At 37.8% G+C, this 72,089-nt stretch overlaps 1 protein-coding gene across 2 annotated transcripts; it reads right to left on the bottom strand.

The window, feature by feature from the left end:
* Positions 1-31,884: 31,884 nt before the first annotated feature.
* On the bottom strand, positions 31,885-32,826 carry LOC131077140 (uncharacterized). Of its 2 annotated transcripts, XM_058014572.2 has the most exons (3): positions 32,498-32,820; positions 32,331-32,398; positions 31,885-32,237 (listed from the first exon to the last, which is right to left on the bottom strand). In XM_058014572.2, the coding sequence occupies exons 1-3, from the start codon at positions 32,556-32,558 to the stop codon at positions 32,058-32,060; spliced, it is 309 nt and encodes a 102-aa protein (XP_057870555.1). In that variant the 5' UTR covers positions 32,559-32,820; the 3' UTR covers positions 31,885-32,057. The 2 variants fall into 2 exon arrangements, with proteins under 2 accessions (XP_057870555.1, XP_057870549.1); XM_058014566.2 differs by having other exon boundaries at positions 31,885-32,398; positions 32,498-32,826.
* Positions 32,827-72,089: the final 39,263 nt, after the last annotated feature.

The following is a 72,089-nucleotide window of genomic DNA, read 5'->3' as shown; positions in this document are numbered from 1 at the left end:
AGTGGGGATCACAAAGTTGGATTCGCCATTGAACTTAATAGTGCATCATACTTTGGGGTTGATGTTAAACCTTTTAGCAGCAAAAATATAACAATAAAACATGGATCTTCCAATGAAAACCACACTATGGCATTGTTTGATACCGCAAAAGTTAAAAGAAAGAGCGTATCCAATTGTGAAAAACTCTCTGAGGTGCTTGAGGATGAAAGGTTTGACATTCTCCCTTCTAGTACACAACAGGAACAATCAACAATTATAATCGAGGAAACCAAAGAATACAACGTGGGGACTCTTGAAACTCCTCACCACATACATATGACATCTCTTTTAACTCCAGAGGAACAGCCTAAATTTGTAAATTTTTTTTAGAAGCGTCAGATCAACTTTGCATGGTCATATGCAGACATGCCTGGGCTTGATCCTGATTTAGTCATGCATCACCTCACCGTCGCAGAAGGAGCCAAACCTGTCAAACAGAAGCTTCGCAAGATGCATCCTCAAATTGCAGTACTAGTCAAAGCAGAACTTAAGAAACTCCTAGATGTTGGTTTCATTCGACCAATTGATTATGCATATTGGATCTCCAATAATGTGCTTGTCGGCAAACCAAATGGGGGCATCTGTATTTGTACTGACTTCAAAGATTTGAACATGGCATGTCCTAAAGATGACTTCCCCCTACCAAATATCGACATCATAGTAGACCTAACAACAGGACATGCCATGCTTTCACTCATGGATGGTTTTTCAGAATACAATTAGATAAAGATCGCACCAGAAGATCAACATAAGACAACCTTCACATGTCCATGGGGCACATACTGCTGGAATGTCATGCCTTTTGGTCTAAAGAATGCAAGCGTGGCCTGTCAAAGAGCAATGACCACCATCTTTCATGACATGATGCATACCATAATGGAAGATTATGTTGATGACTTATTAGAAAAATCACTAACAAGAGAAGGTCATCTAGGAATATTAGAGAAAATCTTTGACCGACTGGAACAATATCATGTGCGACTCAACCCAAAGAAATTTGTCTTTGGAGTAACCTCAGGGAAACTTCTAGGATACATTGTCTCAAGCAAAGGTATTGAGGTCGACCTAGCAAAAGTCAAGACAATCATGGACATGCCACCTCCCAAGAATATCAGTCAGCTAAGAACATTACAAGGGTGACTTCAATCCATCCGAAGATTCATTGCACAACTAGCAGATAAGTGTCACCCATTTACACATTTGTTACACAAGAACATCCACTTTCAATGGGATACCAGATGCTAGCAAGCATTTCAGATGCTTAAAGACTATCTCATGAAGACACCATTACTGATCCCACCAGATCCAAGTAGACCTTTACTACTCTATATATCACCAACAAGTACAACATTGGGTGTACTATTGGCACAACATAATACCGAAGGGAAAGAGTGTGTTGTTTACTACATCTCTCGCACGCTGGTTGGCTATGAACTCAATTACACACCTATTGAGCGAGCTTGCCTAGCAGTAATCCTGGCAGCCACTAAATTGAGGCACTATCTGTTAACACATAAAGTACAACTCATTGCAAAGATTGATCCACTCAAATACTTACTCAGCAAAGCAGCTTTGACAGGCCGCTTGGCCAAATGGGTGATGATTATAAGTTAATTTGACATCGAGTATGTAGACTGAAAAGATATCAAGAGTCAAGTCATTGTAGATCAGTTGGCCGATGTACCACTCATAGGTGATCATCCTCTCATTTCTAATTTTCTAGATGAAGAGATATTCATGATCACAACAACACAACCATGGAAACTGTACTTTGATGGTTCATACACTAGACATGGCTCAGGGGTAGGCATTCTATTTATCACACCTCAAGGTGACAACATCCCGAAGTCTTACAGGCTCACCTTTCCATTCACAAACAACATAGCAGAGTATGAGGCTTTGATCACAGGACTCAGGCTAGCCATACAATGGAAGTTACAAGAACTACAAGTATATGGCGACTCCCAACTGGTCATTCGACAAGAAACAGATGAATATCAGACCAAGGATGACAAACTCATGTCGTACAAACACATGGTGGACAAATTAAAGGCATCATTTACTACTATCACCTTTAAGCAGATACCAAGAGATTAGAATCGAGCTGCTGACACTATGGCTACCATCGCATCTCTCCTAGATCTTCCACAGAATTCAACACGCTACGAGTTCTTGGTAGAGCAACTTTGGATTCCTTCTTATGATATCCCTGAATCTGAGATGATATGTCGCCTTATCGGTTCCGAATCCTCATGGTACGGTGAGTTCTACACCTACCTCCGCGATCACACACTTCCTCCTAACCAATCAAATAACCAACGTAAAACCTTCATTCGCCAAACCGCTCGATATACCATTATTGCTGAAACCCTATATCGACGCAGTCTTGATGGTACTCTCCTTCAATTTTTGGAATAGGATGAGATAACAAAGGCCTTGGAAGAGGTACATGAAGGAATTTGTGGAACTCATGCAAGCGGTCCGTCACTAGCCAAGAAACTCCTGCGCACTGGATACTATTGGCCATCTATGGAAAAAAACTCCTACTACTTTGTCAGAAAGTGTAAGAAATGCCAAGTTCATGGAGACCTGATACATGCACCCGCACAAGAATTGCAACCAATCACAACACCATGGTCTTTTTGTCAATGGGGCCTTGACCTTGTGGGTAAAATCCATCCATCTTCATCCAACAGCCACAAATTCATTATTACCGCCACCAAATACTTCACAAAGTGGATCAAATCTGTTCCACTTACCCAAGTCACTGGCAAGCAGATCGCTTCATTTATCCTTAATTACATCATCTACCAGTATGGTGTACCTATGTCCATCATCACAGATAATGGTCTTCCTTTCAAAAATTAGGATGTCCGTGAGCTCTGTGAGAAGTTTCATATCCAACACCACTTTTCCACTCCCTATTACCCACAAGGCAATGGTCAGGCCGAAGCATCAAACAAAAACACATTAAGAATCCTAAAGAAGATAGTCAATGATGCTGGTCATGATTGGCATGTTCAATTGAATCCAACACTATGGGCATACCGCACTAGAATTCGAACCCCTACAGGCGCAACTCCCTACTCACTGGTTTATGGAGCAGAGGCTATTTTACCTATTGAAGTCGAGATACCATCTCTATGGGTTTCCTTGCACAATCTCATAGATGATGAAGCATACAGAGTATCCCATCTCCAAGATTTAGAGCTACTTGATGAGAAATGACATGCTGCATACAATCACCTCAAAGCCTATCAACATCGCATGAGCAGAAGCTATAATCATCAAGTTTGACCTCATACATTTGAGGTAGGTGATCTTGTTCTTTGAGAGAATCCTCGTAACCAACCAAACCGAGAACATCGGGGAAAGTTTGAATCAAATTGGCTGGGTCCATATGTTATTACTGCTGTATTTGGGTCTAGGGCATATCAGTTGGCTATGTCCGAAGGAGAACCACTCGCAGATCCGACCAACAACATGCAGGTCAAATGGTTTTATACATAAGCTGCACAGAGCATTATCAGGCTCCCATACATACCGGCAAAATACCAAAAACATTCAGAAAAATGTCTTGAAGAACATACAAAAAAATCAAAATAGTAAAGAAAAATCATGCATCCAAACGGTGAACAACCACTCCGGTGGCACCTTGGGTAAGTACGATGGTGAAAACCTGGCAAACAGGCACCACTCATAAAGGCTATGGCTCCATTGTCTTTTAGGCTTGTTGCGATCGCATTCATTTCATACACTCATCCATCCTTCAAACCATGGCTTGTTATTGGTCTACAATCAAGGATAGTATTTCATGCATCTAGCATCCCGCTTTTTTAGAGTCATGCCTAAAACTGGGGGCAATACCCTTAATCTAGATTGATGGAAGTGAATTCTACATTATTTTGTGATTCATTGAGTTCTACATTGAAAACAATCCTCAAAATACCAAAAACATTAAAAACTATCTCGCAAAATCCAAAAACATTGGAAAACTTGTCCCAAAAAATACAAAAACATTCAAAACTATCTCACAAAATCCAAAAAACATTAGAAAACATAAAAAATCAATCAAAAACATGGCAACGCCCTGTACATACGTTTTTCAAAGCAGATACCAAGCAAATATTGTGAAAAACTCAAATGATGAACACTTATCACATCAACCAAAACAATCAACATCAACGTACCCACCGTCTAAACAAGGATGCATCCTTCCTTACCAAAAATAAAGACAAAATGACATTTTCTTTGACAAGAAAATTCTGTTTAAGCTATCAAATACTTGGTTGATTTGTGAGTTATTTATTCCTATCAGGTTCCTACAACATTGTTTGTGTATCTTCTGCGAATTATTCCGATGAAGTACTGGGGCATGTACTAATGGTGTCTACGTGGGAAGTTCACTAAGCTATGTGATCATAGGCAAAATACAGTCATAGATCACTATGACTTGCTGACTACAACGTATACCTCGACCATATGAACATGAACCATTATCGAGAATCCATATTTTTTATTCTTTATATATGTTGTTTGCCTACAGATACGATGCTCCATATTTTGTTCCTACTACCTCATCCAAACTCGATGATGGTTTATCTCTGATTACGGTATGAACTTGTCTCAAGATATGATCGGCAAAAGATCAAGAGGACGTTCCAAGTCATGCATGAAAGGAGATAATCCTTGTCTTTTCCGCAAGCAATACTCTGGTCAACTTGATCCATTATATCAAGTTGCTTGTATCAACTTGCTATATCAAAATTCATGTAAGAACTACTCAGGTCATCTTGAATCATTATGTCAAGTTGATTATATTTTCTTACAACATTTTAAAAGCTCAATGATGAAAATAAAGCACCATGGATCGTCATTCTATATCATCTGTTTATATTGCATTCCATTCCATATCACCCATCCATTTACTCATTCATTATTCATATGCATGGTTTTATCGGCAAGTGTGAACAAAGTTAATGTGAGCAGTTATGTGAAAATTGAGCTGGTCTTGGATACAATCGCGACATAGTACTCTGATACATCATCAGTGCATCATGCAAAGTCTAAACAACCTTGCATTCATCTATCATGATCATATAATCATTATTGCATTTAGTTGCATTTATGTCAAAGTGCATTTCATATCATTTAGATGCATAAAGTTATATATAGTTCATTATCATTTATTGACATTAGTCTTATTATATCATTTTCATCATTGCATAATCATGACATTTAGATTCATTCATATGATACAAATGTCCTTGATTGTATTATCTATTACTATACATTCATTTAATATCATTTACAACTCATCATTTATCATCATTTATCATTGCATGCATCTATTTATCTATTTGTTAGTTAAGTGAATTCATTTATCCATTTAGTATATATTTATACTCATTCAATTAATTTCATTTAGGATTCATTACCAACATGCATTCATTCTACTTTTTAAATTGCATTAGTTATTCATGAGTTGCATTATCATTTCACTTCATCATATTTTCTGACATTTAGAATCATAATAAAATCATGTCTCAAACATTAGTTCATACATTATCCATATGCATTCATTTAAAAATCATTATTTAAAAACATTTGTACTTTACATTTGTTTATCCATATTGTACTCATCTAAAAAACATCTAGATGCATTTACATATATAAATCATTCATTTACCGCATTAAATCCTAAAAACATTACATATCATTATCTCATTGTCTCATCAAAATCCAAACAACCATCATAATCATCATTTTATTATGCATACATAATCATCATGGCATTACATACATAAGGCATTCCATCATCAACACATCATGCACACATATATAAACCTGCATATACATGTTAGCATCACATCATACAATATGCATATGGACATCATGTAGGCATAAATCATCATAAAAACATGCATATAGGAATCATCTCATAAAAACACATACATATAGCCAGTACAACTATCCATCTAAAAGCATAAATCATAAAAAAATCATCATCCTGCATAAGCATCCATACATGACATCAAAATGCATATCCTCACAAAAATGAGATCTCCTCATATATCATATCATATCACCAAAAATATACATGTATCAGAGGACAATGAAGTCCCAATATCAGCTACCAAAGAGCCATCCAAGGTACAGTCGAAATGATAAAAATACATGCATACAAAATGCTCTCTTAGATGCCACTCTGACCAGATGCTGCACAACCATCTCTACCTGCTCCCACATTAGTCCCTTCACCACCTGATCTATCTCTCTGGGGAGGACCCATCACACCACCACTTCTCTGCATCCTCTGAGACCACTCTGATCTCGCCTACTGCATTTGGGAATAGCTCAGTGCTCACTGACTAGCTGGCACCACCTGCTCGTATAACCCCCGCCAATACTCTATCTCTGCTTGTGCCCGTCGAATCTCCCTCATCACCTCCCCAGTAGGACCCTGTGCTCCTACTCCAACCTGGACTCTCTCCTGTAGCTCTGCTAATCTCTCCACTGCATCATCCCTCTCTCACAACACCACAGTCAGCTTTGACTCTCATGCAAATATTTGCACATCTCTAGCTACCACCTCTGCCTGCAAATCCTCTACACGAATCTGCAAATATCCTATCATATGATCCCGTAGATCTCCACCAGTGGCTCCCTCCCCCATATCCATAGGTGCCTCCCCAGTGGCTCCCTCTCTAGTGGCTCCCTCCTCTGTATCCATAGGTACCTATCCCTCACCTGCATCCTTGCCACCTAATCTCATACCTCCCTGCATCAACGGTCCTTGAGATAGCCACAATGGTTGCCCACCTCTCCCTCTCCGCTGTAATCGACCACCACCCCCACCTCCACCTCTGAATCCACCACCTCCTCCAAACCCACCACCCCTCCTCCTCCTCCTCCTCCACCATCTCCATGACCCCCATCCCCTCTCCCCCATCCTCCTACTACTCTGCGACCTCCTCTCCTCCTCCGTCTCCGTCCCCTCTCCTCAAAATTTGGAATCGGCTCTGCTGGATTTGATATCCGAGGAATCAGATGAGCCGCAATATACTGTGTATACTCCTCTAACACACTTGCATCTACCATCCTCGGCCTCATATGCCATGGTCTCGCCTGTAGTGTGCGGAACTCTGCCAATGCCTGATCATAGGGTAGCAATGGCCCCCATAAGTACCTCTCTCGGACCACCCTGGCATACTCTCTTGAACCACTAGGAAATCCCTGCCTTCGCCCAAACTGTCTCAACACTCGGCCCGAAAGTTGTCTCTCCACATTGTAGGTTGTCCTACCAATGAGGAATTGAGTCATAAAAACATATGGCAACGCCTCTGCATCATCCTCCCATGGCTCACACTTGATGTACGACCTCTAGATCAGTGTGTCCAAGTCATCTAGTGCCTGCTGCCACCACCACTCTAACTTCCCCAGGTGGGGCTGACTCATCATACCAACATACATATATACATATGGTTGGTCCACTGCCCAAAATCTTAGACTAACTGGTCGAGTCACTAGTAAGTGCTCCCATGCCCAAATATGCAGCTGCGTGATCCCTACTGCCAAGGAGCCCCTCTCTCGGTATACTACATCATGAAGCTCCTGATATAAGTGCGATAGCATGCACAGTCCCCATGCAAACTGAGTCCCCTAGCTATAATCATTTGCTCAATCACCTGACCCCAACCAACAACCAGTCCATGCGATCGTCGATCTGGGCACAGTAGTCCCCCAACAATACCTGATAACATTGCTAGAAGCGGCTCATACAACGCAGCTATGTCCTCCCAGGCTATCGATCCATCATCAATGTAGACATCCTCCTCAAAAAATCTATGCACAGCTAGGGTCCCCCACGTTTGGTCATAGCTCACCAGCTCTCCTTAGATGGGAATGTGCAGGATGTGCCATACATCCTCTAGTGTAATTGTCATCTCTCCCTGCACTAAGTGAAATGTGCATGTCTCACTATGCCACCACTTTGCCAATGCTGTAATCAAACCGCGATTCATCTAAATCACGGGCATATGCATCACATCGTACAGGCCTGTCGCTCCAATGCAATCCACCTCGGCCTTTGTCAACTGATTGCACAACACCTGTGTGGCGGGATGCCTCTCGCGCAACTGTAAGACGCAAAGATCCTCCTACACAAGTGCATCAACCATCATCATTAGTTGTTCTATTTCAAACTTTCTTAAGTTTAAACTTAGACTATCAACATATACTTTGATCAAGTATCTTCGGGTCTCAACAGGTAAGCAATCATGGTACACCTAGACTTCAACATGAATTTATTCTAATAACCTAAGTTTCATCAGGATTGCTATAGTTCAAAACAACTCTCACCTCATCTCTCCATCCATCCATCATTGGCATCGGGAGATTCCTTTTCAAAACACTCTAGGGCATCTTTTTTCCTACACAAAAAATGCTCACTCAACTAGGCAATAGCTCTATACTGACTCTATCATAGCGCTACTTAATTTCAAAAGTGCTAATTAAACTACTCAATAGCGCTAATAACGTAAAAGCGCTATTCTAACTACACAAGCGCTACTTAGAAGCAAAAATGCTCAATTGATCGAGCAATAGCGCTAAAAACCCAAAAGTGCTCAAACAACTATACAATAGTGCCACTATTGACAAAAGTACTAAAATCACTACTCAATAGCACCATTGCGACACAAAAGCGCCAAAACAAAGTTCTAGTGCTATTGTCTCGACTCAACTTGGACCTAGCTAAAAACATATAAAAAATACATAAAAGTCAAAAATTCAAATTCACATACTACTGGTCTGTAGTCGTCTGGCCACTCGAATCGATGGACACGCTCTAATCGGTGCTCTGCTATGGGAACCGACATCCTAACTGCTGCTTGCTCCTCCAAAAAGTCAAAACCAAAGCTCAAATTTCACTATGGTCGCGAATACAAATGAGCCTGTTTTCACCCCTTTCTCCCCATATAAACCCTTTGTCATAACCCTAATTTTCCCTTGCTCACCGCCGTGGTCCCCGTAAACTTCCCGAGCCTCCCATTTCTTTATTTATTTTTCTTCGATTTCTTCTATTTTTCACTAGTGTTTCTAAAATCTTCTCTTCTACCACCCTGCCAATTTTCATTCTTTTTTGAGAGATCACCTGATGTTTCAAAAAATTTCGGCCCATCTCTCGAGGGGGAATACCACCCATTAAATTAATATTTTATGGTGCATTTCTTCACACCTATGTTTCTTTCTTTGAAACGACACGATAAACCACACTGTCTCAAAGAGAGGCAAATGTAGTCACATAAATCTGTCCATTTTAATTAAATGAATATTTGCTATTTATTTGATTAAAAATCCACCAGCCATCAGTTAATTAAATTAATATTTAATTAATTCATCTTCAAATCATTCTCCTATTAATTAAATAAATTATTCAATTTATTTTAATTAATTCATTAAACCAAATTCACAATCAATTAAATGAATAAATTCTATTTATTCAATTTAATCCTTTTTTAAATAAATTAAATAAAACATTTATTTAAATCATTATTCCCTCCACTTGCATTTTCCTACAAATGCAAGTTGCAACCACAAGTTGAAATAAATTAATTTTATTGTAATTAAAATCCTATTTTCCCTCACCTACCAAATCCACTTGCAATCCTAACCCCCTTCTAGAATGTGATAACCCCTATGATATCACTTGATACAAATTATTTAAAAAAATATTAATATCCTAAAGAAGAAATAAATCATTAAATATTGTAAATAAATGATTAAAATATTAATGTATTTAATATATAAAATAATAAAGAAAAATATTATTAAATGTCAATATAAAAAAAATAATAAAGAAAATATATTTAACATATATTAAGAAAGTATTATTTAATATTTAATACATTTACAATGACAATATTTAAATATATAATAGTTAGTGATGCTCTGCAAAAAGGGCAAGTGTTAGATCAAAAACTTGTAGTAGTATAACACACAAACAACAAGAAACAAGTATTAAGGTTAGTGTTATTCAACCAAAGATCAACCTAAGCAGACATATCAAAACAGACACCAAGAACAAAGTAAAACATTTAACTATGAATGTAAATGCAAGAAGAGATCTCCAAATGCCTTCTACCATACTCTTGGCTCCTTCTCCTTTGTTCCTCTCCTCTCCAAGTTCCAAACTAGTGTAGCTCTCAGCAGCGTTTTGCACTATGGATGCTTATGGAGGTTTGAGATTGAAGTATTTGCTCTAAATGTGAATAAAAAGCTAATACTATGCTATTGATACTAAAATGATTTATTTTAACCAAAATGACAATATATGAGTTGATTATGCTAAAATGTTCTTTTAAAATGCCTATAGCTTAAATGCATACAAGTTTTCAAGATTTGGATTATGAAGAAATAGGCCCTATTTATAGGAAAAATGGAGCAATGGATGGTTGAGATTGAGTAATCTCAACAAGGGTCAGGATTGAATGGTTTGAGATCCATGTGAGGGCTTTCAACCCATCCTAGGATGACAAGTGTCAATGTGAGATATGTTGAGAGGAGAGGGAATAAACATTAAATGCTTGACATGACCTGGGAGTTAAGGTCAAGGTTAGTTGAATGAAAAAACTCTTTATTCAAAGAATAAATCTTTTATCCAATGGATAAACTCTTGTGCAAAGGCAAAAGGGATAAACATGGGCAAAGCAATAAATGCTTGAGGAGACACATGAGTGCAAGTTGAAATAACCATAAATGGTTATCTAAGAGCCATTAATGGTCATGTAAGAGCCATTTGTGGTTTTGGAAGACTATGGAGGTTAAATTGTTGAACACACAAAACATTAAATGCTTTTTAAAGACTTTGAAGTCTTTGAGAAGTGACTCCAAGTTGCTTAGGAATGTGACAATAATTAGGGAATGGATTAGGCTAATTAGGAAGGGGTTAGAAGAATCTAGAAGGGGATTAGATTTGCAAGTGGATTTGGTGGGTGAGGGAAAATAAGATTTTATTAAAATAAAAATTCATTTATTTTAATAAATGTGTGCAAGTTGCATTTGTAGGAAAATGCAAGTGGGGGGGATAAATGATTTAAATAAATGTTTTATTTAATTTATTTAAAAGAGGAAATAGGGGATTAAATGAAATAAATATGATTTATTCATTTAATTGATTGTGAATTTGGTTTAATGAATGAATTAAAATAAATTGAATAATTTATTTAATTAATAGGAGAATGTTTTGAAGATGAATTAATTAAATATTAATTTAATTAACTGATGGCGAGTGGATTTTTAATCAAATAAATAGGAAATATTCATTCAATTAAATTGGACAGATTTATGTGACTACATTTGCCCCTCTTTGAGACGATACAATTTTATCGCGTCGTTTCAAAGAAAGAAAAACTGGTACGAAGAAATGCCCCATAAAATGTAAATTTAATGGGTGGTATGCCCCCTCGAGAGATGGGTCGAATTTTTTTTGAAAAATCAGGCAATCGCTCGAAAAGGAATGAAAAGGGCAAGGTGGTAGAAGAAAAGAAGTTAGCAACGTGGGTGAAAAATAGAAGAAATCGGGGGTAAAATGGAGAAATGGGAGGCTCGGGAAGTTTACAGGGACCATGACGGTGAGTGGGGGAAAGATACGGTGACTGCGAAGGGTTTAAATGGGGAGAAAAGGGTGAAAACAAGATCATTTATTACCGCGACCAGTGTGAAACCAGAGCTCTGATAGTGACTCTTGAGAGGAGTGAGCAGCAGTCAGGATGCCGATACCTATTGTAGAGCACCGTTTCGAGCGAGTCCGTCGGTTCCAGCGGCCAGACGACTACGGACCAGCGGTATGCAAATTTAAAATTTTGGATTTCATGCATTTTTGATATGTTTTTTGCTGAGTCCAAGTTGAGTTGGGACAATAGCGCTGAAACTATGTTTTGGCGCTATTGTCCAATTAACTAGCGCTATTGTGGTGTTGTTTGAGCGCTTTTAAAAAATTTAGCGCTATTGTAGGCTTGCTTAGGCGCTATTGTTTGTTTAGCGCTATTGAGGGGTCAATTGAACGCTTTTGTCTTTAATCAGCGGTACTGGATAGCTGTTGTAGCGCGTTTGTAGTTTTAGCGCTTTTGCATAGCTGATTAAGCGCTTTTGTTAGGGGTTTAGCGCTATGGTAGAGAAGTAGCGCTTTTGTTTGCAAGATAATGGATGCCCCAGTTTGTGTGAAGAAATCTCCCGATGCCAAGGATGGATGGATAGGGATGTGAAGTGGGAGTTGTTTTGAACCATAGCAACCTGATGAGACTTAGGTCATTAAGATAAATGCCTGTTGAAGTCTAGGTGTGCCATGATTGCTTACCTGTTGAGACCCGAAGAGACTTGATCAAAGTATCTGTTGATAGTCTTAGGTTGAAACTTAAGAAAGTTTGAAAACAAAACAACTGATAATGATGGATTGATGCCCGTGTACAGGAGGATGTACACGGGTTACAGTTACGTGAGAGACATCCAGCGACACAGGGGTTGTGGGATCGACTGATAGAGGCCGAGATCGATTGCATTGCAGCGACTAGATTATATGATGTGATGCATATGCCCGTGATTCGGATGAATCACAGATTGATTACAGCATTAGCAGAGCACTAGCACAGTGAGACGTGCACATTTCACCTTGCACAGGGGGAGATGACAATGACTTTGGAGGATGTGTGGCGTATCCTTCATATTCCTATTTGGGGTGAGCTAGTCACCTATGACAAAGCATGGGGGATTGTAGCAGTTCATCAAGTTTTTGATGAGGACGTGTTTATTGATGATGGCTCGATCGCCTGGGAGGATATCGCTGCATTATACGAGCCTCTACCAACAATTTTGGCAGGCATTGTGGGAGGACTACTATGTTCTGATAGGTGCTTGCATGGTTTGGCTGTCGGATAGGGACTCGATTTGCCTGGGGACCGTGCATGCTGGCGCACTTATATCAGGAGCTGCATGAGGTGGTATACCGCGGGAGGGGTTCATTAGCAGTGGGAGTGACGCTGCTGCACATTTGGGCATGGGAGCACTTACCAGTGACCCGACCAGTGAGTTTGAGATTCCGGGCAGTCGACCAACCCTATATGTTTATGTACAGTGGTATGATGAGTCAGCCCCACTTGGGGAAGTTAGAGTGGTGGCGGCGGACATTGGATGATCTGGATGCCGTGATCTAGAGACCGTATCTGGAGTGTGAGCCATGGGAGGATGATGCGGAGGCACTACTGTATGTTTTCATGACTCGATTCCTCATTGGGAGGACATCTTATCATGTAGAGAGACAGATGCCAGGCAGGGTGCTGAGGTAGTTTGGATGACAACAGGAATTGCTGAGAGGATTAGGAGAGTATGCGAGAGTGGTCCGAGAGAGGTATGAATGGGGGCCAATACTTCCATATGATCAGGCATTGGCAGAGTTCTGGATGCTTCAGGCGAGGCCATGGGATATACGACCGAGGGTGGTGGATGCTGGGGTGGCAGATGAGTATACACAATATATGGTAGCGCATCCGATTCTATAGATATCTGATCCAGCAGAGCCGATTTTTGCTTTTGAGGATGAGAGGGGATGGAGACGGAGGAGGGGAGGAGGTAGAGGACCGATAGCAGGGGGAGGAGGAAGAGGAGATGGTGGGGGTAGAGGAGGAGACGGTGGAGGTGGGGGAGGAGGAGGAGGAAATGGTGGAGGTGGTGGTTTAGGTGGCTTAGCTGGTCGGGTTCAGTGGAGAGGGAGAGGCGGATTGCCACTGCGGATATCACAGGGGCCGTTGGTGCCGGGAGGAGTCAGATTAGGTGGCCATGGTATGGAGAGGGAGATCTCGATGGACAGAGGGGAGGGAGCTACTGGAGAGGCACCTATGGAGACAGGGGAGGGAGCGAAAGGGGGTGGTGATCCTTGAGAGCATATGCTAGCTCATTTGCATACTCGACTGACAACAACTGAGACATGGGTGGAGGATTTGGAGGTAGAGGTTGCAGCAAGAGATGTGCAACTATTTGCACAAGAGTCGGAGCTGACTGTAGTGCTGCGGGAGAGAGATCAGGCTATTGACAGAGTGGTCCAGTTGCAGGAGAGAGTGAGGGTTTTGGAGGGAGTACAGGGACAGGGGCCATCTGTGAAGGCATTGGTGAGGGAGGTACGGAGAGCAGGTGGAGAGGTTGATTATTGGCGGGGTTTATATGAGCAGGTGGTACCATCTAGTCAGCGAGCATTGAGTTATTCACAGATCCGACAGGCCAAATCAGAGCGATCCCATAGGATACAGAGCAGTGGGGGTGTGATGAGTCCTCTATGGAGAGACAGGTTAGGGGGTGCAAGAGCTAGTGGGGGTTTGATGGGGCCTCCACAGAGAGATAGATCAGATGGTGCGGGGACTAGTGGGAGAGCAGGTGGCGGTGGCGGTGCAGCATCTGGTCAAAGTGGCATCTGAGAGAGCATTTTGCATATATGTATTTTATTTTTGGACTGTATCTTGGATGGCTCTTGGTAGCTGATTTTGTAGACTTCATTGTACTCTGATACATGAGATGATATATATGAGGAGATCCCATATTTTGATTATATTCATATTGTGATTTATGGATGCTATGCAGGATGTTGTTTTTATGAGTTTATTGCTTAGATGGATACATGTATATGTATGCATTTATGAGATGATTCCTATATGCATGTTTTTATGATGATTTATGATGTTTTTTACTGACATATGAATGCAGGTTTATACATGTGTGCATGTTTTGTTTGATGTAATGCTTTATGTATGTAATGCCATGATGATGATGTATGCTTATGATGATTAATGAACAGGATTTTAGTGTTTCCTATTTGATATATTTGAAATGATGCATGCAATATAATGAATGATTTAGATAATGATATGTAATGATGTTACTGTAAAGAATGAATGGTTTATGTATGGATGTGCATCTAGATGCTTTTTAGATGAATGTAATATGGATAAACAAATGTAAAGTACAAATGTTTATATGATGATGTCTATATGTATAATGGATATATATAATGGTATGAACCAATGTTTGAGACAAATGGTTTTATGATTTTAAATGCCTAAATATGATTAAGTAAAAAAATGATAATGTGATGATAATGCAACTTATGGTTTAATAACTGCACCTTAATGCAATTAAAAGGATAATGAATGCAATGTAAATGAATCCTAAAATGAGCATAATAAGACACTTAATAATGGATGAGTGAATGCACCTTTCAACTAATGAATATATAAATGAATGTATGCAATGATAAATGATAAAGGATGATAAAGGAAAAATGATAATTGATAACTGACACTAAATGAATGCATAGTAAATGGTTAATACAATCAAGGACAAGTTGATCATATGAATCTAATCATCATGATTATGCAATGATGCAAATGATTAATGAAGACTAATGCCAATAAATTAAATGAGCTGTATGCAATTTTAATGAAAAATGACATGAATGTACTTGATGCAAAATGCAACCAAATGCAATGATGATATGACCATGATGAATGCCAGGTTTGTGAGACTTTGCATGATGTATTGATGATGTATCAGAGTACTCGGTCGCTATTGTATCCAAGACCAGCTCAATTTTTACATAACTGTCCATATTAACCTTGTTTATATTTGCATACAAATCATACATATGAATGAGTGAATGGATGGGTGATATGCAATGGAATGCATTATATAAATAGATGAGATGAAATGACGATCCATAGTGCTCTTATTTTCATCATTGAGCTTTAAAATGCTGTAAGAAAATACAAGCATATTGACATAATGATTCAAGATGACTAGAGTAGTTCTTACATGGATTTTGATATAGCAAGTTAATACAAACGACTTGATATAATGGGTCAAGTCGACTAGAGTATTGCTTGCAGAACAGACAAGGGTCATCTCCGTTTATGCATGACTTGGATCGTCCTCCTTGATCTTGAATTGATCATATCCTGAGACAAGTTCACACCTTAATAAGAGACAAAAACCTTTATCGAAATTGGATGAGGAGGAACCAAAGAAGGAGCATTGTTCTTGTAAGTAGACAAGATATACATAAAGAATAAAGAATATGGATCCTTGGTAATGGTTCATGCTCATATGGTCAAGGTATATGCTGTAGTCAGCAAGCCATAGTGATCTATGACTGCATTTTGCAGAAGATCATGTAGCTTAGTGAACTTCCCACGTAGACACCATTAGTACATGCCCCAGAACTTCATTGGAATAATGTGCAGATGATACACAATACTGTAAGATCCTGATATAGATAAACGAATGAATTACTCCACAAATCAACCAAGTATTTGATAGCTTAACACAATTTTCTTGTCAAAGAAAATGTCATTTTGTCTTTGTTTTGGTAAGGAAGGATTTATCCTTGTTGAAGACAGTTTGATTGTTGATGTTGATTGTTTGGTCAATTTTGAGAAGTGATCATCATGCGAGTATTTGGCAATGTGTGTTTGGTATCTGCCCAGATGAGTATGTACAATGTGTTGCCATGTTTTTGTTTTGATTTTTTTTTGATGTTTTTTGATGTTTTTGGAGTTTGTGATGATTGTTTTGATTGTTTTTGGTTTTTGTGAGATAGTTTTGAATGTTTTTGGTATTTTGTGAGATAGTTTTGAATGAAGAACCAATGAATCACAAGACAATGTAGAATCCACTTCCATCAATAGGTTAAGGGTATTGCCCCCAGTTTAGACATGATTATGCAAAAGTGGGATGCAAGACGCATGGAGCACTATCTCGATTGCAGATTAATAACAAGCCATGGTTTGGACGGATGGATGTATGTATGAAAGGAATGTGATTGCAACAAGCCTAAAAGACAATGGAGCCATAGCCTTTACGAGTGGTGTCTGTTTGCCAAGTTTTCACCATCGCACTTACCCAAGGTGCCACCGGGGTGGTTGTTCACCATTTGGATGCATGATTTTTCTTTACTCTTTTTGGTGTTTTTGTATTTTCTTCAGGTCATTTTATCTGGATGTTTTTGGTATTTTTGCCAGTATATATGGGAGCTTGATGCTCTGTACAACTTTAGGTATAAAACCGTTTGAGGTACATGCTGTTGATCGGATCTATTAGCGGTTCTCCTTCTGACATAGCCAATTGATATGCCCTAGACCCAAATACAACAGTGACAACATATGGACCCAGCCAATTTGATTCAAACTTTCCTTGATGTTCTTGGTTGGGTTGGTTACGAGGATTTTCTCGAAGAACAAGATCACCTACCTCGAATGTACGAGGCTTAACTCGATGATTATAACTTATGCTCATGCACTGCTGATAGGCTTTGAGGTGGTTGTATGCAGGTTGTCGCTCTTCATCAAGTAGCTCTAAGTCCTGAAGACGGGAGACTCTGTATGCTTCATCATCGATGAGATTGTGCAAGGAAACCCGTAGTGATGGTATCTCAACTTCAATAGGTAAAATAGCTTCGGCACCATAGACCAATGAGTATGGAGTTGCGCCTGTAGGGGTTCGAATGCTAGTTCGATATGCCCATAGTGCTGGATTCAATTGAACATGCCAATCACGACCGACATCATTGACTGTCTTCTTTAGGATTCTTAATATGTTTTTGTTTGACGCTTCAGCTTGACCATTTCCTTGTGGGTAATAGGGAGTGTAAAAGCAGTGTTGGATGTGAAATTTCTCACAGGGTTCACATACATCTTGATTCTTGAAAGGAAGTCCGTTATCTGTGATGATGGATGTGGGTACACCATACCGGCAGATGATGTAATTGAGGATGAATGAGGCAATCTGGTTGCTAGTAACTTGGGTAAGTGGAATAGCTTTGATCCACTTGGTGAAATATTCAGTGGCGGTAATAATGAATTTATGACCGTCGAATGAAGATGGATGGATTTTACCCACAAGGTCAAGGCCCCATTAACAAAAATGCCATGGTGTTGTGATTGGTTGCAATTCTTGTGCCGGTGCATGTATTAGATCTCCATGAACTTGACATTTCTTGCACTTTCTGACAAAGTAGTAGGAGTCTTTTTCCATGGATGGCCAATAGTATCCAGTGCGCAAGAGATTCTTGGCGAGTGACGGACCACTTGCATGAGTTGCACAAATTCCTTCATGTACCTCTTCCAAGGCCTTTGTTATCTCATCTTGTTCTAGACATCGAAGGAGAGTACCATCAAGACTGCATCGGTATAGAGTTTCGGCAATAATGGTATATCGAGCAGTTTGGCGAATGAAGGTTTTACGTTGGTTATTCGATTGGTTAGGAGGAAGGGTGTGATTGTGGAGATAGGTGTAGAACTCACTGTACCATGGGGATTCAGAACCAACAAGGCAACATATCATCTGGGATTCGGGGATATCATAAGCAGGGATCCAAAGTTGTTCTACCAAGAACTCGTAGCGTGTTGAATTCTGCAGAAGATCTAGGAGAGATGCGATAATAGCCATAGCGTCAGTAGCTTGATTCTGATCTCTTGGTATCTGTTCAAAGGTGATAGTAGTAAATGATGCCTTTAATTTGTCCACCATTTGTTTGTATGGCATGAGTTTATCATCCTTGGTCTGATATTCATCTGTTGCTTGTCGAATGACCAGTTGGGAGTCGCCATATACTTGTAGTTCTTGTAATTTCTATTGTATGGCTAGCCTGAGTCCTATGATCAAGGCCTCATACTCTGCTATGTTATTTGTGCATGGAAATGTGAGCCTATAAGACTTTGGGATGCTGTCACCTTGAGGTGTGATAAATAGAATGCCTGCCCCCAAGCCATGCCTAGTGTACGAACCATCAAAGTATAGTTTCCATGGTTGTGCTGTTGTGATCATGAATATCTCTTCATCTGGAAAATTGGAAATGAGAGGATAATCACCTATGAGTGGTGCATCGGCCAACTGATCTGCAATAGCTTGCCCTTTGATAGCTTTACGGTCCACATACTCGATGTCAAATTCACTTAGAATCATCACCCATTTGGCCAAGCGACCTATCAATGCTGCTTTGCTGAGTAAATATTTGAGTGGATCAATCTTTACAATGAGTTGTACCTTGTGTGTTAACAGATAGTGCCTCAGTCTAGTGGCTACCAAGATTACTGCTAGGCAAGCTCGCTCAAAAGGTGTGTAATTGAGTTCATAGCCAACTAGTGTGCGAGAGATGTAGTAAATAGCACATTCTTTCCCTTCTACATTATGTTGTGCCAGTAGTACACCCAATGCTGTACTTGTTGCTGAGATATAGAGTAATAATGGTCTACTTGGATCTGGTGGGATCAAAAATGGTGTATTCATGAGATAGTCTTTAAGCATTTGGAATGCTTGTTGGCATCTGGCATCCCACTGAAAGTGGATGTTCTTGTGTAGCAGGTGTGTGAATGGGTAACACTTATCAGCCAATTGTGCAATGAATCTTCAGATGGATTGAAGGCATCCTTGTAATGTCCTTAGCTGACTGATATTCTTTGGTGGTGGCATGTCCATGATTGCTTTGACCTTTGTTGGGTCAAACTCAATACCTTTGCTTGAGACAATGTATCCTAGAAGCTTCCCGGAGGTTACTCCAAAGACACATTTTTTTGGGTTGAGTCGAACATGGTATTGTTCCAGTCTATCAAAGATTTTATCTAATATGTTGAGATGCCCTTCTTTGGTGAGTGATTTTGCTAGTAAGTCATCAACATAATCTTCCATCATAGTATGCATCATGTCATGGAAGATTGTGGTCATTGCTCGTTGATAGGTCGCTCCTGCATTTTTTAGACCGAAAGGCATTACATTCCAGCAATATGTGCCCCATGGACATGTGAAGGCTGTCTTATGTTGATCCTCTGGTGCGATTTTTATCTGATTGTATCCTGAAAAAGCCATCCATGAGTGAAAGCATGGCATGTCCTGCTGTCAGATCTACTATGATGTCGATATTTGGTAGGGGGAAGTCATCCTTAAGACATGCCTTATTTAGATCTCTAAAATCAGTACAAATGCGGATGCCCCCTTTTGGTTTTCCAACAGGAACAATGTTGGAGATCTAGTCTGCATAATCAATTGGTCTAATGAAACCAACATCTAGGAGTTTCTTGAGTTCTGTTTTGACTAGTACTGCAATCTGAGGATGCATCTTGTGAAGCTTCTGCTTGATATGTTTGGCTCCTTCTGCTACGGTGAGGTGATGCATGACTAAATCTGGATCAAGACCAGGCATGTCTACATATGACCATGCGAAGTTAATCTGGCGCTTCTGGAAGAATTCAACAAACTCGGGTTGTTCCTCTGGAGTTAGAAGAGATGCCAGATGTATGAGGTGAGGAGTTTCAGGAGTCCCCACATTGTATTCTTTGGTTTCTTCAATGAGAATCGTTGATAGTTCCCGCTGTGTGCTACAGGTAAGGATGTCAAACCTTTCATCCTCAGGTGCCTCAGAGAGGTTTTCACCATTGGATATGCTCTTTCTTTTTACTTTTGTTGAATCAAATAGTGCCATGGTGTAGTTTTCACTAGAAGATCCATGTTTTATTGTTATATTTTTGTAGTTGAAAGGTTTGGCATCCACCCTGAAGTATGTTGTGCTATTAAGTTCTATGGCGAATCCAGCTTTGTGATCCCCGCTTGGCAGGTTATCCCTTAATTCCAAAAAGTCAATGATGGCCTCATCATTTTGGAAGAGGTCAAGACATGGGGGATTTGGTTGGTTCCATTCGATGAGTTCAGGATGGATAATGGGCATTACTTCATCGATTAGGTTAAGTTCGTTAGATGTATCAGTGAGGGTTAAGATGTTATGGTGAAGGTCATTGATGGTACTCTCCTTGTCAGAATCAGGCGTAGGATGTGACGTAGGGTTTGTGGAAGAAGTTTCCAGTTCAGGAACCCAAGAAGTCTTTATCTGTGCTTCTCCATAAACAGGGATGTCTTTGCAAGGTGGAGGTGGTGATGTTTCTTCCTCATCTGAAGTGTTAAGCTCTATGGAATCAAATTCCCATTCATGTGAGTCAGTCTCTGAATCACTTTCCAACATCCGATTACTATACCATACTGGGATGTCCTTTGTGTTAAATACTGCAGGTGTGATCGGTTGATGTACCTTTGTAGATGAAATGATCAGTGCTGTAGGAAGGATGATGGGGATCAAAGAATCTAATGCGGGGAGTATCGGTAGTGTTGACTCAGTTGCTTCTGCTGGAACTGTTGGTGTTATAGATGTTGCTACGGGTTCTGATACAGTTGTTGCTGCTGATGGGATTACGGGTTTGATTGGTGGGATGATTGGCATTGTAGATGGTTGTGTTGGGATTTTGAGCCTTGGTGGGGCAGTTGCGATGGTGTTTGATGCTGCTTTGATAATGAAAGGTGTCCTCTTTGCAATAGGCTGATATAGTGGTTTGCTGGGTTTTCATTTGAATATGAGTTTAGGAAAGATCGCCTTTTCAAAGCCTAGGCCTGTATTATCTTTGGGCTTTAATTCTGGTAGTAGTGGTTCATGTCTTCCTTGTTTGCAAGATCCCAAAGCACTCTGACCATCATAACCCATTCTTTGCATAATGAGGAGGCCTTTGCCATACTGATCCGTGGGAAGTGTAGCTTGCGGCATATAAGTGGTGATAGGATCTTTATAGATCCATTCCGCTAAGTCCTCATCTTTGGTTTCTTCTTCTTGACTCTTCCCAAGGATGAAAGGCATCAAAGCACATGCTGGCATGATCAGTGGTTGCTGAAGTAACTGTTATGGTTTGCCATGTGTTCTAGGAGAAGTGGGCATTTGTCCCACACAAAAGAGTTGACTTAAGTTGTATTCCCCAGGACCTTCCTCTACAATTTTCATCTTAACCTTTTCTTGCTTGGGTATAGTGGTGTTTGAACTCGCAAGAGAGGCTGGACTTATATATGACGTGGAGGAAATGGCTTCTCTATTGTTAGGAATGGTAATCTCTGGTTGATGATTGATATTATGACAATATGCAAAGGGATTTGCATTGCCTAGGATTGTGATTTCTACACCATTATGTGGGAACTTGATACATTGATGGTAGGTAGATGGAACGGCTTGCATGGCATGTATCCAAGGTCTTCCTAACAATAGATTGTATGGCAGAGGAAGGTCCAAAACCTGACAGATGATGTGTTAAACCATAGGGCCCACTCAGATTGGTAGTACCACAACTCCTTTGGATGAATGCTCTGCATCATCATAGGCTTTGATTGTGATCTTCTTACAGGGATCCACTGATTCTATGGCATATCCCAATGCTGTGACCAATTGCAGTGTACAAATATTCAGGCCTACTCCATTATCGATCAAGACTCGCTTGATCCTATGTTGGTTGATAAAGCCTTCAATGTGTAGCGAAGCGTTATGAGGTTGCTGGAAGGAAGAGTTGTCACTTTCAGAAAAAATTGAGACAAGGTGATGACTTTAGACTTCCAACCATGGCTTGAAATTGGTCTGTATTCAGGTTTGTAGGGACTGATGCCTCTTGGAGAGCTTGATCCAAGATTGTTTGATGAGATGGAGATAGGCACAAGAGCTCTAAAATGGATATAAGTGCAGGCGTTTTGTCTAATTGTTCCACAAGATTGTACTACTTTGGTATGGAGGTGGTGCCTTGTGGAGCTGCCTTTATGGTAACCTTGCCGCGACGTGTAACAACATTGCTTTTGGAGCTGGGATTTTTGATGGTTATAGTTGCAATTTGTTCACTGGCATCATACAGGTGATTTACAGTATAATTATACACAGCCTGCGTATAATTAGTGGTATCAGTGCCTCTCCTGGAAGTGGAAGGACCCCTTTGATCTTGTGATGGAAGTGGATTTTTGAACATTAGATGATCATTGTTTGTTGTTTTTGGGTCATGCCTTTCAATTTCAATTTCACCTCAGTCAATAAGATCCTGAATAAGATCTTTCAATCTGTGACAATTACTTGTCTTGTGTCCTCTCCCTTGATGGAAATCACAATGTTCAGTATCCCTCCACCATGCAGGTTTGACTTGAGGTTCATAGTTTGATGTTTTAGGTAGAGTTACCAAATTTTGAGAAACCAGTTGTCACAACATTGTTTCGATGGGTTCCCCTAAGGGAGTGTATGTTCATTTTTGTTTTTGTTGATGAGGTTTGGGTTCATCGTGAGATGTGATGCGGCTTTGATTTGAAGGAACAATTGTGTTAGTCTGAGGTGGGGGATTCTATCCTGCAAATTGAACCACAGGTTGTGCACTTTTGATAGTTTTGGCATCCACAACCCCATCGTTGACGATATTTTTGTTTTTGTTCCAGAAGCTTGGTTTGTCACTATTGAAGCGTGGGCGAGGACCATCCTTTGGTTCATTATAGATTTTGATAAGTCCTCTCTTGATGAGAGCCCGCTCACATTTTAAGCTCTTGGTGATCATGTCATTAAAAGAGTTTTTGTCTTTGACATCCAGGTGAAATTCCATTTCTTCGTTTAAGTTGGAAATAAATATTTCCACTAGTTCTTGTTCAGGTAACTGAAGAGAATGTCTGCTAGACATTTGATGCCATCGTTGCAGGAATAATGAGAATAGTTCACCTGGTTTTTGTTTAGTGTTACACAGATCAACCATGGTGATGTCACGTTCAATGTTATGAGAGTAATGTGCCAAGAAATTTTGAATTAGCTCTTCAAAGGTCCTAATGCCACCTGGTAGTCGGGAAAACTTGATGTGGTTGTTCCTCCCAAGCTTTGGGGAAAAAGTCGCATTAGGTATGTGTCCTCATATGCCACTTCGAGGCAAGTTGAATGAAATTCTTTGACATGATCGAGAGGATCTCCCTTTCCTCTATATTTTTCGAATTTGGGTGTTTCAAATCCTCATGGAAAAGGTGGCATATAAAGATTCCTATCAAAGGGATAGGGACAGATGTCATTGAGTGAGAATTGGTTAGTTTTTACACCACTATGAAGTTGTTGGGCGAGATTTTCAACTTGTTGCCGCAACATCTCCATTTCATTTGGAGGAGGAGGTGGTGGGTTACCTCGAGGAATGTTATATCTGATGGGATCTCTACCTCTTTCTTCTTCATGGTGACTTTGTCATTCTGATGCTTATCTTAATTGGGCAAGATCAAAGTTAGAGGGGAGATTGGCTCCTTCTTGAGCGAGCTTTAAAAAGTGAGCATCCGCATTGCTCCTGAGTATTTCGTCAAAAAGTCTGTTAAAGAGAGGGTTATGCTGGGCCCTTTCTATTGTTGTAGGAGTAGGAGTACTTGGGTTTTCGTCATTCACATTTCCTCCAAGGGCTTCTTGGAATTCATTGATGTTTTCCTCCTCTTCTTCCTCAATCTCCATTTGTCTAGTTCTTAGTCTAGTATGAGCCATTTTGTTCACAAGTTTTTGTTGAAGTTGAGTGAAAATGACGATGAGTTGTTGATGAAATGAGAGATTGATGGTTGGTGAATTGTGTTGCATGTGGATCTCTAGCACTTTAAAGGTAGATGTAACCAAAATTCCTTCTTTGAATTGCTTGTTTGTTTGATAAGGTTTGATGTGATAAGGTGTAGAGAAATCTGAGATGTGTTACAGACTTAACTACCTAGTAATGAGAGGATGCACTCATACACTAGTTTTAACCTGCGTAGATGTGTCTCTTAGGATGAGCTTATCCTAGATGTAGAAACAATCTAAAAAGTGATGGGATGCGTTTGATTCAAGCAATATCTAAAAGAGAACTTAGGACAAGAACCTCTTAATGTTTTGAGAGTTGGAATAAATTGATGATGAAGTGATGATGTATGAGTGAGATAATGGATGAAATATTTTAACTTCAATAAAAGCTTTGTGTCACAAATGGAACAAATTCTACCTCTTCCCTTTCGGGCGTTGGTGGCGTTTCTCGAGTTATGTTGTATGTGATACAAACGTTTGGGAAGAAGTTGGGATTAACCCTACCTCCTTGGTTTTTGTGATAACTCAAAGCTCTATATTGCATAAAGCTCTGCAGTTTAATGATTTTGAATCAAATTCGTTTGTTTTGCCTTGAAGGTAGAGACGCATGTGACGTAGAAAAACTCTATGAGAGACAAATATTTGTCTATTTAGATAGAAGAATTTCCTCCTTTTGATCAAAGCCTTTGAGTTCAATGGTCTTCTTTTCAAGTTGATGTTCTGATGACGATTCTTCTTTCACAAGATGTGAAGAATGGTCATAAAGTTTGATACTTTTCTCTTTGTTTTTGTTCTTTTTGGTTGTTTTGAAAGATGTTTGGTTGGATGAATACTTGTTTTGGAATTGATTTTTTATTCTTCTTTGACAAGAAAACAAAGCAAGCACACAAACACAAGAATGTTGCCTTAGAGGCACAAATGAGTATGGGTCTAGTTCAACCCAATCCTTGCACTTTTTATGACCCTTTCCTTTAAGTGTATTTTAGGTGCTTTTCTTTCCAAAGCCTGAAGTCAGCTCAATTTGTACTTGGTCTTGACTAAAACGAAGACACCTCAAACACTTTGTATCCCTAAGTCAGTTGTGATAAATTTAGCCCACATCTTGATATTTCTTCGACTTTGGTACTACATTCCTTATGAATCCCGCCGTGACAGGTAAGGATGTGATATACTAAGTCTTGCACGAGCATGACAAATAGATGATCCCTATGATGGGTGAGTCACCACTTTCATCAAGCCACAAGTGAATTTTCAAAAAGCTATGTTTCTACTCAAGGAAATATGTATGGTGAGTATCTTGGGAGGAAAACTATCTATGCTCTTACACTGAATTATATCACAAATATCCTCAATCAATAGAACGGGTAGGCTACTACTTAAAGATGTTTAGTCATTTTCGATGTCTTTGGACATAAGTTCATTCTGCAGTGACTCACTTAAGAGCCTTGTAACTTGTGGTGGGGCCCATTTGTCCTTTTGGCAAGTTACACTGTAGGAACAACTATACCTAAGGCTACAACTTTCGCTCTTACCTGATTTATATAACGGCTTGAAGGATTTACCGCGCGAGGTCGTTCCCAAGAGTGATGTGTCTCTTGGTAGGCCTCTCTTAAAAATATAAAATTTTGAGCGTTACTAACACTTTTCTCTTGCACCTAGGACCACGAAAGCCAAGGGAGAGGATAGTGTGTGTTAGAAGTAGGACCACTCGACCAACTTTTTGCACAAGTGTGCCAAACATGAAATGCACTTGTTATTTTTAACTTGCCATCGCAATGTGTTTTAACTATTTGGAGATGTTGCTCCAACAATCATGGTGTTCTTTTTAACTTCAAATGCAAAGTTTTGAGTAAACTAGAACTTTGAAAATCTTGGTCAACTTAATTTGAAGCACGTATGAAGGAAAATCGCTTTGCAAAATTTTTGAAACAAGTTGATTGTGAGTTTTATTTGCACCAAAAATTGAAGTGTGGATTGTAAATTTTTGCTTAAGTTTGATGCTACAAATAAATTTGTCTTGTTGATTTTAAGCACCAAATGAAAAATTGAGCCTAAACTTGCAATAAACAAAGTTATTTTGTTCAATTTTAGAGCACCAAATACAAAATTTGATCCTAAGCTTGCAAGAAAACAAATTTTGTTTTGTTCAATTTTAAAACACCAAAAATAATTTTTGATTTTTAAGGAAGTTGGTTTTAGACCTGCACAAGAAACAAATAGTTAGGAAAAACCGAACCTATGGTGGGATTCTACAAGCCTAAGAATTTTCACTTTTTCAGTTACAAGGTCTTTTTTACAACGTTCTGTTACAATAGCGCTACCTTGTGTTTAAACAGAAGCGCTATTTAACACAAATGCACTAATATAGACACAACATCGCTAAAAGTAAAACTTTGACAGCGAAAGCAATAACGCTAAAACAAGGTCAAAAGCACCAAAACAATTTCAAAAGCGCTGAAACAACGTCAATAGCACTAAACTTGGTACAATAGTGCTATTGTAAGAACAGTAGCGCTAGAACAACAAGTTGCAATAGCGCTACAATGTGATCAAAAGTGCTAAAGCGCAACCTGTGTGTCAAGTTCAACATTCAAACATGTTAGTTGTCAAAAAAAAAAAATTATTTGTTTAAGTGTTTGGATTCACGTCGGGTTCACCAAATGATGCTCTGCAAAAAGGGCAAGTGTTAGATCAAAAACCTGTGGTAGTATAACACACAAACAACAAGAAACAAGTATTAAGGTTAGTGTTATTCAACCAAAGATCAACCTAAGCAGGCATATCAAAAGAGACACCAAGAACAAAGTAAAACATTTAACTATGAATGTAAATGCAAGAAGACATCTCCAAATGCCTTCTACCATACTCTTGGCTCCTTCTCCTTTGTTCCTCTCCTCTCCAAGTTCCAAACTAGTGTAGCTCTCAGCAGCTTTTTGCACTATGGATGCTTATGGAGGTTTGAGATTGAAGTATTTACTCTAAATGTGATTAAAAAACTAATACTATGCTATTGATACTAAAATGATTTATTTTAACCAAAATGACAATATATGAGTTGATTATGCTAAAATGCTCTCTTAAAATGCCTATAGCTAAAATGCATACAAGTTTTCAGGATCTAGATTATGAAGAAATGGGCCCTATTTATAGGAAAAATGGAGCAATGGATGGTTGAGATTGAGTAATCTCAACAAGGGTCAGGATTGAATGGTTTGAGATCCATGTGAGGGTTTTCAACCCAATCCCAGGATGACAAGTGTCAATGTGAGATAGGTTGAGAGGAGAGGGAATAAGCATTAAATGCTTGACATGACCTGAGAGTTAAGGTCAAGGTTAGTTTAATGAATAAACTCTTTACTCAAAGAATAAAGCTTTTATCCAATGGATAAACTCTTGTGCAAAGGCAAAAGGGATAAACATGGTCAAAGCAATAGATGCTTGAGGAGACACATGAGTGCAAGTTGAAATAACCATAAATGGTTATATAAGAGCCATTAATGGTCATGTAAGAGCCATTAGTGGTTTTGGAAGACTATGGAGGTTAAATTGTTGAACACACAAAGCATTAAATGCTTTTTAAAGACTTTGAAGTCTTTGAGAAGTGACTCCAAGTTGCTTAGGAATGTGACAATAATTAGGGAATGGATTAGGCTAATTAGAAAGGGGTTAGAAGAATCTAGAAGGGGATTAGATTTGCAAGTGGGTTTGGTGGGTGAGGGAAAATAGGATTTTATTAAAATAAAAATTCATTTATTTCAATAAATGTGTGCAAGTTGCATTTGTAGGAAAATGCAAGTGGGGGGATAAATGATTTAAATAAACGTTTTATTTAATTTATTTAAAAGAGGAAATAGGGGATTAAATGAAATAAATATGATTTATTCCTTTAATTGATTGTGAATTTGGTTTAATGAATTAATTAAAATAAATTGAATAATTTATTTAATTAATAGGAGAATGTTTTGAAGATGAATTAACTAAATATTAATTTAATTAACTGATGGCTAGTGGATTTTTAATCAAATAAATAGGAAGTATTCATTTAATTAAATTGGACAGATTTATGTGACTACAGTTAGTATATTAAAAAACATCGAATATTTAAAATATAATAAGTTCCCCCCCCCCCCCCCCCTCCCCGCACAAATTAATATTAACATATATTAACCCCCCCCACAATCACCCCTGCACAAAGGGATGCGACGGTAAACGCAGCCTGGGCTGCGGTTACCCTCACACCCCTTCATGGGGAAGGGGACCGTGGAGGGGCACATCCCTTCATGGGGTTTAAAGGGGAAGGAAGGAGGGCGAGAGGAAGGGGGAAAAAGGAGGAGAGCGGACTGCGGAGGAAAGGGAGGTGGAGCGGATTGCAGGGAGAGGGTAAAGGTGAGCAGACTGCAAGGTAAGGAACATAATTCCTCCCTATATTAAATAATAGGTATAGTATATGGAAGATCATTATTATTAATATTAATAGGTGGTGTTAATAATAAAAGTTCATTAATATTAATTAATATTAGTTAATAATGGGTAATGGGTAAAGGGTAAGGTTCATTGATAGGTGATATTAATGGTAGTCTAGTGAATATTTATACACATCTTAATGTATAATATTCACTAGTCGTTAAAAATAGGAAAAGATATAATCTTGTTAAATGTTGTATACATAAGTTTGCATATTAAGAAGGATTATGAATACAAGGTATCTTAAGAAATGTAATGCATATGTAAAAGATGGAAAATCTTATTGATATCTATGTTAATTAAATAATACATTGAGAATTCATGTTAACACAAGGGATAGTTTATAAACTGAAAATATTATGCAAATGTATGGCTTGGTTGACTAAAATTCAACCAAGAAGAGAAGGATCTAGTCAATTCCCTTAAGGACTTGGATGATGGAGGCATCATTTGAGACAAGGAAAGGCAAGGGTCTTCCTTGGCTGGCTTGGGTGTAAGAGGTTATACCCAAGACATGACTCAAAGGTCAGGCCGATCCCCTTTGAGGACTTGGGTGATGAAGGCATCACCCAAGGAAAGGAATTGACAAGGGTCTTCCTTGGAGGGCTTGGGTGTAAGAGGTTAGACCCAAGACAAGATTCGAACTCATCTTTGATTTCCTGGAGGGCTTTGAACCAAGGGGTTCCAAGAGGGAAAGCTTCACGACCGCCTAAGGACATCTTGGAACCAAGGGGTTCCAAGAAGGCGAGCTTCACGACCCCCTAAGGACATACCTTGTATGGTATTCGTATCCTTTTTATTAGATAAAAATTATGATTATGTTAATTAAGCATTAAAGTTAGAATTGCAATTTAGATTCCTTATATATATATATGTTTGTTATGTTCTTACAATCTGTTTTGCAGGATAATGATCTCTAAATAGTAGGGACATTACATAGAACCTATCTAATCCTAATCAATTAACCTAATCCACCCCCTAATTATTGACACATTCCTAAGCAACTTGGAGTCACTTCTCAAAGACTTCAAAGTCTTTGAAAAACATTTAATGCTTTGTGTGTTCAACAATTTAACCTCTAAAAGTCTTCTAGACCACTTATGGCTCTTACAAGACCATTTATGGTTAAACCCTAACTCAACCCTGATGTGACTCATGTGTCTCCTCAAGCATTTATTGCTTTGACCATGGTTATCCCTTTTACCTTTGCACAAGAGTTTATCCATTGGATAAAGGCTTTATTATTTGAATAAAAAATTTATTCACTCAACCCAACCTTGACCTTAACTCCCAAGTTAACTCTCAAGTCATGTCAAGCATTTAATGCTTATTCCCTCTCCTCTCAACCTATCTCACATTGACACTTGTCATCCTGGGATTGGGTTGAATGTCCTCACATGGATTGAATATCATTCAATCCCGACCCTTGTTGAGATTACTCAATGTCAACCATCCATTGCTCCATTTTTCCTATAAATAGAGCCCATTTCTTTATACTCCAGATCCTGAAAACTTGTATAAATTTAATCTATAGTGAATTCTAGAGAGCATTTAGCATTTACATTTACTCTTTTGGATTAAAATCAACACTAAACTAGATAATAATCTCATTTTCTAGCTTGTTCATACTTGCATAGCATTTAGAGTAATCATCTACAATCTTGAACCTCCATAAGCATCCATAGTGCAAAAAGCTGCTGAGAGCTACACTAATTTGGAACTTGGAGAGGAGAGGAACAAGGAAGGAGAAGCTACCAGCATGGTATAGAGCATATGGAGAAGTTTAGTTACTTTTTGTATATTCCTTAAGCTTTCTTTTTGTTTAGTAGTATCTTTCTTGATATGCTTGCTTAGGATAGTTTTTAATTGGTGATTTCTAACACTAACATCTAACAATTGATTTCTTTTGTTTCTTGTTTTGTGTTTATTTATCCTAACTAACATTGGCCATTTTGCAGAGCATCACATACATATATACATATATGTATGTATATATGTATATGTATATACATACATACATACACACACACACACAGATATATATATATATATATATATATATATATATATATATATATATATATATATATATATATATATATATATATATATATATATGTATGTATGTATGTATGTACATATATATCTATGTATGTATATATGTATATACACACATGTATGTGTGTGTGTGTAGATATACATGTAATAAACATATACATACACACACATCGTACATATATTTATATATGTACACAATGTACACACACAGTGTACATATATACACACAATGTACATATATACATATAGTGTACATATGTACATACATGTATATATGTATACTTGTGTGTATACGTTAGCTATTGAAGTGTGAAGTGTGCATTGAGAATTTGTAAGGATCATTTCCTTATGTATCTTTTGGTAATGACTATTTAAAGAATATCCTCCTTATTTAAAGATCATTATAGAACTTTTATTACTTATATGACAACTATAAATTTTAAATTGATATTAAAGATAGTATTAAAAATTTCAATTTTAATTATGATAAATAAAACTCATCATACACTTTTAAAAACAAAATTATTAACTAAAATTTCTCACTTAACATAATAATAATAAAGTAAATAAAAAATACTTAACCATACACAATTTTTTTAATTCCTTCATAAAAATAGCCTAAAATGTTGACTCCAAATTCTTGGAAAAAACTAGAATCTAGTTGTAGATTCTTTTTATAAAAGGTATTCTTTACATAGAAGTTCTTCCAAATATATTTTTGAGTTAAAATTTGAAATTTATTAAAACAATAATATAATAAAAATCTTTTCCAATTTCAAAATTTAATATATTCTTTAAAAAATATTACATTTGACTAATAATAATAAAAATTTGTGGGATTTGGAAGATCAGAAACATAGGATTTTAACATAGCTGAGGACATACAATAAATATAACTTTCTCCCGTTTTATTAAAGTAAACTTCACGAAACAATTGTTTCACTTGTCCAAAGAGATATACACATCGTCAGAGATCAAGCTCTGAACACAAAGACCAGGGTTCGAATCTTGCAGAGCAAATGAACACACGAGTGAATATTTACAACTGAAAATTTCAGTGCTAGGCATGCTTAACCGGTGGCGGAACATGCGGCGCCGAGCTGGCGTGATCCTTATTAGGTTGGGGATCTGCATAGTCCAGGTAAAATTCAACAATTTTTCGATGCATATTGACATTCCTTTCTCCCGTTAGCGAACTTTCTGTAAATTGACGCTCATTCTGATCATTACTCACGTGTTCCTGCAAATAATGAACAAAGAAGAACAAAGAACAGGGAGATTTAAGCCGCTGAACGTCCCTGGGGTTCGAACTGGAGATTCTTATGAGGCTCACCTTAAATAATCCCGTAGCAGACTCGTATTCCGCGCCAGACATCTCCGTAACAGATAAATTTGCAGATTCTGTAAAAAGGGGAAAAAATAATCTGGATCTGTGTTATTAAGAGGTCAAGGGATCGATTCTCACAACACTGACTTTAAAGGGGAGAAATTTGAACTTACCTGTAGCTGAAGTGCACCATATTCCATACGCTGCAAGAAATAAGAGAAGCAAACGAGCCATTGGACCTACTGCAGGTTAGGCAGAGATAAATCTTTGCTAGAATTTTTCTCCTTTGCAAATTGTATTGCTGTGAATCTGATATGATGAGAAAAACAGTGATAATTTGTAATTATTGGGGCGTGTTTTGCCACTGCAAATCAGGCCCGTGATAAATGCTTTCATAAAAAATAGTAGAAATCGTGGCAAACAATGGGCGTGCGCATGACGAGGGATTTTAGGGCTTTCAGTTGCTGGCTGGCAGTCATATGAGAGGGGAGCTAATTTTCTGGTTAGTTTTATCTCAACCCGTGCTCTTATCACCGCCACTATTCCAAAAGTAAAATCGTGATCTTATTAAATAAATAACATTGAGATTTACAAAGCATTAATTAATAGATGTGTGATTGAGTCCCCTAGGAGGCCATGGTGTTGAAGTTGTTAAAAACTATTGTATGGGTGCATAGAGGACAATTAACTAATTAGCAAAAAGAGGAATCTACCTTAATAAACTTTCAAGCTATATTCAACCAAAGGAAAACTTATCATTAGCACTTCCACTCAAGAGGTTAAATACTAATATAGATAGAAAAGTATATTTATTTGTAATCTAAACAAATTGATTTTAGAATATTAAAATTAATCATATATGAATATAAATTAAGTTGAAAATATAAATTAAAAAGATTAGTGTAAAATGTTTTTAATTGATATATATGCGATTTGAGTCCCTTAGGAAATTATAGTGCTAAAGTTGTCAAAAAAAAAAATTGTATGGGTTCATAGAGGACATCCAAGTAGTTGTCAAAGGAGAGCAATCTACCTCAATAAACTTTTAGATTATATTCAACATGCAAATTCAAGAGGAAAGGTTGTCATTAGACGAAGTTATTTTAAAAGAATGTAGATATTAGGAGAACAATCTACCTCAATAAACTTTTAGATTATATTCAACATGCAAATTCAGGAGGAAAGCTTATCATTAGATGAAGTCATTTTAAAAGATTGTAGGTATTAGAATTATTTAAAAAATCAGTAGTATTAAATTAGCAAGATTTTAAATTTAACAATTTTTAATAAGGGTGTGTTAAATTGTCAAAATAATTTTATAATTGATGCAACATAAATCTAATTGTTAATTATTAAAAAGGGATATTTTCCTAACACAAGAAACAAAAAGATGAAATACTTTATTTGATGTTGTCAAGCTTTGAATTCCATGGAAGAGGACTTCTAATTCATGCTTGAACTATTTTAGCACTAAATAAAAAGAAATTGACAACCCAAGACAAAGGGGAGGAGACAAACTGCAATTGTTGTAGTAACAAGAAAATGATGAAGAAGTTGAAAGTGAAGAAATATACTTGACATATCAATTATTTTGTCTATGTACTTATTTATTTGAGTAATACATTTTGGTAGAATAATATTTGTTGCTACCATCTAGGCTTCTCCCCCTTTTTCTTGGGGTTTCTTGTGATAAATTATATTGTGTTGTATTGCATCCTATCTTATTTTAGGCCATTTCTATTTACAACAATATGCTTTAATTCCTCCAACCACACTGTCATTTAGTAACACCATGCAACACACTAGTTATAAATTGTTGAGTTCATGGTTTCTACTTGAAATTAGAGGAAATTATAAAATAATTTGTATTTGAGAGAAGGTACACATTTCTTAAAACTTATAGACAATGTTTTAGTGACACATAAGTGGTTTTGAGTAGACCCATTTTTCAAGATTATTTTCAATGGGTTGTTAGTTGTTGATTGCAAGGTACATCCATGACAAAATCTTAGAAGAAGTTTGAATATCTCCAAGAAAGCCATGAGCAAGCATGAGCAAATAATGAAGCTCATACATGAGAAAGTACACCATTTGAGGAAATAATTGAAGGGTTGCATGCTAGAAAGGACCAAACATATTTCTTTATTGGAATCTTTGAGAAAATGCAACAAAGCTTGGCAGTGAAGATTGAATTACTATTAAAACATCAAAATGAAGAGAACGAGGAGCCTACAAGAAAGTGGATCAACACATACTTAAGAAGAACACATCGAAAATGAGGTAGGTAACAAAAAAAACCATGAACATATTTTCTTCAATGGTTTAAATTTGATTATTCCATTGATAAGTTTGTAAGGTATATTAAGAGTATATTCTCTAAGTTGCTAGCAAGGATGTGTTGTGATAGAAGAAGATTTGATAAGGATGATCAATGAATACTTCAACTTGTCGTATCATAATCAAGGTGAAGACACTACATGAGGGCCTTGGTTAGAGAAGTATGGAAATTAGAGAAAGCTCAAATAAATGATCTATACCATGCACAAACCACGTACAATCTAAGGGAGGTAAAAGTTCCTCTAATATTTATTTTACAAATACTTAATTGGATTATAGGTCTATAATAATCCAAATTCTAGGTGGTTTGAGGATCCCACCCTATAGGGTGGGCCACTCTATCTATTTGTATTGGGATGGGTGGGAAGCTCTAGTCAAAGTTGTGGCCATGTATGTCCAATATTGTATGACACGTGAATTGGTGGTCAACTAAAGTAGTTGGGTATCATGTTGTCTCTCCCCTTCTTATGCTTGATCATTGGATGGAGCCATTGCAAGTATTTCATCCATTTCGTGTGGTGCACATTCTCCAACTTGCTTTGTGTATGCAAGAATTGGAGTGGATTATGATTAGAGTGAATGGTAGTCTCCTTAATTGGAATGTAGTAGTGCGACTACTTGATAACAAGCGCAAGGAGTACACAAGTTGATGCAAGAGCATCCCCGGTCTATGAGAAATCTTGCATCAACCAAAAATATTTCCTTTCAGTTTAGTTCTTGTTCATTTCAGTGTGCAGTTTTCTATGTTCCTGCCGATAGGTGCTGGTAGTTGCTTTCTTTTCATTGCAGATCCTATTTTCGGTCTCTAGGTTGGTTCATGTGCTTAATTCCATATTTTCAGTCCATTTGGATTCTTTTCCGGCTAGTTATCGCTCCTGGTTGACTGTTTCTGGGTTCCGGGATAGTTCTTGTGCTTACCGATTGGTCTTCCTTCATTTCCGGAGCGGTTTCTTGGCATGTGGATCTATTTGGGGTCTTGTGCGATGTTCTTAGGTGTGTGGCCGACCTTCCTGCTGATCCACACTTCTTGGTTGTTATTTTTTGGAAGAATTTCTTTCATTTTTTGGGCTAATCTAGTTACATGTTTCATTTTCCTGCATTGGTAAATGTAATCTTTTGTGGCCAACCCGAATATGTTTCGGTGGGTATATATAGGGTATTATGTAATCATTTGTAGGAAGAGGAAGTAGAAATCAGAATAAGGATTGAGATTTGTGATTAGTGATCCGGTTGATTTTGAGAGTCCTGGGTGGATTGTATCTGACTTGTAGCCTGCATGTAACAGGTTGACTACCAGATGTTCTATGATGATTATATGATGATAACTGGTCAGTTGCCAGAGGTTCCAAGACAATAATATGATATGTTTCGTAATCTTGCTATGTTATCTTGTCACTTTCATTGTGTTACTCTTGCTGCGTAAGCCGATCAATTCTCTTTTGAGGGTTTACCGGTTATGGTTGCATTAATTGGTATCAGAGTAGGTTATGAATCGGTTGGTGGAAGAGTTATTTACAAACCTTGAGGCATTCCTTTGGGTGGATAGATCACTGATTGGAGGTAGGCTGCATGTGTGTTCAATAGATCGCCGAGTGAGAGGCAATTGAAACTGGTAGTCAGATCGCCGAGTTGAGGTAGTTCACTAGAGCGGAAGAGGAGATGCTGCCTAGAAGGACAACCCCTTGAAGGGTAGAGAAGATGATGGAGGACTTCAAGAATGAGGTGAGGAATGAAATCCAGAACGCATTGGCTGGTTTGCAGACGAACCCTGAATCCAAGGATGAGTATGAAGAAGCCGGTGAAGATCTTGAAGTGGAAGAGGCTGAAGGACTGGAAGACAGAAGAGAGGAAAGATTCCTCAGAGCAGTGGTGAACTTCTCCGGAATGCTAAACCTAGAGGATCTAATTGATTGGATCGGAGAGTTGGAGGATTACTTTGAGTTTGAGGATGTCAAGGACCCACAAAGAGTCTGGTTGGCACAAACTAAGTTGAAAGGGCATGTTGCCTTATGGTGGAAAGAATTGCAGAAAGACAAAGTGGAGAATGGTGAAATGAAGATCACCCAGTGGAGAAAAATGGTTGCAAGATTGAAGGCCAAGTTCATACCAGGAGACTATGAGTTGGAATTGTTTAAGAAGTTGCAGAACCTGAAATAGAGAAACATGACTGTGAAAGAGTACACTGAGGAATTCTACAAGGTGATGATTAGATTTGAACATAGAGACATGGACAAAGAAAAGGTGGCGAGGTACATAAATGGACTTGCATTTAACATTCGGGATGAGATGAGTATGTTGAAGGTTTCCATAGTTGAAGAAGCTTACCAGTATGCTTGAAGGCTGAGGAGAAGGTGAGAAGAAGACAACCAAATAACCCTAGAGGGAAGGAGAGATTCAAGGGGTAGATGAGTACATAGAAGTGAAATGTTGAAGAAGAATCAAAACCTAAGTGGATTAAATAAATAAAACAAAAAACATAGAGGAAAGGCAGTGGCAGTACCAGCATAGAATTTTCGGACATAGATTTTATGAATGTAACCAGGGAATGGCAAGAAGTTGTGTGGCAAGTGAGGAACTGGAAGGTGAAGTTACCGAAACTGACTGTACACCGGAGCAAGGGGAATCCCTTATGTTCAGAAGAGTCATGATGGAGCAGAGCAGTGAAGATACCAGATCTACTCAGAGAAAGAGTCTTTTCTGAACTGTGTGCAAATCAGGTGGTAAGTGTTGCAAGGTTACTATGGATAGTGGAAGTACTGATAATTTGGTATTTGAAGAGATGGTGGTGAAGATTGGGTTGAAGAGGCTTGATAATCCTTGTCCTTACAAGGTAAGTTGGTTACAAGATGATCAAAAATGAGAATTAAAGGAACAATGTTTGGTGAATTTGAATATTGGGCCTTTTAGGGATGAGGTCTTGTGTGATGTTGTATCCATGAGTGCTTGTCATGTCTTGTTGGGATGGCCTTAGAAGTTTGATAGATGAGCTATTTATGTCTGTAGGAGAAACCTAATCACTATTGAGAAAGATGGGCAAAAGTTCACATTGACTTCTTTGAAGGAGAAAGAGAAGGAGGTGAAGAATCTGATTCTTGAGAAAAGTTGCAGTACTGAGAAACCAGTTGCAGAGGTTATATCGGAAGATGGCATGAGTCTACAGAAGGATCTGATAGAAAAGCCCGATGGACAGATAGAACCGGATGATGGAAAGCTTATGGTGACAAAATGGATGAAGTCTTGTGGTAGAAACAAATCAGAGTTGTAGAGCAGTAAGAAGAGACAATGTGCAGACCTGAAGTAGAGGAGAAACAAAGGGAGCCAGGGGTTAGAGAATCCGGTTGAGGAGAAGAGGTTTATAGATAAGGAAGATGTTTGGATCAGAAATGAGCATGGGGTATTTATCCTGAATCCTTTTCGATGTTCATAAGTTGCCTCTTATAGAACATCTCTTTCTACCTGGGGTGTCTGATGCAGGAGCATCCTTGGTTTATGCAAAATCTTGCATCAACCAAAAATATTTCCTTTTAGTTTAGTTCTTGTTTAGTTTAGTGTGCAGTTTTCTGTGTTCTTGCTGGTAGGTGCCGGTAGTTGCTTGATTTTCATTGCAGATCTTATTTTCAGTCTCCAAACTGGTTCATGTGCTTAATTCTAGATTTTCAGTCCATTTGGCTTCTTTTCCGGCTAGTTATCGCTCTCGGTTGACTATTTCTAGGTTCCGGGACAGTTCTTGTGCTTACCAGTTGGTCTTCCTTCATTTTCAGAGCAGTTTTTGGGCATGTGGATCTATTTGGGGTCTTGTGCAATGTTCTTGGGCGTGTGGCCAACCTTCCTGCTGATCCACACTTCTTGGTTGTTATTTTTTGAAAGAATTTCTTTCATTCTTAAGGTCGACTTAGTTACACGTTTCATTTTCCTGCATTGGTAAATGTAATCTTTTGTGGCCGACTCAGATATGTTCCAGAGGGTATATATAGGGTATTCTGTAATCATTTGTAGGAAGAGGAAGTAGAAATTAGAATAAGGATTGAGATTCGTGATTAGTGATCTGGTTGATTCTGAGAGTGTTGGCATTGTGTTTTCATTGATGTCAAGCAGTATGGGATGACTATCGGTATAAGAGATGTATGTACAACACCATCATGGATGGGTACATGATGAGACATCTTTGATATCACCTTGTGTTGTAGGACACCGGTAAGGTAAGGAAGAGAATTTCATTCAGAGGAATGATCACTGGCATCAGTACACAAGTTAGTGCTTGACTTGTGTGGATGAAATGGTAAGGTTACCAATATAGTCTATCATTGGTAAGGAGAGTATGTCAACTGGTAAGTGAAGTGTTGACAATGAGCAAGATGCTTGGAAGAGGATGATGTACAAGTCACCAGTATGTTGGGAGATTGCAGAACAATAAGACTCCCATCAGATGAAGATGCAGTCACCATGTGAAGAGATGACTGATAGTGAATGTGCCCACACTGGATCACATGTTCTTGGTTGAAGATATGCTGCACAAATAGGGAAGTCACATGAGTGCATTGCTGGATGCAGATGACAAGGTATCTCTCCATCGATAAGTGGAGCTTATCTCCTATTATGCATAATATGCATTATAGTTCTGTGAGATAAGGAAGAAGAGGTAAAAACAAGTGTTTGAAGGCTCACACTGGATCTACCGATGAAACGAAGGAATGCCTCAAGTGCATGACATCAGAGTTATGCATTGGACCGACAGAGAAGGCATGTTGGGATGTCGGTGCAGATGAAGAGTGATGGGTTTGTCAACTTGACAAACTGACTGAGATGATATTTAGTCTAATGATGAAGAAGGAAAAGTGAAGCAACTGAAAATAGAGAATGAAACCGACATGCAAATGCCTTAGATGGGAACCACTAAAGATTGATGACATGGTGTGATCAGGATGGCTACCGGTAAGCATGAGAACCGGTAAGGAAGCAAAGAGGCTAAGAGATGTGACTCTACCTGATGAGAATGAGCATGCTATGGATAGACATGTTTGGTGAGGTCAAGGTGTTCCACCGATAGTTCAACAAAGTGCAAACATGAAGGTTAATCGATAAAGTGTAAGATACCGATAGGGTTAGTAATCTATAGAAAAGAAGATTTGGTTGAGTGTTTGGTTGGTGATCCTGTTTGAACCAACACACCGATCCAAGATGGCAGTTGGTCGACATGGATGCCACATGGAGTTAAGGTGGCAGACTTGCTTGCAGCGGTAGATGGAATGTGCATCGACGAGGTTGTTGAAGAGTTGGTCGATATTAATGGTAGATCCTATAAATCATGGGATGTGTTGCAGAGCCATTACAAAGGTTCCGGACTTGAGGTCTGGAGGACAACAAAGGGCTAGCTCAGAGTGATTGAGGAGATCAAGGCAAATGAAGGAAACCACAAGACAAATCTTGGTGATTGACTAAGAAATCAGCCGAGAGGGTAAAAAGTAGATTGCCAAAGATAGAAGGCATGATCAAGAAGGCACGACAATGGCGGTGATGTGTAAATAGCTGTCTGGGGGATTAGATCGGATAAGATCTAATTGGTTTTGGTTTGCCTTGAGGTTGATGAGGAAACCCTAACCGCCTATGATTTGAATTAGCTTTTGGTGAGAAAACCAGGTTATAAATAAGGAAGCCAAAATCATTGAAGGTTGCTAATGGATGGGAGAAGATAGAGCTACTACGAAGTGATTGAGTGATGTGTGAGAGAGTTAGATTAGTCAGAGGGAAAAGAGATGAGGATAATAGTGACTGAGGGAGTGAAGGTTAAACTAGTATGGTTTGAGTAATCGGTAAAGTAGCTAGATTGCATCAATGGAGATAATCGGTAGGTGCTTGTACCGGAAGAAAGACAACAAAGAGAACTGATGAGAAGAGTAGTGAGGAGGAGAACCATTAGAGCAAGAAGAAGGGTAGTGGTGAACCGATAGAGTTTACCAACAATGCAGCAATAGAAGAGTGAATCGATGTAGCTGAGAAGGTGTCTCACTGGCAAAAGGAAGTTATGTGCAGAGGTTGCAAAACTCTTTTGTAACTAGAATATTACTTTTGTATTTGAATGATCATTGTGGTCACTGAGTTGTAGCTCGGTGTGGGGGTTGTAGCTCCTTTGGGTTGTATCCCATAAACAAATTAGGGGTTGGTTCTCATTGGGTTGGTGCCCTAAACATTGTAACAAATATTCATTGTGAGGTTGGAATGGAGCAGTAGACTCCAACAACATTGCTCACCGGGGTTTTTCCCATCTTGGGTTTTCCTCGTATATGCTGGTGTTATGTGATGTCCCTTTGTGTGAATGCATTTTTGTTTAGTCTCCTCACTAACCGGTAAGTCTGCATTGAGTTAGAATCCATGAACCGATATGCTCACCTAGAATAGTGAAAGGGAAAATTTTGAGAACCACTGATTGACCCCCCTCTCAGTGGTGCATTGTGTCTAAGAGAGAGTTCTGGGTGGATTGTATTTGGCTTGTAGCCTGCATTTAACCGATTGAATACCAGATGTTCTATGATGATTATATGATGATAACCGGTCGGTTGCCAGAGGTTCTAAGGCAATAATATGATCTGTTTCTATAATTTTGCAATGTTTTCTTGTTGCTTTCGTTGTGTTACTCTTGCTACATAAGACGATCAGTTATCTTTTGAGGTTTTATCGGTTATGGCTGCATCACAAGTGGAGTGACATTGAACCATGTTACTTGAAGTCTCAAATAAAATGTAATCACGTAACCATACTGTGAATATTATTTTGATTATATGGTCGAATGGATCAATTTGGACTTCAAAGGGATGCATAATGTTAGGCATTTCTAAAACATGGAGATAGACACTAATTAAGCTCCTCATAGGCATGTTGTTGCACATGTATAAGAGGATGGTATTTTAACACATTATTTTATTGGAAGAGGACCTAATATGAGATAATCCAAATTTAGCAAACTTACCAAATAAGTTGACGAGTTTGAGAAATATATAGAAGTTAGTTAGACTATGTAATGTTGGTCAATCATAAGTCACTTTGATATTTTTTGGATCTTCATGTATGCCAAAGTGGTCAATAATGTAGCTTAGTTGTTGGAACTACTATTGGTATATGGCGATTAATCGTGTTATTGAACTTAAATTTTTGTCATTTTCAGTCACGTTTTCCCCTGAAACCAATTAATGGGGAAGTATAGGGGGTTAAAGTCCATCCTATGCGGCTTGGGGGGTTCATCCCTTTGGTAGGGGTCTGGGGGTAACACCACTAACTGTGAGATTGGCAGTAATGTCCCTGAAGGAAAAATTGCCCATTATTTAATAAAGGAGCTGACTATTATTTTGGTATGTAAATCAAACTTTGTAAAGCACCAAGAAGGGCTTGATAAATAAGTTGATATGTAATGTGAAATATATGTTGGATTAGTTGAAGGAGTAGAATACGGAGAGGGGGGGGGGGGGGGGTGGGGGGGTGAATTAGTATTCCCATAGATTCAAAAAATTTCTCTAAAACTTAATCCTTGCTGATATATCAAACTTCATCAATTAAGCATATGAAACATGAAATAGAAAATGTAGAATAAACATGAAACATAGCCACAAAGGAACACCAAAATTTATATGTGGAAAACCCAAATGGGAAAAACCACAGAGAATGTTAACTCTCAAGATAATATAACTAGTTATTTGTTAGGATAACCATTGGACAACTGAGAGGGGGGGGTGAATCAGTTGTCAACAGATTATATTTATCAAACCACTTTATAACCTTTAACTAGAGTAGAGAAACATTGAATACAGAAATAGCAGAAACAGATATGGGTAAGCAATAAAACTTAAGAATGAAACATATATTTAACACAATGCAACCATACCACATAATACCATGATTTGTACATGGAAAAACCGGTAAAGGGAAAAACCACGGTGGGAAGCCTACCCACAGTCAGATGATACTTCTGTAGAAAGTATGTGATACAATAAGGGGCCTGCACATGCAAGAAGGCACATTGCCTAGAGCGTACTGCTCATTACAAAGGAGTCTCACTGACTATAGCTAATTGGACAACAATCCATGAGAATGAATTGCCAATGATAGCATCTGTATATGGTGAAAATGGATACAACAATATTGAAAGACTAAATGAATTCAACCACAAAACCCTAGCCTAACAACAACAAAGATCCACCATAACATATGAAGATTACCTAAGACAATACAAATCAAATGAAATCACAAAGATTATACCATCACATGTCCAATAGGGTTTGAATCTCCATTCTTCCTATCTCCATTGATCTTGCTTGATATATTTGCTCTCAGATTTTATATGCACAAGAGCTCAACAAAGAATGAAAATGTGGTTACAAGTAGGATCGCATATGAAAGTGCAAAGGCATAGTCGGGTAGTCAATTGATTAGGATGCATAGATTGATTAGAATGATTAGAATAGATTGATTGATTAGGGTTGATAATGAAGGAAGCATCTCCTTATATAGAAGACACTATAAGAAATGGAGGGATAAGATTAAGAGGTGTAAAAGATAAATGGTCGGTTATGATTAGAGGGTAAGTAGAGGAAATAATAAAATAATGAGAGAGTAGGTAGTGTATGAATTAAGAGATGAATGACATGTGTCATAGGTGGAAAAGGCCAATGAATTAATTAAATAAATAAAGATTCAATTAATTAATAGAGGAAGTGGGATCAATTAAATAAATAAGATATTTATTTAATTTAGGGAAAGGGGAATTTAAATAAATAAATAAATTTATTTAAATGAGAAATAAAGCTAGAAGAGGATAAATGAATTAATTAAATAAATAAAGATTTATTCAATTAATAGAAGAATTAGGCTAAGATAATTAAATAAATAAAGATATTTATTTAATTAGACTGGACAATTTTAGGTGGTAAAGGGAAAAACCATGGTGGGAAGCCTACCCACAGTCAGATGATACTTCTGCAGAAAGTATGTGATACAATAAGGGGCCTGCACATGCAGGAAGTCACACTACCTAGAGCATACTGCTCATTACAAAGGAGTCTCATTGACTATAGATAATTGGACAAAAATCCATAAGAATGAATTGCCAATGATAGCATCTACCATGCCTGATTACAGTCTCGGTTAAGCTTAATCTCGGAGGCCTTTGACCTCTTACATAAACCCAATTCGATCACCTATGATTGACTAAATCTCCTTCGCATATGATATTTCATTCCATGACCATGACCATTACAACCACAATCTACAATGAGATCTTACATCAATTTATAAAAACCCTAAGGCCTAAACCAATTAGGTCGGCCACCTAAAAGATATTACAATAAGATCATTACATATATCCACATTACAATGATATGCCAGGCCGACTTTAGAGAAAAACAACATTAACCAATCCATAAATCATCTCGGTAACGTGTAGAGAACACGTTACATGATACCGGTCCATAACCTGGATAGGTACCAGACCAAATTTGGGTCCACCACGCCAAAGCGATGTCTCCAATCAGTCGAGGCACGAACAAAGATTATCTTCTACATCCTGAATTCCATCTAGAAGCCACACCAACACCACTTGTGCATCCTGTCAAAGATTTTCAGTAAAAGCTCTGCTAGTAAAACCTTAAACCCTTACTGGTATAGGCTTACTAGAGTGTATGATAGCATCCAATCACCAAGTCAATACCAACTGACCAAAACATGCAACACATCAAACCAAACATATTCCATTGATCCAAACATGTTGGTAGTATCCAATTGATAGTCCCTTCTGCAAGTCACACAAGTTCTTCTATCAGTAACCAAAATCTGTCTGCAGGTAACCAACCATAATAGCTAGTGTTGACATCAATGCAACACATAATCAATTCCTTCATATTGCCAACAATCTTCCCCTTTGGCATTGATGGCAACACTAGATATGAAAAAGAAAACATCTAAGTGCCAAGAGATGCCAAAAATTTCTCATAGAAGATATAACAATGAAAAACTGAAAAAATCCTAGCAAATCCCCCTGAGGAGTGCAGTCCAATTTGAAACTGATCTGAAACTCTCCCATAAACAACATTTTTCATGTATAAATCTCCCCTTTTGACATCAATGCCAAAGATATGATATATATATCAAAATCCTGTGAATCTCAAAGCTGACTACTCCCCTTGAGTAGTAGCACCACTTCATCAATCCAGAGCAAAGGATAAGGTTGATGATGCATACCAGACTGATACTCTGCTCTATTAGTTAAGTTTCTACCGGAGGGGTAGATACCCTTAACTTGTCTCTCAAATATTCAAATGATTCCTTAGACAACGGTTTAGTGAATATATCCGCAATCTGCTCTTTAGTGTTCACATAAACCAATTTGACTTCCTTTTCTTCCACCTTTTCCTTCATAAAGTTATATTTTATTGAAATGTGCTTAGTCTTAGAGTGAAATACCAGATTCTTAAACATGTCAATAGCTGCAGAGTTATCACAATAGATAACTACTGGTTCACTACAACTTAACCTGATATCCTTCAACATTTGCTTCATCCACAAGACCTGAGTGCAATTAGTTGCTGCTGCAACATATTCAACTTTTGTAGTAGATAAAGAAATGCATGACTATTTTTTGTTGATCCATGAAACCAATTTCTTTCCAAGAAAGAAAGCTCCACTAGAAGTGCTCTTCATGTCATCAGTGTCTCCTACCCAATCTGAATCTGTATATGCACATAAAGTGAAGTTATCATCTCTAGGGTACCGTAAGCCATATTCTGTTGTTCCTTGCAAATACCGGAATATCCTCTTTACTGCACATTCATGATTTTCTTTAGGATTACTTTGATATCTTGAAACAATTCTTCTACATTCATAATATTTGGTCTAGTCTAAGTTAGATATAACAAGCCACCAATCATAGACTTATACCTTGTCGAATTTACCGGTGCAGATGTGTCTTTGATAGATAATTTATCACTTGTCACCATAGGAGTACTTACCGGTTTGTAATTATCCATACCAAACTTCTTCAACAATTCCCTTAGATACTTAGTTTGACAGATATAAATGCCTTTGTCAGTTTGAGTAATTTGCAAACCTAAGAAAAATCTCATCTCACCAATCATAGACATTTCAAATTCATTCTTCATATTATTAGAGAATTCCATGCACAATTTATCTTCACCTCCAAAAATGATATCATCAACAAATACTTCAATAATTAGAATTATCATCATCAGTGATCTTGTAATAAAAATTACTATCAGCATTGCCTTTAGTAAAACCAAGCTTCAAAAGATATTTATCCAACCTTGCATACCAAGCTCTAGGAGCTTGTTTCAATCCATATAATGCTTTCCTTAACCCGCAAACCATATCTTTGTCATCTATCAGTGAAAATCCATTAGGCTGCTCAATGTATACTTCTTCCTCAAGCTCACCATTCAAAAATGCACATTTAACATCCATTTGATAGACATTATAGTTGTAAAGCTCTGATAGCAATTGTAAAGCTGATACCAATAGCTAACAAGATGAGGGGGGGGGGGCTTATACTTCAGCAATATAACCAAAAACTGCTAAACACGCAAACTCATAAACACCTAATCATCATAACACATATAACACCAGATTTAACGTGGAAACCCAAATAGGGAAAAAGCACTATGGGATTTCGGACCCACTAAGAAATATACTCTTCTAGAGTATGCTTGGTTAAAAGCAAATCCTGTTAAAGATTACAAACACATTGCTAGATGTGACCCGGTTAAGGGATTTCCCTCAGATGTGTTAGGATCTTCACTTTGTTAGAAGTGACCTTGTCAAAGGATTTCAAACACTCATTTAGAATGTTACCTTGCTAGAGGGTTTACAAATAAGACTGTTAAGTCCACTCGGTTAAGAGATTTTCTGTCACTTACAAAATAAACAACAGTAATAAATATATCTGCAACTTCACATCTAAAATGCTAAAGCAGATTCTTATTTGTTCAAAACAATCTTGTCATAGGACTTATCTTGTCCCTCTACTGGGCTTCTTACTCTGTTATTCAAACAGGTCTTCAAGCTTCTGTGTGCGGTAATCACTATGTAGCATCCCTGTGCTTACACTTGCCCGCATGCATTGTTCATCAATAATTTCTTATTTATAAACAATTTTCTAACCGCTGAATCTCTTTGATCACATTTCCCATGATCAATCTTAGCCATTAGATCTTCAATCTTGACTAGGTTCAATGCATCTTTCGATCTGAAAACATTTTACCTTGCCTAGGGACTTGCATTCCTTTCTTGGAACTTGCACAAGGTTATTGTGGTTCAATCTGTGCTATAGATCTTCCTGCCAATCTTCCATTGCCGTAGATCCTTAACAAACTTCATGCACGACATACCAATCATTCATACATCTCCAGCTAATCATTGTCCTTCATTAAATAATGCTTTTATCCATCTAATGCGATCTGTCATAACTCGGTTGCAACTCGGTAAATACTAAACTTTACTCAGTAGACATTCCGCCTTCATTAACCGATATCGATAACCTTAGGGTTTTATCGACTAGGTTCCTTAGGGTTTACCGACTAGGTTCTTTGCTCAGTGACATAGTATAGTATTAACCTTACAATCAACAACATATGTAGGATATCAAAACAATCTAAACAACATGATCTCATCATTGTCTAACTCAGTAATAGTTGCCCATTGAATATCTTATTCCTCCTCCTTCTTATCACATTCTTTCTGTGTCTTTTACCGACATCTTAATTCTCTTCAAATCAATCTTCTCAAGATATGGTAACATCATACTGAATCACATAATCAATTTCTTGACATCAATGCCAAAATAATGTTATAAAGATAGTTATCATCCTTCTTCAGTTATATCAAATAATCTTCAACAACCTTCTCAATATCCTTAATGAATATCAACAATCTTTCTATTGAAAATGCCAACAATCTCCCCCTTTGGCATTGATGGCAAAACCAACTTTTAAATGGTAATACCAACAAGATATTCAAATTGATTCTGATTCAAATTGCTATTAGACTTCTCCTGTTATCCTTGAGCTATTAAAATCTTCTGAAGTCTTCAGTTATCTTCTTCACTTAGGATTTTACCATTTAGTCTTCTCCCCCTTTGACAATAATGCCAAAAAGTAAAAGAACTAAATCATGATTTCTTCCTTGGTGAAGTGATTTGCCTTGCTGTGTATCATCTCAGTCTTGGTCAGAGAACTTGTCTCTATTCACTATTTCCTGCACACCTTTAGAAACCTTCTAAAGTGTGTAAATCAGTATTAATCCACACATAATATTCTGTAGATTCATCGAATTGATGCTTTCACCGAACTTGGTCAGTGAGTAGAAGATAGGGGTAGGACCCCTAACTTGCTTATGAGATACTCAAAAGTGTCCCTTGGTAGTGGCTTTGTGAAGATGTCTGCTAATTGCTCCTTCGAACTGATATATTCCAGTACAACTTTCTTCTCTTGAACTTCTTCTCTGAGATAATGATACTTTATAGAGATTTGTTTTGTCTTAGAGTGCATTACCAGATTCTTTGAAATGTTAATGGCACTCGTATTATCACAGAATATAGTTACTGGCTCAGTAACTTTCTCATTTATACCTTCCAACAGTTATTTTTAGGCCGGGGAACTAAAGTTCAAGTCTTATTCTTCTCAATTTGATCGAATTCATCTTCCATAGCCTTTAACCAATGTTTATCTTTGCAAGCTTCAATAACAGATGCTAATTCAATTTGATAAATAAGACATACCTCTTCATTTGCCAGTCTGCTTCTTGTCATAACTCCCTTGTTCCTGTCTCCAATGATTTGATCTTCAAAATGATTTAATCTTACATACCTTGGTGTCTTTTCAACTTCAGGTTCTCTGTTCTGATCATCAGTCACAGTTGAATTTTTTGATTGTGTCGGTGTAACTATCTTAGTGTCTGTGTAACTGTCTTAGTGTCTTGTACTGGTTGAGGCATTGCTGGTTTAGTTATGATCATGTCCACTATCGGTTCCCTGTCATATGATTTAGATTGATCTCTGTATTGCTCATCCACTTTCACATTTGCGCTCTTTAATATTTTCTGCAATCTTTTGTTATAACATCTATATGCTTTGCTCTGAATTGAATATCCAAAAATATCCCTTCATCACATCTAGGATCAAACTTCCCAATTGAATCATCCCTTTTGATATAACATTTACTTCTAAAATTTTTGAAATATTTAACAGTAGGTGTATGTCCAAACCATAATTCATAAGGAGTGTTACCGGTTTCACCTTTGATATGAACTCTGTTGAATGTGTAGACTATTGTACTCACTACTTCTCTCCAGTAGATGTGAGGCAATTTGGCTTCCATCATCATGGTTCTTGCTCCAGTCTGAGTACCGGTTGCAATCTCCAAACCAGTTCTGTTAATGATTTTGCATTTTCTATCTTTGAATTGAAGTTGGAATCCCTTATCCACCAATTGACCAACATTTAAAAGATTATGCTTTAAACCTTCTACATAATAGACATTATCAATATTATGCTTAACATCCAAAGAAATAATACCTCTACCATTGATCATACATGCTTTGACATCCCCAAATCTGACTTGACTGTCATTCTATTCTTGTAGGGATAGGAATTTTCTTTTATCTCCAGTCATATGATGTGAGCATCCACTATCAATTACCCATTCATCCTTGTCTTCAACTTTTTCTGCCAGGGGCTTTTCTTCATTCTTGATAGCTAGTTCCAGCTCATCTTCCTTTAAAGCATAGAACACCCATTCCTTTCCATTGCCGGATCCACTAGCAGAGTCTCCTGCTGGTTCATCCTCTGAATCATCACTTACTCCTTCCTCATCCGCTATGTAGCATTGTTTGTTTTTCTTGAATCTATATTTGTTTTGATTAGGCTTAAATGATTTCTTAACTCTTTCTTCAAATCTTGCATTCCTTTCAGGACATCTAGATGCAAAATGACCAATCTTATTACATGCAAAACATTTAAAAGGTGCTTTTCCTTCATACTTACTTCCTGCCGGTCCTTTAGGTACTCTTCTAGCAAATAAGACTTCAAGTTGCTCAAATTCTTCATCCTCTTTCCTCATATCCTCTAATTCTTTTGCATATAGGGCTTTCCAATCACTTTTGCTGGTAGATGATGATGCATGAAAAGAAGGTTCAGACTTTGCAGCTCTAGAGGGTTCAAATTCTTCAAGCTCAAAAGCAAATAATTTCCCAATCAGAATGTCTCTGTTAATAGAAGTGTTTGCCATTGTTCTCAATTCATTAATTGCAGTAGCCTTCATCTGGTAAGCCTGTGGTAGGGCTATCAAGACTTTGGAAACTATTTCATCTTCACTCAGAGATCCTCCACAACATTGAATTCCCATGACAATCTCATTTACTCTTTCCATAAATGTAGCAATTCTTTCATTATCTTCCATCTTCAAGTTCTCATATCTTACCCGGTAACCATCAAGTTTAGCAATTTTGATAGTAGGGTCAACTTCATTCAGAGTTTCCAATTTATCCCACATAACCTTTGCCGATGATTTATCAGTCAATCCCATGATTTGCTGATCAGTGAGTGCACACAAGAGGGCTTCTCTTACTCTGCAATCATTTTCAATACTCTTGTCCAAGTCTGCAGGAGCAGGATTGCTAGATGCCAGATCATAAGGTGTGTATCCTTTCTCATTGATCTCCCAAATATCCTTGCCAAGACATCTAAGATGAGTCTCCATTCGAATTTTCCATATCTCATAGTTTGTTCTATCAAGCTTAGAGGGATTTCTCTTTTGAAAATAGTTGCTGGTGGATTTGAAGTATTAGTTGCCATAGGATCTACCTCAAGTGGTTAAGGTTCTGCAAAAGAGGACCAAAGCTCTGATACCAATTGTTAGGATGACCGGTGGACAATTGAGAGAGGGGGGGGGGTGAATTAGTTGTCAACAGATTATATTAATCAAACCACTTTATAACCTTTAACCGGAGCACATAAACATTGAATACCAGAATAGCAAAAATAGATACTGGTAAGCAATAAAACTTAAGAATGAAACAAAGAATTAACACAATGCAACCATACCACATAACACCATGATTTGTACGTGGAAAACTCGGTAAAGGGAAAAACCACGATGAGAAGCCTACCCACAGTCAGATGATACTTCTGCATAAAGTATGTGATACAATAAGGGGCCTGCACATGCAGGAAGGCACACTGCCTAGAGTGTACTACTCATTACAAAGGAGTCTCACTGACTATAGAGAGGTTATAACCACCTCAAGATAATTGGACAACAATCTAGAAGAATGAACTGCCAATGATAGCATCTACCATGCCTGATTACAATCCCGGTTAAGCTCAATACCGGAGGCCTTTGACCTCTTACATAAACCCAATTCGATCACCTATGATCGACCAAATCTCTTCGCATATGATATTTCATTCCACGACCATGACCATTACAACCACGATCTACAATGAGATCTTACATCAATTTATACAAACCTTAAGGCCTAAACCAATTAGATCGACCACCTAAAAGATATTACAATAAGATCATTACATATATCCACATTACAATGATATGCCATGTCGGCTTTAGATTAAAACAACATTAACCAATCCATAAGTCATCCCGGTAACGTGTAGAGAACATGTTACATGATACCGGTCCATAAACTGGATAGGTACTAGACCTAATTTGGGTCCACCACGCCAAAACGATCTCTCCAATCAGTCAAGGCACAAACAAAGATTATCTTCTGCATCCTGAATTCCATCTAGAAGCTACACCAACACCACTTGTGCATCCTGTCAAAGATTCTCAGTAAAAGCTTTGTCGGTAAAACCTCAAACCCTTACTGGTATAGGCTTACTAGAGTGTATGATAGCATCCGATCACCAAGTCAATACCAACTAACCAAAACATAATCCAGAAACATGCAACACATCAAACCAAAGATATTCCATTGATCCAAACATGTCGGTAGTATCCAACTGATAGTCCCTTCTGCTGGTAACACAAGTTCTTCTACTGGTAACCAAAATTTGTCTACCAGTAACCAGCCATAAGAGCTAGTGTTGACATCAATGACAAAACATCAATGCAACACATAATCAATTCCTTCATATTGCCAATGGTTATATGGTGTTTTCAAAAGGGTGGCTCACTGCCAAAGTTACAAAAATGGCTCATTGCTGGATTGCTCACTGCAAGATTATAAAAATGACTTACTTTTAGAATGCTCACTGCAATAGGTAAGGTTAAACTCAAGAAAGTTGCATCTCCAAATGCATGAGATCAGTTCCAAGTTAAGCTCAGATCACAATTCACAAACCCTATAGACGATCTGGTGAAAGATCTTTGTACATCTGTCCTTAATCACTTGCAACAGATCCAGTGAAGAATTACTACAACACTGTTTGAACTTTTGATTCTGCACCAACTGCCTTTATTGTTCCTAGCTCACACTTCACACTCTGATACTCGCTTGTCTGCTATCTCTCTTAACCACACTGACTCACTCATATCACATACTTCCATGTATATATGAGAAGATTCACACACTGGGATAATGTGTTGGCCTAGCTCAACATGTTATCCAATAAAGCCATGAATATAAAATTGATAACCAAGTTGGCCTCCACAAGATCTCTATACACTTCCTTTTACATAATTAATTCACCGATGCATATACCTTAATTACTGGAATGGGATAGGGGTCATCCGGACCCATAGAAACTGACCCATAAACTCAAAACTCAAAACATAGCATCTCCAAACTCCAAGAATACACATACCATTGATACCGAACCATGAGACATGAAAAAGATACATCTACCATAATGAAAAAATAGCTAATACTAGAACACATAACAGATATCGGGACCAATGTAAACACAACTCAAAATTTTGGATAAGGATCTTCTGGAAATAACTCCAACAAATCAACTGCATCTTCTTGCATCACCTTCTCATAGAAAAACTGCATATACCAATTGCATACTGCACAGAACATCTAGACCAAACCAGATAACTGACTTGACATCAATATACTGCATATACCAAATCGAATAACTGGTTTGACAACAATGACAACAATATTCACACAATTCTAATAATCTCCCCCTTTGTTATTGATTGCAAAACATCTCAAAAACATATCTGCATACACCTCAACTCCCCCTAACTCATACATCTCCCTAATTGCAAAATCCACAAACCTTTCTCCAAATGCTTTTCTCCCCCTTTGATGAAAATGAAGAAAAAGAAAGAGGAGGAATATACAACCTCAAACTGTCAAAAAAATTGATTACCAAAAGAACCTTCAACTGCTCTTCTTCAGAAAGATAATCTTGTATTTCTCCTTGAGTTTTGAAAGAAGAACTTCCCAAGAATGCACAACCAATATAATGCTAACTGAAAAACTCCTGCACTCCATTAGCAAATCAACAACATGGAAAAAACTATCCGGAGCAAATGGATTCTTCTCATACTCAATTGCATTGCCAAGTAATGCTGAAAAATGCTCTAACTTTGCCTCAACAATCTCCTTTACTTTCCAAAACATACTTACAAAGTCTTCTCTTTGCCTCTACAAATATAAAAGTTTAGCTTGAAGAGAGTTTATTCTTTTTCTCTTCTCACCATCCTTGTCATCTAGAAAGTTAAAAGATTTATGTAATGAACTCAATTCATCTTCAATAGCATCAATTTTAGCTTTTTTCTTCACTACATCTGTCGGCCAAGAGATACAATACCTATAGGATCTGCTAGCATTGTAGATACAATCTCTCAATTACTCACTGCACACTGATAAAGCTTTCTTTGCATCATCACATTCATTTAATGGATTTTGCATATCAATTCATTTTTCTCCTGAAACACTAGCCTCAATGGATTTCTTGGATAACTTTTCCTTAAGAATTTCACAAAGAGACTTTGGAAGCAAATTATGAATATCTTCAATACTGATACTATTCTAGACCAAGTGATTAATCAAAACATTTTGTTGGCTTGATGATGATGTTATTGCTGTAATAGTTTGAGTGATGACTTCTATTGTGTTGTCATTGATGAAAACCATGTTTTGTTAGTCATCTAAGTCTTTTAGTCCAACCGGTAGTGGAAGCAGTTAAACAGTGAACCAGTAAACATGACAACAAACCGGTAAATAGGGATAGTGCTATGATCAAGCGACTGGTATGGAAGATCGGTGAAGAGTTAAGTGTTGTGGTTTGGTATGTATGTTTATGACATTGGCAGGAGTCTATGACTGGAACCACATGAACAAATTTGATGGAATGAGCGAGTTATGATGTTTTGAGTAGTCATATGAAGAACACAAAACTGGTAGAGAAGAGTTACTTAGATCGGTAAACCGGTAGACATAATGTTATGTTTTTGTGTTGTGTTATGTTTTTTTGACATAAGAAAACCGTGATGAGCAAGATTGACTAGATTCAATGAACCTAGGATAGCTATAAATATCATATGCAAAGGAGATTTGGTCGATCATAGCTGATCAAATTGGGATTAAGGAAGAGGTCAAAGGCTTCCAATATTGAGCTTAATCGAGACTGTAATCAGGGATGGTAGATGCTATCTCTGGCAGTTCACTCTATTGGATTGTTGTCCATTTATCTTGAGATGGTTGTTGCCTCTATGTAGTTAGTGAGACTCTTTTGTAATGAGCGGTACACTCTAGGTAGTGTTCCTTCCTGCATGTGCAGGCCCCTCATTGTATCACATACTTTCTACAGAAATATCATCTAACTGTGGGTAGGCTTCCCACCATGGTTTTTCCCTTTTCGGGTTTTCCACATACAAATCATGGTGTTATGTGGTATGGTTGCTTTGCATTGATTATCTATTTAATTGTTAAGTTGTATATTTTACCAGTATTTGTTTCTTCTTTACCGATACTTAATCTGGTTAATGGTTATTAAGTGGATTAAATGTTATAATCTGTTAACAATCGATTCACCCCCCCTCTTAGTTGTTCACCAGTTATCCTAACAGATATGTGATCTAAATTAAGGTGTTACTTCCAAAGAGATGATAGATCTCTTGATGAGGTAAGTTGACCCTGACTAAAGAGGACCAATTGGGACCTTAAGATGATAGATCTGATATGGGCACCACCTAGTGATATGTTGTATTATTTTTTCAAGATATGATAGGGACCACAAAGAAACCTTTTGACTCTATCCTAAGAGATGTATTTTGCAAATGAGGGAAAATGGTTGAAAATGTATGATAAGATTAAAGACTGATTGACTAAAGATGAAGCCCTAAAAAGGAAGCTTCCTTGGAAGCTCTTTGGATCTTAAAACCTAAGCACTTTTTCCTTGAAGACTTTTGCAAAATTTTGTTCTTTGGAACACAGACACATTTCTACTCTGCGCAAACGTGATTTTGTGATGACTGGTGATCGTTTTATGCATAGACGCGATTTTAAGCAACCCAAACACAATTTTAAATCACAGACATGGTTCTATATGTCACCAACGCGGTTTTAACTATTGTTTCTGACAATGTTGATCTTCTTTGATACACATACGCGTTTTTGCGATACACAAATGAGGTTTTCTAACATAGATGTGATTTGAACTATCACAGACGTGTTTCTAAGAGAATTTCCCGAATATGTCCAAATATGTAATTGTTGAATGTGACCAAATCTTGATGTTAAATGTCTCGTGGAAAGAAAACACAACAAACAATGAAGACACAATGTTTGAAGGTATTTTTGTCCCAAATTTTTTTGTGTATGTTCAAAAGATTTCCACTGGTATCGCACAAATTCAAGACACTTGAAAAATGTTGGAATACAAGGAATCCAAGAACACTGAGAAGGGGGGGTGAATCAGTGTTCTGTCGGTAATATAATATTTTACTTTATTATAACATACACATATAAACCGGTAAATGAAGAAACATATAATATGAAGTAAATTAACCAGCCACATGAATGAACACCATAACACACTGAATTTTATACGTGGAAAACCTCAAAGAGGAAAAACCACGGTGGGATTTGTGACCCACAATATCAATTCACCGACCATTTGAAAGATATTACATAGCATGGGGGCCTGCACATGCAGGAAGGCACACTGCCTAGAGGACACTGCTTAACACAAAAGAGTCGCACTGACTACAAGCTTCTACTGAGATAAAACAATAATGGTGAACTCACTAAATGCATCTGCAATGCCAAAAAGAGTTCCGGTTATAGTACCGGTTCATAAACCCTAAACCCTTTTACCAGTATCTCCTTTCCTCCAAGAATGTTTTACAAACCATCTACTGATCATTGCATGATATAAATTTCGCATACAAATGACCTACATACATATCCTTCACATCACACAGTTCTACTTCCTCATCTTATATCAAAATGATCTAATAAACTGACTTATATACCCTTTACGAACAATATGCCTTATGTCAACTTACAATACATTACAAAAGATATTCAATGTCGTCCCTATACAATAATTATAAAATGATTTTACAAATAAAACTTTTCAGATCCTAGACTGATGTTGGCTTCATTGAAGTGCTGGATGCTGGTGTCAATGTCGGTGCTGGTGGTGACCCTGATTACTCCAATGTCAGTATCTGCCGGTGTATGCCTCCAATGCCAGTATCTGCTGGTATATGCCTTCTACAGAATCTTGTTGCCATCAATAAATATGACTCCAATGAGTGTCAATTGCCAAGAATCTCCCCCTTTGGCATTGATGGCAACACTCATGTGAAAAATGGATTCCCTATCAGTTCAACTGAAACTGAAACATGAAGTGAAACATGCTCCCCCTGAGCTGATTGACTATGTTTTCGATATACTCTTTGTTTGATATCCCCCCCCTAGGATTATATACATATTTCTCACATACATATCCTCCCCCTTTGGAATCAATGTCAAAGACTGGTGAAAGAATTGAAAGAATTATTAGGAATCTGTGCAAAAGAATGAATAATTATAGATTACTTACCAGAGCTTGACCAATTTCAAGATTTTTGGATAAGCCTTCTCTAGTAACTGTATATAGGTATCCCAACCGGTTTTGAATGTTTCAGATATGGATACAAGTCTACTCAGTAAATGTGCAAGTGTTTCTTTCTCAGTGACTTCTGTCGATGTGGGCTTCGCAAGCATATCCATGCATTTCCTCTTATGTACACCAAGTGAATCCAATCTTGGACTCACCAAACCTCTGAGACTTCTTGCTCTCCAAATTATCTTATCTCTTTCCTTTTCAAAAACAAAAATTTGGTTCTCCAAAGTCAAAATTTGTCCATCAATAGATGTTGTAAGTGAAGTTAGTCCATCAAAAGAATTAGCAATATTAGAAATCTTTTCTTGTAACTCCTTTATCATCTTATCTACATTTGCTGTAAGAATTTCTATATTACAACAGACCTTGTAGATGTTAGTACACCGTTTCAAAGAATTTTCAATAAGTATAATTTTCTCTCCAATCTTCCCTTTTTTGGTCTCAATAACCTGGTCAAAAGCGGATTTCTTAGCCAAAGTAAATCTTTCAAGTTCTTGTCAGTTAGAAATATGCTGTAATGATTGAAAGTTTTTAGATATGTGCTCTATCAATACCTTAAGCTTGCCGGAAGGGCTTGCTTCATTTTCAATCATAGATTCAGGAACCAATCTATGCAAAACTGTTATTGACTAATCTATTATTCCTTTGTCTGCAGATCCCTCCTTCATTAGCTCTGTGGGACTCATCTCCATGATTGATTTCTTCTCAACTTGAGAAGTGTCAATTGCCAAAAGTTTTGTCGAGGAATCAATTGCCGGTTCAGTCTCCTTTACTTTATCTTCATCCTCTTTTGCACCGATGGCTTTGCCACTTGGTACAGTATCTATTACTGTACATTATCTGTATTACCTTGCTCAGACTGTACAAATGTTGTCTCTGCCAGTTTAGTCTGTACACTCTCATCAATTTTAGGATTGTCTATCGGTTCATTCAAAATTTGATCTGAACTTCCCAAAATTCCTTTCCCTTTAGATTTGTTTGGAATGGTGGGAGTTGTTTCCTTAGCAAATTCTTTTGGAAGAATTTAGCCCAACCATCTCTGGTCTCATTTATTATTTCATTGACTCTACCCATCATTAAGCTTATTTGTCAAGGTTTGCTGCTAAAAATTGTTCTATTTGCAACTTCTATACATCTTTTCATTTCCTCATTATTTATAGAACCACAAATGCCCAAAAGTTCAACTTTTTTAATCTCTATGTCCCCTTGATTGCATCTAATCTCCTTGCATCTAACTTATTATACAATGATAAAGGAATTTCCCTCAAAATCTTTACCAAAGCCTTCTTATATATGTCTAAATGTAACAAAATTGCTTCTTCTATTTCATTTTGATCATTGCCATCTAAATCTTCATAAAAATTTGACACATTCTTCAAAATTCCATCTTTAGTTACCTCATCTATTAATTCTGCACAAGTCATTGGGGGGATGATGGTAACATTACTAGATTCAATTGCTTCATCAATCTCACTCTTTTTCTTTTTCTTGCTGGGGGTTGCAGGAGCGGATGGAGCAGGCTTCCTCTTCTGAGTAGGTTTCCTTGTCGGAGGTGTGGATGTTGTTGTCACCTTTCTTACTAGCTTCCTCCTTGGCTCCACTTTCTTCTCTTCTATCGGAGGCTTGCCAACTTTTTTCCTCTGTACCCTTCTGAATGCAAGAGGTTGATTATCCTCTGTATCAGAAGTGATAGGGGATATGAAAGTCTCTGGTCTTTTTACCTCAGGAGCACTTTTCACTACAGTTTCTGTAGCTGCCATTGCTGGTTGATCTACCAGTTTAGATCCAGAACCTAGTTCTGTATCTATCCCGTGAATTACATTTTGAACGAATGCAGACATTTTGTCTATTTTCTTTTCCCTCCTTTTCTTATTGAAACCAATTTTAACTTCAAGAGCCTTCTCCTCTACAGTACCAAAGTGTTCAGCCTTATTATCCAAAGGAGAATCAATTAGCATTTTAGCATATAGTTCTAGAATGTTGTCATCAACTTCATAGCCCAATTCAGTGACCCATATTGTTCTAGGTTCCACTACTTCCAGGAGAGTCTCATTTGTTTTTACCATGAAGCAGATTTTAGTGGAGTATTTCTACACAGTGTGTTTGGAGATTCTCTCCCTCAGTCTCATGTTCTCTTGAAAAGTTTTAAAGAAGTCCCATAACTTCTCATCCCTGTTGCTGCCAAGACTGGTGATTGCATCTTTAATCTGCATGCCTACTGATATGTCATGAGCCCATCGTTTCTTTCCCAAACCCGGTAGCTCATTCATGAAATATAGCATTAAGTAGACAATAAGCTTGCCAAACTGGAATGTTCCTTTCTTGACACCTTTGATTTTGCCAAGATTTAACATTAACTCACTTCTTAACCATTCATACAAATCATAATTTCCATTATTCTTTATCATTTGATATGTACCATGGATATAGGAACTGGCAATAGAGTTTAATCGACTTGAGTGTGTTACCTTGTAGCCGATGATCATGCTGGCAAATTTCACATCTGTATCTTTAACGGTGCTGATCCTCATCGACCTTCCATCATGGGTTGCATCGGTGAGCTTTTCAACTTCAGTGTTGGAGATCTTCTTCCTTGGTTCCTGTCCGACTCTGGGTAAGCCGGTGATCGCTTGAATTGCTTCTTTGGTGATCGTGTAAGGCCGGTCCAGCCAGATAAATACATTATGGACCCTTCTTAGAACATATCTAATCATTTCGTCCTTGAATTCTGGTATATACAGGATTCCGGTTAACCCTAGGTCTTCAATGATTTGATATTCTGGCTTGATTGTTCCAGAGCTGCCCAATATCACATATTGATACATTCCCTTGATTTCCTCAGTGCCTAAATCCTCCAAGGTGTAGTGAATATAAGCCCTGACATCTTCCACATAAACTACACCATCGAGAACCCTCGAAAATGTGCTAGTAGAGTCTTCCTGGATAACAATTGTCAGTTGAAAGATCTTGACTACTTCATATATAACTGTTGGAAATCTTTTAGAATGCCTTTGCTCACTCTTGATTGCCTATGATTCGCCTTTGCTTCGCTCTGGTTTTCTTGAGTGCTGGGTGAGTGAAAATGAGTACATTTTCCCTTTTTATCAGCAAGTTGTTGGCATTATGGATGAACTGATTATGTGTTGCATTGGTGTTTTGTCATTCATGTCAGCATTAGCTGTTATGGTTGGTTACCGATAGAAGATCTAGTGTTATCGACAGAAGAGACTATCTGTTGGACACTTCAGGCATGTTTGGATCAGTGAAGTATATTTGATTTCATGTGTTATATGCTCCATGATAATGTTTTGGTCAATTGGTATTGGCTTGGTAATCAGATGCTATCATACACTATGGTAAACCCTTACTGACACTGGTTTAAGGCTTTACCGTTAGAGCTTTCATTAAGGAATCATGACAGGATGCATAGTTGGTGTTGGTGCATCTTTTTCATGGATTTCAGGATGCTAAAGATGTTCTTTGATCGTGCTTCAACTGCTTGAAGACATTGCTTTGGCGTGGTGGACCCAGAATAGGTCCAGTACCTATCTAGGTTATGGACCCGTATCATGCTAACGTGTACTATACACATTACAGGGATGTCTTGAGATGATTTATAGATTTGTTATTATTGTTTTGGTCTTAAGCTGACATGGCATATCATTGTAATATAGAATTATTCAATGATCTTATTATAATATCTTTTAGGTGGCTGACCTAATCAGTTTAGGCCTTAGGGTTTGTATAAATAAGAGGTAGAAACTTTTTGTAAAGTATCATGGTTATAGGAAAGGTCATGGTCAAGGAATGTAATGTGCGAATATTGTAATATCATTTAGGAATAGGTGTTGGTCGATCATTGGTGATCGAATTGGATTCAGAAGAGGATTTAGTCCTCCGACACTAAGCTTAATCGAGACTGTAATTAGGCATGGTAGATGCTATTTCTAGCAGTTCACTTTATTGGATTGTTGTCCATTTATCTTGAGATGGTTGTAGCCTCTCTGTAGTCAGCGAGACTCTTTAGTAATGAGCAGTACGCTCTAGGCAGTGTGTCTTCCTGCAAGTGCAGGCCGCTCATTGTAACACATACTTTCTACAGAAGTATTATCTAATTGTGGGTAGGCTTCCCACCGTGGTTTTTCCCTTTCCGGGTTTTCCACATACAAATCATGGTGTTATGTGGTATGGTTTCTTTGCATTGATTATCTAGTTAATTGTTAAGTTGTATTATTTACCAATATCTTTTCTTACTGACATCTGTATGTGCTTTATCGGTACTTGATTTGTTTAAGGTTGTATTGTGGATTAATTTTTTTTTTAATATGTTAACAAGTGATTCACCCCCCCTCTCAGTTGTTCACCGGTTATCCTAACATGAGTAAACCCTAATCCTTCACTGTCATAAATGCTTAGTGGTGTGCCCTATCGGATGCCAGTTTCATAGTTTTATGCCAGATAAACCTCCATCAATGATCAATACCACTCTCCATATCTCTTTCTAGATCTCTTCTGGGGAATATGCAATATTTGCAATGAATTTGCCAACCCCTAAGGCGTATGCCTCAGTTACCAGTTGAATTTCCTGCCGGTGCAGGAATGCTCTGTTCTACCGGTGGAGTTACTGGTGCAGTTACCGGTGTAGTTGCATCTCCACTTGCTTCTTCAGACTTTCTAACCCATCTCTTGGTGTGATCTTGTTGTAATTAATCTACCTTCTGCTTTCCTTTCTCATTTTCTTTGTCATTGCTAACTGGTTTAGTCTTGCTTCTACAGTACTTAGCAATATGACCTATTTTATTGCATGCATAACATGTAACATTGTTCTTTTGAATTTATTTTACATATCTGGTGTCATTCCTTGATCTACATTGATTAGCCAAATGTCCAAACTTTCCACATGCATGACAATTAAAATTCATTCTACAATCTTCTCTTATGACCATATTTCTTGTAATTTTTGCATTGACCAGGAACTGAATTGTAGTTTTGATTTTATCTATTTCTACATTGTTTAGCCATATGCCTAAATTTATTACAAACAAAGCATCTACCATTGAATTTGTAAGCATTAGATTGCCTTACCGGTTTCCTCTGGTATGATGAGTTCTGCATACGGGTTGTCTGATCTTTATTTGCAGTACCGAAGCTTTCATCATGTTCAAATCCAAGTCCTCTAGAATCTTCACTCTGCCTTTGTCTTTTTCAATAAATCATCCAATTGTGCAGCACTAATCCTGAATTTTTCTTTATACTCACTTGCAGTAGTCATATCACTCCAGCTCTTGTTCATTATTTCGGGATTGTACCAAATCAGTTCTCAATATATCATTCTCATGAGCCAATCTGCCACATTCTTCAAATGTGCTCTTTAGAGATACAACAAGATTATCTGTCCTCAATATCTTTCGACATCCTCATAGTTAGGTCTTGCATTTCATTCTTCATGAGCATGTTTTCTTGACTCAACTTCTGACATTGATCCTTAAGTGCATTTTTCTTTTCATCATCCTGGTTTTGCAAAAGTTCCTTTCTCCTAGCTTGAGCTGATGATAACCTTTCTTGTAGAACAAGAATGAATTCATTAGCATAATTCAATTCATCTTGTAGCTTTAAGTTCTTCAACCTTTCACCATCATAATCCTCAAGTGCCATCTCAAGTTGCTTCTCCATAGCCATGTTCAATGGTTTGGTTTTAGGATCTTCCTCAAGTTGTTAAACTTCCTCCAAGGCACCAGGCTTTGATACCAATTTTTGGAATACAAGGAATCCAAGAACACCGAGAGGGGGGTGAATCAGTGTTCTGTCAGTAATATAAGATTTTATCTTAATATAACATACACATATAAACCGGTAAATGAAGAAACATATAATATGAAGTAAATAAACTAGCCACATGCAGGAAGGCACACTGCCTAGAGCACACTGCTCAACACAAAAGAGTCTCACTGACTACATGCTTCTGCTGAGATGAAACAATAATGGTGAACTCACAAAATGCATCTGCAATGCCAAAAAGAGTTCGGGTTATAGCTCTATTCTGTACCGGTTCATAAACCCTAAACCCTTTTACCGGTATCTCCTTTCCTCCAAGAATGTTTTACAAACCATCTATTGATCATTAAATGATATAACTTTTGCATACAAATGACCTACATACATATCCTTCGCATCACATAGTTCTACTTCCTTGTCCTATATCAAAATGACCTAATAAATTGACTTATATACCCTTTACAAACAATATGCCTTATGTCGGCTTACAATACATTACAAAAGATATTCAATATCGGCCCTATACAATAATTACAAAATGATTTTACAAATAAAACTTTTCGGATCCTAGACTGATGTCGGCTTCACTGAAGTGCCGGATGCCAGTGCCAGTGCAGGTGTCGGTGATGATCCTGATTACTTCAACGCCGATATCTGTCGGTATATGTCTTCTATAGAATCTTGTTGCCATCAATGACAACATATGAATCTAGTGAGTGTCAATTTCCAATAAAAACATGTACAACCTAGACTGGAAAGAGAAACCATTCAATGAGGCCCTTGCGACATAGAAATACCTCAAATAAGAAGGTAACTAGAGATTCTGGTAGCACTGGCTCCCCCACCATGACACTTACTTCTCGATAATACCAAATTATCTTACGTCAAAAGACCAAAGATCAAATGAGGGATTCCTATCTCAACATGAAAGGGTACATGAGGGGTATCTACGGGGTACGGTCCACACTCCCCGAACCATCAAATGTAGGGATTTTTGGCCTCTAAAAGAAAAGGTGTTTAGTGGGGGAACTTTTGCGGTTCTTAGTCTCTACCCATGCGGTGACAACTCATTTAAGTACCCACTCCTAATCCCCAAAGAGGAATTTTAACACATCCAACACAAGTGTGGCTACTAGGGAGAACCATCGGTGTAGATACATGTCACCAAGTTGTTGCGGCTTTCGCCTAACGTATTAATTTATATACCAGGAAAAATAAGTACTACTTGGGTTGTGCTCTCTCACTTGGCCTTATGGGCTACTCGAGAGACAGGCCTTCCTACCTAAAAAGAAGATAATAACAATTTCTGTTACACCCAAGGTCCAATGAAAGGCAAGGGGATAAGATACTTTTGTTATCACCTCTAGGGTTATAAACATAAAGTATGCAAAACACACCAAACAATTCATACAAGTTCTTTAACCCCAAATGGAAAATATGTGACTCTAATCAGATTATAAATCCAAAGACACACCTAGATTACCCCTACAACAAATGATTAGTAGTTTTGATAAATTACCCCCACTTGCAAGTACACTAGTTAGGTAAATTTTAGGAATCCAAATCAAAATGTGAAAAGGGGGCCTTCGACAATATGTTTTTCTTCTTTTTCAGAATAGTTGTGCCAAATGTTAGTCCAAGAAAGGGGTTAGGCCAAAAATCAAATTTGAAAACTTGTAAAGTCAAAAACAAAAAAAATGAAAATAAAAAATAAAAAATATGATTATACCAGACGTAGACGGGGAAACAGAACATAGACGCAGAAACCTTGAACACTGATGCGGAAAGACAAATTTGGAGCTGCAAAAACAAATAAAAAATAGAAACATGGAAGGAACAAATGTAGATGCAATTTCTTATCAAAGACGTAGAAAGATAAAACACATACATGGAAATAGGAGCTGGGACCTGCAAAACACAAAACAAAGTAAAAACACGAAAACAACGAATGCAAACACGATTTCTGAATACAAATGCAAAAATATACAACCTAGATGCGATTTCAGAAATTTGAACCTATAGAAAAATAACTGAAAAACACAGATGCAAATATAGACAACCTAGACATGGAATCTGGACTTAGTCACAAAAATAAGTGTCATAGATGCGCAATAATTCGAAATCATCCCTGATCTGACCTATAACTCAACAAAAAAGTTGAAAACAACCAACAAAAAGTTAGAAACAAAGGGACAAGAGTCCCACCGGGCGTGCTAAATGTATACAATGAAAAATGATGATGATAAACTATTGCAAAACAACAAAGGTCCAACCACAATAAACCCTAGTCCTATAATAAAACATTCACCATACGCCAATGAAGATACCTAAGAACATGCAAATCAACAAATTAAACAATAATACCATTCACATGCCAAATAGGGTTTCAATCTCCATTGTCTCCTATCTCCATTGATCTTGTTTGATATATTTTCTTTCAGAATTTATATGTGCAGAAGAGATCAACACAGAATGAAATTGTGGTTGTGAAGTCGCTTGATCACAAGAAGGTTTGATAGTCACATTAGGTCTTAGAAAGAGAGAAATAATCCTCTTATATAGAAGATGCTTTAAAAATGGAAGGATAAGATTAAGAGGTGAAAGAAATAAATGGTCGGCTAGTATTAAAGGGTAGGTAGAAGAAATAATAAAATAATGAAGAGGGTAGGTAAAGAAACATTAAGAGATGAATGATATGTGCCATAGAGGAAAAAGATAATGAATCAATTAAATAAATAAATATATATTTAATTAATAGAGGTAGTGGGACCAATTAAATAAATAAAATATTTATTTGATTTAGGAGAAAGATAATTTAAATAAATAAAAATATTTATTTAAATGAGAAAAGGGATAGAAGAGGATAAATGAATTAATTAAATAAATAAGAATTTATTTAATTAATAGAAGACTTAGGGTAAAATAATTAAATAAATAAAATATTTATTTAATTAAGTTAGGACAATTTTAGGTGTCTACAAGAGCCACACATGCTAAGGCACCCATAGAATTAGTTTATAGTGACCTCATGTCCTTTTTGACTCCATATTTTTTAAGGGCCAAATATGTGCTCACATTCAATTAATGACTTATCTAGGTGTACATGGGTGTACTTTCTTAAGTACAAGAGTGATGTCTTTGATTCCTTTCAGATGTATAAGGCATTTGTGGGGTAGTCTAGTCTTTGTATTAGGAGGATATGCACAGTTAATGGGGCCCAAAGTATGTTCATTAAGGATTTTGAGACTTTTGAGCTAAGAATGACATCCTACATCAGCTTGCAGTTCCCTATACCCGTTAGTAGAATGGTATTGTTAAAAGAAAGAACATGACACTACGGGATATGGTTAATTGCATGATTCAATATTGAGACATGGATGCTGCATTTTGGATTGAGGTAGTCAATTGTGTAGATTACATTTAGAATCAAATGCCTCATAAGGCATTATGACATTTGAATCTTAAGGAGGCTTGGTCCCATGTGAAGCCTAATGTATTTGTAGTGTTGTAAATTGTAACCCTTTACAATTTTATACTACATTTTGTGTCCTTCCCTTATTGTGTTTCCTACTCCACGTATATTTTTGGCCTTTATATTGCAAAAATAAAGTCATCTAATTATATGGTGATCCAAATCCCTGTCTTGGGATCAAATGCTCCTTTTTCACACTTTTTTCACCTTGTATTGGGTGGACAAGGGAATTTGGGTTCCCTTGTCTTGGAAAAGGGTATTTGTGCATCCTTTCCCCATAATCTACGCTTAAATTTGGATATATCAGTGTTTGGTTCTCGCTAGTTGGTTCCTGTAAAGTGGAAAATTGGGAGCTTTAGCCAATTCTCCACATCGTGAAGTGTGGAAAATTCACTAAGCTCAATTTTCACTTGAGGGGGGACTTTACATTCAAAAGAGGGGGATGAATCCACTAGATCCAATCCTAAATAATGCAAGGACTGAATACTAAATAGATTGATTGTGATTGGAATGCAATTGACCTTCTTTTGTGAGTTGACTAGTTGAATTAAGATTAAGTGCTAGAAATGAAGACAAAGTATGAGTAAACAATGAGCTACAGATTCGAGATTCAGTCATGCACCTAGATCTGAGAAGTTTAAGATTCTTCAGAGCTGCTCCACGAAATCAGGCAAAAGTTGCAGGGACCATGTGTCCGGACAGGGGCGCCCTCCTACTGGTCCTCCAAACTTTCTACATGTCAAAAAGGGTTTTTCCATCTCTACGAATAAAGTTTAATTCCAGAAGTACAGTTGCGCACCTGTTTCTTGCACACAGAAAGAAAGGGAAATGTGCTAGGAATAGGGGTTTGCCTTCTAGTCAAACCTCGATTTTGGAATTAACCAAGTGGTTGAAATAATGTAATTGAAATTACTGAAAGTAGAAATCCTCCTCTTTGAGGGGATGTTGATTTGACTGAAAATGAAATTCTTATACCTCCTTGTGAAGTTTTTCTTGCCTCCACATGGAATTAGGGTTTCATGAATTAGAATGTTGCTCTCCTTTTCAATGCTTGAAATCTTGACTCTATTGCTGCTTCAAAGCTTGAAGGAAGACTGAAAATGCTCAATTTCTCTTGAATGCTTGAATTCTTGATGACCTCTTGTGTTTATGACTTCGATTGTGGATGTCAATTGAGAGGGGAAATACCTCTTATATAATTGCCAGTAGGATTAATTGACTAATTTTTTGACTTCAGTCGACATAGGGGGGATTTTCCCGCTTCAATTCTAGATAGGTCCCCATTAAGGGGGACCAGGGTGCCACGCCTTGGTCTTGCCCTAATTTGGGGTAGGATCAAGGTGCAGGTAGAGTGCATTGTTGAGTTGTAAGGTGTTTTTGATGTGCATGAGCATATTTAGGTCTTTGATCAGGCTGAGGGACACAAACACTAAGGCGAAGACCCAAATGCAGTTGAAAATTGCAAGGGGTGCAATTTTAGGATGTTACATTTAGCCCCCACTTTAGCGGGAGTATGATCTTACACAAATACTATCAGTAAAGTACAAGGAATTCATTGAAATACTTTCATCATGTCAAAGAGGCAAGATTCACCAAGCCCCTAGTGGACTTTAGGATCTTACGCCTTCAATGATAAGGTAAAAGTGATGCAACCATAACCGGTAAAAACCCTCAAAAGAGTCAACCGACTTATGTAGTGAGAGAGACACAATGAAAGCAACAAGAAAAAATAGCAAATTCACATAAATAGGTCATATTAAAGCCATATAAATTTCAACAATCATCCGACAATCATTATATTATCACCAATGAACATCCGGTAATTAATTGGTTACATGCGGGCTTCAAGCCAGATACAGTCCAACTAGGACTCTAAGAATCAATCGGATCACAATATGCGAATTTATATCCTTATTCTCAGTTCAACTCCCTCTGCCCTTACAAATGATTACATAATAACATATTTATATCCACCAGAACATATCCATATCGACCTCATAAGATTACATTCACCAATGAAGGAAAATGAAATGTGTAATTAAGTCGGCCCTAAGAATTAAATAAATCTATCCAAAAAATAACAACCAAGTGATGCGGTTCAACAGAAGGTCAGCCACACACCAAAGAACATCGAACAAGACCCAAGATGGATCCGCATGCCAAGAATCACATCGGTAAAGAAGGAAAACCAACCGGTAAGCACAAGAACTATCCCAGAACCCAAAAACAGTCAATCAAAAAGCGATAACTGACCAGAAAAGAACCCAAATGAACTAGAAATTTGGAATCAAGCACATGAAACCGTCTGGAAACCAAAAATAAGATTTTCCTTGAAGAACAAGCAACTATCGGTACATACCGATAAGAACATAGAAAAATGTACAAAGAACTAAACAAGAACAAAACTAAAAGGAAATATTTTTGGTTGATGCAAAGATTGCTCATCGACCGGGGATGCTCCTGCATCAGACAAGAGAGGTAGAAAAAGATGTTCCATGACAGGCAACTCATGAACATCTAAAAGAATTTAGAATGAAGATCCCATGCTCATTTATTATTGAAACATCTTCCTTATCTGCCAACCTTTGCTTTAGCTCCTCCGGTGCCTCAACTTGCTTCTCTAACCTTTGACTCCCTTTGTTTCTCTTTCTTTGCTTGAGATCTGCACATTGTCTTTGTTTCTGCGACTCTAATTTGGTTCTGCCACAAGACTTCATCCGATTTGTCACCATAAGCTCTCTATTGATCGGTTACAACTGTCCATCATGCTCAACTGTCAGATCCTTCTGCAAACCCATGTCACCCTTTGGTATAACCTCTGTAACTAGTTCTATCAAATCTTCCTTCAAAACCTTCGGTATGACCTCTATAATCGGTTCTATCAAACCTTCCAGTATAGCCCCTACCACCGGTTTCTTAGTAGTGCAACTTCTCTCAGGAATCAGTTTGTTTACCTCCTTCTCTTTCTCCTTCAAAGAAATCAATGTGAACTTCTACCCATCCTTTTCAATAGTAACCAATTTTCTTCTACAGTCATAAATAATTCCTCTATCATACTGCCAAGGTTTTCCCAACAAGACATGACAAACACTCATGGACACAATATCACATAAAACTTCATCTCTGAAAGGCCCAATATTGAAACTCACCAAACACTTCTCCTTTATCTCTATCTTCTGATCATCTTGTAACCTACTCACCTCATAAGGACAAGGATGCTTAAGCCTCTTCAACCCAAGCTTCACAACCATCTCTTTAGATACTAAATTATCAATACTTCCACTATCTACAATGATCTTGCAACACTTACCACCAGATTTGCTCATAGTCTGGAAAAGACTCTTCCACTAAGTAGATCCAGTATCCTTTTTTCAGAACATAAGGGATTCTCCTTGCTCCGGTGCACAGTCAGATCCGGTACCATCTAGTTCTTCACTTGCCACACAATTTCTTGCCATTTCTTTCTTACATTCATAGGATCTATGTTTGGTTTCTCCACACTTAAAACATTTGTGAGGAAATTCTCTACCGGTATTGCTCTTACCTTTCCTCGGTGTCTTCTGTCCTGGTTCCTTACTCCACTTAGGTTTTGACTCCTCTTCTTCAACTGGTTTCTTCATACTATCACTCATCTTGAATTTCTCCTTTCCCTTATTCGATTGTCTTCTTCTCACCTTATCCTTAGCCTTCAAAGCATACTGGTAATCTTCTTCAACTATGGAAACCTTCAACATACTCATCTCATCTTTAATGTTAAAAGCAAGTCCATTGATGTACCTCGCCACCTTTACTCTATCCATCTCTCTATGTATAGATCTAATCACCACCTTGTAGTATATTCCTTCACAATCATGTTTCTCTATTTTAGGTTCTGCAACTTCTTGAATAGGTCCAATTCATAGTCTCCCGGTATGAACTTGGCCTTCAAACTTGCAACCATTTGTATCCATCGAGTGATCTTGAATTCACCATTCTCCACTCTATCTTTCTGTAATTATTTCCACCATAAGGCAACACACCCTTTCAACTTGGTCTATGCCAACCAGACTCTCTATGGGTCCTTGACATCCTCAAACTCAAAACGGTCCTCCAACTCTGTGATCCAATCGATCAGATCATCCGGGTTCAACATTCTAGAAAAGTTGGAAACCTCAAATTTATGAACTTTACTTGCTTGCGCCACTGCTCTCAGGAATCTTTCATCTCTTTCATCTTCTGGTCCTTTAGCTTCCTCAAGCTCTTCACTGACTTCCTCATATTCATCCTCAGAATCAGGGTTTCTTCGCAAACCAGCCAAAGCATTTCATATTTCATTCCTTACTTCATTCTTGAAGTCTTCCATCATCTGCTCTACCCTGCGAGGGTTTGTCCTCCTCGGTGGCATCTCTCCTTCCACTCTGGTGAACTGCCTCTACTCGACAATCTGACTATTGGTTTCAATTGCCTCCCCTCGGTGATCTATTGAACACATGCATAGCCTGCCTCCAATCGGTGATTCATCCACCCCATGGAATGCCTCAATGTTCGCAAACGATTCTTCCACCAGCCAACCCATAACCAGTTCTGATACCACTTGATGCAGCCATAATCGGTAAAACCCTCAAAAGAGTCAACCGGCTTATGCAGCGAGAGAGACACAATGGAAGCAACAAGAAAATATAATCATCTGACAATCATTATATTATCATCAAAGAACATCTGGTAATTAACCAGTTACATGTAGGCTTCAAGCCAGATACAATCCAACCGGGAAACTAAGAATCAACCGGATCACAATATGTGAATTTCTATCATTATTCTCAGTTCTACTCCCTCTGCCCCTACAAATGATTACATAATAACATACTTATACCCACCGAAACATATCTGGGTCGGCCTCATAAGATTAAATTCACCAATACAGGAAAATGAAACGTGTGATTAGGTTAGCCCTAAGAATTAAATAAATCTTTCCAGAAAATAACAACCAAGTGATGCGGTTCAGTAGGAAGGTTGACCACACACCAATGAACATTAGACAAGACCCAAGATGGATCCACATGCCAAGAATCACCCTGGTAAAGAAGGAAAACCAATCAGTAAGCACAAGAATTGTCCCAAAACCCATTAAATAGTCATCTAGAAGCGATAACTGATCGAAAAAGAAACCAAATGAACTGGAAATTTGGAATCAAGCACATGAAACTGTCTGGAAACCGAAAATAAGATCTGCCACAAAGAACATTTTGGCATTCTACACTCTTATGAGAATAGTTGATGTTGTCATTGATGGTAACCATCTGGCAACCAACTGGCATTCATCTGGTAAGCCACTGATAGTTGCCGGCACCAGCAATAGACTTCTACATACACTAGCAGGCACTTCACCGACAGCGGCAACAATGCATACCGACACTCCAGCCGACAGGGAATAAACTTTTATTTATTGTATTTTAATGTAATTATCTTTTGTAAAGCCAACATGATACATTGTAAAAGACTCATATATGTATGAGATCTTGTAAGTCAAATGTATAAGAGAATGTAGAAAATAAGAAAAAGGAAGGATGTTATAAGGCAAATTTTGTATAAGGTTTTGGTTATAGACTGAGCTTAAACTGATACTAAACCTAGCATAGTTGATGCTGATTTGAAGCAGTACATTGTATTGGATTTGATAATCCACCTTTTGTAGTCAGTGTGACTCTTATTAAGCAGTGAGCTCTAGGCAGTTGGCCTTCTTGCATGTGCAGGCCCCTCATTGTAAGTAATATTTATTCATTGGCCAATGAGTGAATATTGTGGGTCACAAATCCCACCGAGGTTTTTCCCACACCGGGTTTCCTCGTTAAATATCTTGTGTTATGGTGTGTTCTCTATGCTATCTTTGTTATTCTTATTTGCTGCATTAATTCTTATTTATCGGTACACTATTTTGGGATGCAAAATTCTTAATAAGTTTAAATATTCTCTTAATCGGTTAGACACTGATTCACCCCCCTCTCTCAATGTCTTTGGGACTGTCATTAATCCTAACAATTGGTATTAGAGCCTGGTTCTGTATTTTCAAAAGCCTAACAACTTGAGGAAGATTCTGACACCGGTACAAATGGAGAACTTA

Source organism: Cryptomeria japonica, chromosome 10 (genome assembly GCF_030272615.1).
Source record: "Cryptomeria japonica chromosome 10, Sugi_1.0, whole genome shotgun sequence".
Taxonomy (NCBI): Eukaryota; Viridiplantae; Streptophyta; class Pinopsida; order Cupressales; family Cupressaceae; genus Cryptomeria; species Cryptomeria japonica.
This window is presented reverse-complemented; position numbering and strand designations above follow the sequence as displayed.

Bases quoted from the DNA above. Each gene is read 5' to 3' on its own strand.
- LOC131077140 (XM_058014566.2), bottom strand. From the start codon at position 32,558: ATGGCTCGTTTGCTTCTCTTATTTCTTGCAGCGTATGGAATATGGTGC. The intron at 32,399-32,497 runs GTAAGTTCAAAT...CCCTTTTTACAG, and splicing joins ATGGTGCACTTCAGCTACAG to AATCTGCAAATTTATCTGTT.